The sequence below is a fragment of the Cuculus canorus genome, chromosome W, assembly GCF_017976375.1.
Source record: "Cuculus canorus isolate bCucCan1 chromosome W, bCucCan1.pri, whole genome shotgun sequence".
Taxonomy (NCBI): Eukaryota; Metazoa; Chordata; class Aves; order Cuculiformes; family Cuculidae; genus Cuculus; species Cuculus canorus.
This window is the reverse complement of record NC_071440.1, coordinates 5,657,558-5,729,646: the sequence shown is the minus strand read 5'-3', so window position 1 is coordinate 5,729,646 and position 72,089 is coordinate 5,657,558. Positions and strand designations below refer to the sequence as shown.

At 42.0% G+C, this 72,089-nt stretch overlaps 1 pseudogene; it reads right to left on the bottom strand.

Annotated features, from left to right (window-relative positions):
* Window positions 1–36,146: 36,146 nt before the first annotated feature.
* Window positions 36,147–47,033, bottom strand: LOC128850200 (protein fem-1 homolog C-like; annotated as a pseudogene).
* Window positions 47,034–72,089: the final 25,056 nt, after the last annotated feature.

Sequence of the window (72,089 nt, the reverse complement as noted above, 5' to 3'; positions counted from 1 at the left end):
CTCCTCCATGACAACACCCAAATGCATCTTACAAATGACTCTGCAGAACCTGCACAAAATGGGCTACGAAACTCTACCTCACCCAACTTACTCACCAGACCTCTCTCCCACCAATTACCACATTTCAAACACTTCAACAACTTCCTGCAAGAGAAGGTTTTCCACAAACAAGCAGCAGCTCAAAACGCCTTTGAAGAATTCAGTAGTTCCAGGACACCAGCATGCTATGCTATTAGAATAGACTCGTTTCTTCTTTGCAAAAATGCATAGATTCTAATGGTTCTTATTTTGATTAATACATTTCATTCTAAGCTGAGAGATACTGCTTTAAAGTTGATGGTTAAAAATGGCAAATATTTTTGCACCGACCTAAGAGTATTCTATCATATTCCATATTATTGACTTGTTTCATTTCAGTGATGGGAAGATGCTTCAGAAACTCAAGTTGATTTAGGCTTTTGTTGGTGACAGAGATATTTAAAAGTCAAACTAAGTACATAAAGGAAAAAAAATATATAGGAGGGTTTGGGTTTTTTTTTTTTAATTTGATGTAGGAGTATTTTTCTTTTGCGAATTAATTTGATGGAGAATATCTTGGGAGTATAAAACAGTATATATAAAAAAAGGTAGTTCGCCCTTCTTTCTTGGCTATTTCAGTTTACATAGTACATCCAACAACTTAGCTATTCTTAGGGAAAAAATTGGAACATATCCTGGAACATGACTGGAACAGTGTCTCCTTGCCAACCCTCTGGACTGGGGTCTGAGTGCCAGATGCAGCGGTAAAGAGGGGCATACAAGGGAGGATAGGAATTCAGAGGCTAGCTGGAAAAAGAGATGTCTCTGTCATTCACCTAGTCCTCTCCTCTGGTTGGCCACGGGGACAAGCCAGCACCACTCAACTCTCACTCACCCCTCTCATGAGACCTGTCACCTGCTGGCCAGTCTCTTTCCCACAGACAGCCCAAGAGCGTTGGGGGCCCCAAAACCCCCTCAGACACCCTGCCTCCTGCCCCCAGGTACCTCACAAGCCCCTCACTCCTTCCAGTATGCAGCAGCTGTTGCTGATACCATCTGCTTCCCCCCATTTGTCTTCCCAAGTAACCATTATGTGTGATGAAGTCCTGCTTTCCTTGAAATGGCTAAATACCTGCCTGCTGATGGGAAGTAGTGAATTTATTTCTTATTATGCTTTGCTAGCATGATCAGATTTGGTTTACCTATTAAACTGTCTTTATCTCAACTCACAAGTTCTCTCACTTTTGCCCTTCTGATTCTGCCTCACATCCCACTGAGGGGGGAGTAAGCAAGCAGATATAAATGACCCACTCATATCACATTGAATACTTTGGGAAGAAGCAAAATCCCTTATGCAGCATTTCCTGAGGAGGTAGGAGAAATGCTTTTTCCACATGTGGAATTAATAAGCACAGTGTCACTATCACTTGGCATAGTGGTTCAATCTCAACTACCTCCTCTTTCCAAGTCACGATATTAAAACAGCACCATTAGCTATCTGTAAGAAAAATGACTGATGTTGCAGAGGTTAATGATTCCCCAAGTTCTCTGTGAAGTTTTCTCTGCAGAAAGCTGAGTTTGATATTATCTAAGTCCCAGCTTTTTATGTTGGACAGGGATACCTTAGCATTGCCCAACACACTTTCTATTACGAATAGAAAACTGAGTTTTAGGACATACCATATAGAGAAGAAGAGAAGGGCAAGGAAGCTTCTGAAGGGGCTGGAAAACAAGTTTTATGAGGAGCGGCTGAGAGAAATGGGGTTGTTTAGCCTAGAGAAAAGGAGGCTGAGGGGACACCTTATCACTGTCTACAACTACGTGAAAGAAGGTTGTAGAGAGGTGGGTGTTGGTCTCTTCTGCCAAGTGATAGGTGATAGGACAAGAGGGAATGGCCTCAAGTTGCGCCAGGGGAGGTTCAGATTGGACATCAGGAAAAATTTCTTCACCAAAAGGGTTATCTGGCACTGGAACAGGCTGCCCAGGAAGGTGGTTGAGTCACCATCCCTGGAGGTATTTAAAAGACAGGTAGAAGAAGTGCTTAGGGATATGATTTAGTAGTGACAGGTACAGTTGGGCTTGATGATCTCAAAGGTCTTTTCCAACCTAGTGATTCTATGATATGGTGGGCTCAAACAATTGCTCATGGTTACCTTTCTAACTAGACCTTGCTCAGGGTTACTCCCTGGCCCACCAGTTACAACTCCTCAGAATTAAACCCTAGAAATTTTAGCCCACAATTAATAAACTCTTCCTCAAAGCCAGCATTAGCTGCTTTAGTATGTTGTTGAAGCTGCTCTATACCTTGATGGCACTGGGAAGCCCCATGCATTTCCTGGAACATGACTAAACCAACAGTGTCTCCTTGCCCAACCCTCTGGACTGGGGTCTGAGTGCCAGATGCAGCAGTAAAGAGGGGCATACAAGGGAGGATAGGAATTCAGAGGCTAGCTGGAAAAAGAGATGTCTCTGTCATTCACCCAGTCCTCTCCTCTGTTTGGTTTCTGTCTCTCTGGAGGAGGGCACTGGGTCTCCCTGGCCTCACAGGGCACTCTGCAGGAGATGGTGCTGGTGGTACCTTTCCTTTCTTGTGTCTTCACCCCATGAGCACCTGTGACTTGCTTGCAGATGTGACAGCAGTATGGACCAAGTTCTCCCCAGCAGCCACAGGAAGCATCTGCACTGTGAAAAGGACAGAGGAAATGAAAGAAGCAGCAGACAGAGCTGGTATGTAGATCTAGTTTTCTGGCTCTTGTGGTTCCTTCTCAAGTATTTTTCTTCCTAATGAGGGACTCAGTTCTGCCCCTTCTCCCCACCTCTTCCCTCCATGAGAATAAATATCCACAGGAGAGTTTCCACTTGCTAAGCTTCAGGAAGAAAAGGAGCCAGTCTAATATAGCTTGGGCTTCTGAAGACCAGTTTTCTATTTATATCTCCTCAGTTGTTCCATGGCTTATGGCTCCTCGTATTTCTCAGTAAATTATATTTGTATGGTACTTATATGATGCAGCAAGTTTGTAAAAAGCCACAGCTGCATAAACAGAGTCTGTTAGGATAAAGTGACTGAATTCAACCAAGCTCTTCAGTCTATTAAATCAGACCAGACTTGTTTATACAGACTATTGTTCGTGTGGCATAAAGCTAAACTTAACTTAGCGTGTTTTACATTTGATATACAAATATAATATATATAGGCATTCCTGGGTAAAACTACATGCATAGCCTGATCTATACCTACATAGATACTGAACAGCCCGAATGGAGCACTCAAAAAACATCAGCTGAAAGCCACACCGCACATAGTAATCGGGTATGCGCGCAGGCCAGGGTATGAAGGCATTTGCACATGGAAACATCTGACTTATGCACACAAATGTTTGTCACTGTGTGTGCATGTAGGTGATCAGCCTTCCACAAGCTTTCTACACCTCGTAGGGCTTCCCTTTAAAATTAACTGGGTGTAACCTATAAATATCAGGATCTAATTTTTACATTATAGAATCAGAATTATTTAGGGTGGAAAAGACCCTTAAGATCATCAAGTCCAACTGTAAACCTAACACTGCCAACTCCACCACTAAACCATCTCCCTAAGCACCACATCTACTTGTCTTTTAAATACCTCCAGGGATGGTGACTCAACCACTTCCTTGAGCAGCCTGTCCCAGTGCTTCATAACCCTTTTGCTGAGGAAATTTTTCTTAATATCCAATCTAAACATCCCCTGGCACAACTTGAGGCCAATTCTTCTTGTCCTATCACTTGATCCTTGGGAGAAGAGACAAACGCCCACCTCGCTACAACTTTCTTTCAGACAGTTGTAGAGAGCGATAAGGTCTTCCCTCAGCCTTCTTTTCTCCAGACTAAACAGGTCCAGTTCCCTCAGGTGCTTCTCGTAGGACTTGGGCTCCAGCCCCTTCACCAGCTTCGTTGCCCCTCTTTGCACAAGCTCCAGCACCTCAACGTCTTTCTTGGAGTGAGGGGGCCAAAACTGAACACGGTATCTGAGGTGTGGCCTTACCAGTGTGGAGTACAGGGGCACGATCACTTCCCTACTCCTGCTGACCACACTGTTTCTGATTCACACCAGGATGCTATTGGCCTTCTTGGCCACCTGGGCACGCTGCTGGCTCATATTCAGCAGGCTGTCAACCAACATCCCCAGGTACTTTTCTGCCAGGCAGCTTTCCAGCCACACTTCCCAAGCCTGTAGTGTTGCATGGGGTTGTTGTGGCCCAAGTGCAGGACCCAACACAGCCTTGTTGAATCCCATAGAGTTGGCCTCAGCCCATCAATCCAGCCTGTCCAGATCCCTCTGGAGATCCTTCCTTCCCTCCAGCAGATCAACACTTGTGCACAACTTGGTGTCATCAGCAAACTTACTGAGGGTGCACTCAATCCCTTGTCCAGATCATTGATAAAGATATTGAACAGAACTGGCCCCAACACTGAACTCTGGGGAACACCACTTGTGACCAAACACCAACTGGATTTAACTCCATTCACCGCAACACTTTCGCCTGGCCATTCAGCCATTTTTTTACCCAGTGAAGAGTACACCCATCTAAGCCATGAGCAGCCAGTTTCTCCAGGAGAATGCTGTGGGAAACAGTATCAAAGGCTTTACTAAAGACCAGGTATACCACATCCACAGCCTTTCCCTTATCTACTAAGTGGGTCACCTTGTCATACAAGGAGATCAGGTTGGTTAAGCATGACCTGCCTTTCCTAAACCCATGCTGACTAGGCCTGATCCCCCGGTTGTCCTGTACATACCACATAATGGCACTCAAGATGATGTGCTCCAGAACCTTCCCCGGCACTGAGGTCAGGCTGACAGGCCTGTAGTTCCCCAGATCCTCCTTCTGGCCCTTCTTGTAGCTGGGTGTCACACTGGCAAGCCTCCAGTCATCTGGGACCTCCCCGGTTAGCCAGGACTGCTGATAAATGATGGAAAGTGGCTTAGTGAGCTCTTCTGTCAGTTCCCTCAGTACTCTTGGCTGGATCCCATCCAGCCTCATAGACTTGTGTTTGCCTAAGTGCTGTATCAGGTTGCTAACTATTTTCCCTTGGATTATGGAAGCTTTATTCTGCTCCCTCTCTCTGTCTTCCAACTTAGTGGGCTGGGAACCCCAGAAACAACTGGTCTTACTATTAAAGACCAAGAGAAAGAACGCATTAAGTACCTCAGCCTTTGTCGCTATCTTCCGCCCCCCCCCCCCCCCCCCCCCCCCCCCCCCCCCCCCGCATGAAATAAAGGATGGAGATTCTCCTTGGCCCTCCTTTTGCTGCTAATATATTAATAGAAACAATTTTTATTGTCCTTTACCACAGTAGTCAGATTTAATTCTAGTTGGGCTTTGGCCCTTCTAATTTTCTCCCTGCATAACCTTACGACATCCTTGCAGTCCCTGAGTTGCCTTCCCCTTCTTCCAGAGGTCATAGAGTCTTCTTTCTTTCCTGAGTTCCAGCCAGAGCTCTCTGTTCAGCCAGGCCAGTCTTTTCCTCTGCCAGCTCATCCCTGCTCCTGTGCCTTTAAGATTTCCTCCTTGAAGAATGTCTAACCTTCCTTGACTCCTTTGCCCTTCAGGACTGCCTCCCAAGGGACTCTCTCAACCAGTCTCCTAGACAGGCCAAAGTCCTCTCTCTAGAAGTTTATTGTAGCAGTTCTGCTGACCCCCCTTCCTTACTTCTCTGAGAACTGAAAAACTATATAATTTCGTGATCGCTGTGCCCAAGACAGCCTCCAATCACCACACTGATATCAAAGAAAAAAATGTAAAAATGCAATTGAAAATACGAACCTGAAAAATCACAGAATTGTTTAGTTTGGAAAAAGACCTTTTAGGTCATAAAGTCCAACCTTAATGCTATTACAAGTTCTCTAAGTTAGGTTAGAATCTGTTAATGATTTGTAGAAATTAATTAAGCTTCCTTTTAATCATCAAAATATTACATTGCTACAATACATAGATAACATTCTTATTGGGACTGATTGGAGTGTCTGTAAGTTACTATTGATATACTGAACTTTTGGGGTTTGGCTGGGTATTGAGTGTCTAAGAAAAGGACACAAATAGCCCAAGAACAAGTTCAGTATTTGGGATATGATATCTCAAAAGGCCAACAAGCACTGAGAGTAGAACAAAAAAGTGATTTGTAGAATTGCAGTCCCAAAGTCAAAACAAGAACTGAAAGGGTTCCTCAGAATGGTCGGCTGGTGCCAAATGTGGATCCCTAATTATGGACTGTTGGCCAAATCTTTATATACTGCTATTAAGGGTCCAGGTGACTTTCTAGAATGGACCCCAAACTGTAGAAAAGGATTTGATATTATCAAAAAGGAACTGACGTGAGCTCCAGTGCCAAATTTAAGTAAAACTTTATGTACATGAAAGACAACATGTGGCTCTAGGAGTGCTCACTCTGATCCTTGGGGACCAAAAGAGGCTTGTAGCTTGCTTCTCAAAGCAATTAGATGAAGTAAGCAGAGGATGGCTGTCATGTTTATGAGCAGTGGCAGCTACAGCTTTATTGACTGAAGAATCTTGTAAACTCACTTTGGGGCAACCAATTACAGCTTTGGTTCTGCATGCAGTGGCATCAATCCTCAAACATAAGGGCCATCACTGGACTTTCCCTAGCTGATTGAGAGTAGTGTATGCTTGTGGAGCTATATGGAAAGGAAGAGGACTGTTGAGTTCTCAAGGAACACCTGTTAAATATAGGCCAGAGATTTTAGACCTATTGCATGCAGTATTGGAACCAAAGGAAGTAGCCATAATTCACTGTAAGGTCCATCAAAAAGGACAAGGAACTGTAATTCAAGGTAACTGGAAAGGAGACCTAAGAGGAAAAAGAGTTGCTCTACAAGAGAAAGTTCAAGGAGCATTAATCCCTGTGATGTGCAAAAGCAGACAAGGTGGGGCTGGGAACGTTCTTTACAGCTTGGCATTGTTCGCCTTGAAGACCTTGGAAGTTGATAACGAAGGAGCCAGATAGCAGCAGTTTACTGATAAGTAGGTAGATTGTTGGGTGTGACTTTTCTTATTTAGCACCAGTTTTATCCCATCAGCTGATAAAATCCAATTATACAATGTTTCACAAATTGTCACCTGTACCTATTGGAATGAATCTTACATTAGTAAAATAATTAATGAAACAGTTAATAAAACATCAGGACTTGATTATAATTCAGGAGGAGATCCAGAAAAGTGGAAAAAGTCACGGATAACAGTCCACCACGACACAGAGGAAAGAAAACGGGATCCTAAAAAGGGTAAAAGAAAATGTGAACCGTCATTGGAGGGACATGTTGTTCGGATGATCTCCTACAGCGACTGGCATTCTAAATAAGTTGTGTCACCCCATTATTGCCCTTCTGATGCTAGTTCTAGTTAGCTTTGTTTTCTCTGCTGTGTTATTTATTTGGAATTGGAGAATGCTACAAGGACTAACAATTTTGACTTCTATGTCTAGTGCCCATGAGAATGCATTAAAAGGGTAATTTTCCAACAAAATATCACACAATTCGCCTTCGAGAGATAAATTACACAGGTGACAAATGAATTTGCCCATGTTAAAAAGACAGGGGGGAATTGATGAGCGAAAGCAGACAAGGGGTGTTGGGAGTGTTCGTTAGAGCTTGGCATTGTTCGCCTTGAAGACCTTGGAAGTTGATAATGAAGGAGCCAGCTAGCAGCAGTTTACTGATAAGTAGGCATTGGAATGCAGAAAGCTGGCTGCATTTGGTTCAGGAGTTTGAAAACAGCCAGAGGAGACTGAGTCTGAGCAAAAGTTCAAAAAGAAATATATTCATCCTGAGGAAGACTTCCTACTTCATCCCTAAGACCCCAGCCCACAACCATCAGGAGGCACTATGCAGGCGCAAGATTGGAGCGAACTTTCCAGAACTAATTATAATACAAAGTGGGGATAGGGTATGAATATGTAGTAGGCGCTTATACCTATGCATGTCTTTACACTATAAGTAGCTGCTTGTTAAGTTATACGGTGTGCAAGCTAGGAGGAGAACCCCCTTGCACCCCAGCGCTGGAAATAAACATACCTGCTTTATAACTCATTTTGGGTTATAGAGTTTGATTCCGCAAAACAACTTGGCAACCCAGATGGGACACCCTCTCTGCCCGGCTGCAGGATCGGTGGGGAGTGGGACATTCTAAGGCGTGCCCCGGTAAGCTATTTCTCTGGAGAATCTCCCATTTCTACCCGATCGCTGCGGGGGGAGAGACGGCCCATCAGCAGGCAGACCAGGTATGTGATTTATGTATGATAATTTGGATGTACCTGCAGGAAAAAGAGGGGACGAGTCTGTAAGTCGTGGATGGGATGCCTCACACGATGACAAAGGGCTAGGGTCATTTTTTTGAGACCCCCATAAGTCCGTGAGGGGGGATATGAATCCCCTACTTGCGCCGGGTGAGGAGGTGGCACTGCCCACCCCTGGGTAAAATAGTGAATTCGCTGCTGTGGTCTGGTATGGGTGCTCCCTGCTGTGATAGCAAAGTACTAGGTAAAATATAATACCAAGACTCCTGTTAGACGGAGACGCATGGTGAGGGATTATGGTATTCTAGATAAGATAATATTATAGTATAATATTATCATGAATTGGGTACTCCTTGCTGAGGAAGCAGGAGTGCTGCATATGAGATAGCTATCACCTTCTACACCTGTTGCAAATCTTCAGTATCGGTACCGTCTATATTTTAACATCGTTAAGAGCTCATTTTAAGATTCTCATATGTTGTGGAGTGTTTGTATGTGAGTGCGTGGGTGCATGAGACGCGCAATTGAGCACAAAGCAAGTGCAGAGTTCCGATCCACGGTTCTGCTCTCCTGCGAAGGAAGCAGCCGGAGATGAACGAAGCAAGCAATCACTGCTACACGTTGTGTGTTTTATGTCAAAGTATACTCAGTGAATTGTTTGACGTATAACAGAGTACCAGTAGAATTGAAAGGGATAGCTTACCAGGGGCCGTTCTTCCTCCATAGACAGGAGCCAGAGGTGGACTGAGCTCAAAATGTTGGAAGACCTGCAAATTGTTTAGAAGCCCTGTTTGTCTTGATCCTAGGAATGCACCTATGAAGCCTTTTAATTCCAAATGTCCATTGAGCCGGCAAATGGGTATATTTACCTCGGACCTTTGGAATGGAAGGCTGCAAAGGATGAAATTTTAAAATAACTAGCATAAAAGAAGGAAAAAAAAAAAAAAGGAGAAAAAAGGGAGAAGCAGAGAAGTGGCTGAGAGTGCCCCTACCTTTCCCTCCCCTTCCTGGTATGGGAGTTATGTGCCAAATATAATGCAAATATATGCCCAAATAATGCAATCTAGTTGGGCTATGAAATCAGCGCTGGACAAAGGACTTTGGGACAGGCCTGAGAAGAGGCAATATACCAAACCCCAAGACTGTAAACAGTGAAGGAGTTACGAACTTTCTTGGGGATGACTGGGTTGTGTCAGCTATGGATCTATACCTATGGATGGCTTGTTAAACCCCTGCATGCACTAACCACCGCCAAACAGAATTACCTCCAACGGAACAAAGAGGCTGTGCAAGCGTTTGAACAGCTGAAGAAAGCCCTGATGTTGGCCCCGGCCTTAGGACTTCAAGATGTGAGTAAGCCATTTTTCCTTTTCTCTCATGAGAAGCAAGGGATTGCCCTAGGGCCTGGCTGTTTATGAGCGGTTGCGGCCGTCATGCTAAACATCCAGGAGGCACGAAGATTTACCCTGGGCCAGAAAATGACTGTTAGTGTCTGGAAGCGAAATGTGGGCACTGACTTTCTCCACAAAGGTTCCTAAAATACCAAGCTATAATGTTGGAACATAATATGGGAATTGTGGTTACTAACATCATCAACCCAGCTTCTTTTCTCAGTGAAAATACAGGAGAACCAGTGCACCAGGATGGCTTAGAGACCATTGAGGCCACCTACTTGAGCCGTTCGGACCTGAAAGACAGTCCCATGGAAGACACTGAGGGCTGGTTCATGGATGGAAACAGCTATGTCTTAAGCAATAAAAGACATGCCAGGGCAAAAACATCAAGCACGCAGAGGGATCCTGAGAGTGCTGGAAGCAGTCCAGCTACCTGAGAAAGCGTCAATCATGCACATCAAGGTGCACCAGAAAGTGAATTCGGAAATGGGGAGAGGAAATGAGCTGGCAGACAGAGAGGCAAAACTGGCAGCCAAAGGTGAGGTAAAAACAAAAGGGGCTTTGATCCCTGACAGGCGAATCTCCGTAGAAGGTAAGCAAGAATATACCAAGGAAGATCAGATAACCAGAAATTTATTATAGACCTGGAAGTGTCATATAGTAAAGAGGGGTGGGTCCTCACTCCACAAGGGAGACTAATCATTCCTTCTTATTTAACATGGCTTTCAATGAGAGAAGAACACAGGAAGAGACATGGCGGGGGATGGGGGCAGAAGCCAGGAGGCCTGCATGGATGAACAAGGAACTCCTGGACATACTCAAATACAAAAAGGAAGCCTACAGAGGGTGGAAGCAAGGACAGGTAACCTGGGAGGAATACAGAGAAATTGTCCGAGCAGCCAGGGATCAGGTTTCGAAAGCTAAAGCCCCAACAGCATTAAATCTGGACAAGGATATCAAGGGCAACAAGAAAAGCTTCTATAGGTCTGTCAGTAATAAAAGACAAACCAGGGATAATGTGAACCCTCTCTGAAAGCAAACAAGAGACCTGTTTGCCCAGGATATAAAGAAGGCTGAGGTATTCAATGACTCTTTTGCCTTGGTCTTCACCAACTCAAGCTACACCACTCAAGTCACAGAAGGCAAAGGCAGGGACTGGGAGAACAAAGAACCACCCACTGTAGGAGAGGATCAGGTGCAAGACCATCTAAGGAACCTGAAGGTGCACAAGTCCATGGGACCTGATGAGACACATCTGTGGGTCCTGAGGGAACTGGCAGATGAAGTTGGTAAACTACTATCCATCATATTTGAAAAGTTGTGGCCGTCTGGTGAAGTTCCTACTGACTAGAAGGAGGGAACCATAACCCCCATTTTTAAAAAAGGAAAAAAGGAAGGCCTGGGAAACTACAGGCCAGTCAGTCTCACCTCTGTGCCTGGCTAGATCCTCCTGGAAACTCTGCTAAGGCACATGGAAAATAAAGAGGTGATTGGCAACAGCCAGCGTGGCTTCATTAAGTGCAAAAGCCTTCTACAATGAGGCTACAGCAATGGTAGATAAGGGAAGAGTAACAAACATCCTCTATCTGGACTTTTTCAAATCATTTGACACTGTTCTGCGTGACATTCTGGTCTCTAAATCGGAGACACATGGATTTGACAGATAGACCACTCAGTGGACAAGGGAGTACTGGAGGGTCATGCTCAAAGAGCTGTGGTCAATGTCTCAATGTCCAAGTGGAGACTGGTGATGAGTGGTGTTCCTCAGGGGTTGGTATTGGGACTGATGTTTAACGTCTTTGTGGCAGACACACAGTGGGATTGAGGGCACCCTCAGCAAGTTTGCTGACAACACCAAGCAGTGCCATGGTGCAGCTGACACGCTGAATGGAAAGGATGCTATCCAGAGGGACCTGGACAGGCTTGAGAGGTGGGCCTGTGCAAACCTCACAAAGTTCAACTAGGCCAAGTTGACACATCCCTCCCCCTCTTGAAGCTGCTGAAGAGGGCTGCTGCCCTTTCTGAGTCACGGGGTGGAGAGGGGCCAGACAGAGGTCTGGTGGCTAGTCCACATCAGCGTCTATATCAAAGCCCACCTGTGCATCAAGGATGAGTCAGGGAGAATGAGCTATTATGTCTCTGCCACTCGCTTGCCTATCAGGATGACTAAACTGGCACCTGGTCATCCCCTCCCTTATCAGATTTACATCATAGATTTCAGAACAAAGACTCAGAGGTGATCCTCAAAACAGAAGTATTAATAAGATTTGTTAAAAGAAATCTACATATGTTGCACTTGGGTGATTTAGACTGTGAGTTTTTGTGATGGAAACATCCTTATCTATGACCCTGGATTTTAAGGGAGATGGGCAGACTGGCACCTGAGATGTTATCACTCCAGAATGGACTATAAGAGAATGAGAGGAACAAGCCTTAATCGGAGCTCCCTCTCAGCTGGTCTGAGATCCCCCACTGACGTCAACAATCTACAAACACCGAACACCAGAGCGTTTGCAGAACATCTAAAGACTTTATCACCGAACTCTGTACAGGTCGTATGGTCCCTCACAAATCCTCATAGGATGCTAATATTGGTTAGATTTAAGCTTAATATTCTTGACTTAGAATTGTAACATTATAGGTAATAAACTGAATGTTTAAATACAGTTCTGGGTCCTACTCTGTCTCCCTCGGGGTGTGACACAAGTTCAAGGCCCTGCACCTGAATCAGGGCAATCCCAAATACTAATACAGGCTGGGAGGAGAATGGATTGAGAGTAGCCCTGAATCAATCATAGAATCCCTAGGCTGGAAAAGACTTTTGAGCTCAAGTCCAACCATACCTGACCACTACTAAATGATATCCCCAAGCACTTCATCTACCCGTCTTTTAAATACCTCCAGGGATGGTGACTCAACCACCTCCCTGGGCAGCCTGTGCCAGTGCCTGAAAATCCTTTTGGTGAAGAAATTTTTCCTAATGTCCAGCCTGAATTTCCTCTGGTGGAGCTTGAGGCCATTCCCCCTTGTCCTGTCCCCTGTCACTTGGGAGAAGAGACCAACACCCACCTCTATACAACCTCCTTTCAGGTAGTTGTAGAAAGTGATAAGGTCTCTCCTCAGCCTCCTTTACTCTAGGCTAAACAATCCCAGTTCCCTCAGCAGCTCCTCATAAGACTTGTTCTCTAGCCCCTTCACCAGCTTTGTTGCCCTTCTCTGGACACACTCCAGGACCTCAATATCTTTCTTGTCGTGAGGGGCCCAAAACTGAACACAGGATCCGAGACGTGGCCTCACCAGTGCAGAGTACAGGGGCACAATCACTTTGCCAGTCCTGCTGGCCACACAGTTTCTGACACAAGCCAGGATGCTACTTGCCTTCTTGGCCACTTGGGCACACTGGTGGCTCACGTTCAATTGGCTGTCCACCAAAACCCCCAGGCCCTTCTCTGCCAGATAGCTTTCCAGGCACTCTTCTAGTCTGTAGCACTGCACAGGGTTGTTGGAAAAGTGACACATTAAGAGTTGATTTTTCAGAAGCCACAAACTGCAAAAAACAGTACACCTGAAAGAACCAAAACATGTGAAAAGGTACTTAAAGAGTGTAAAGGTTTTAAGTATCTTCTGCATAGAAAATAATCTAGTATTACTGATGATGAGATTTGCTTAGACTTAGATTATACCACTACCAATCACGTAGTACTTATCCACAACCTCACCTAAGACAAAATACGTTACACAAAGTGAACAAGAGAGCCTAAATTTCACGTTAACAAGAACGCTAAACAACATAAGCACCCCTACCTCAATTGAGAAGCCAGACACATTAACAAAAAAGCAACCTAAACCCTACATTTATTTCAATTCTCTCACTTCTTAACAGTACAAGCTGCTTAAGATATAATCAGGACTAAATCTTCCCAAGTGCTTCCCATTTCCACATGAGCTTGGAGACAGCCACAGCTGTGGCAGAGAAAGACAGGGAAACAGAAAACACCTGGGAGCAATTTGGAACAGTAAAGATAGAGAGAACACAATGTGAAAAAACAATGGGATGGCTAGAAAAGGGTCATCAGAGGTAGAGGGAAATTTGAACTCAGGTTTTTATGTTTAAATAGCCATCATTCCTCATCTTCTGCACCAGACTTTCACAAAGAACTGCACATTACTGGCAGAAAGGGGCTGACTTTTCATACTTGGAGTATTTTCTTACTCTTTTTAAATTATAGAAGCAAGAGGGAAGAGACTTCAAAAGCTATAAGGGAAGTAATTTGTGCAACTTTCTTGGAAAAGCATCTGTTGCTTATTTATTGCAAGATCTAGCTAGTAACTTTTGTTTACACTATAAACAAACACTACTATGTTTTAACAGAGTTAATAGCATGACCAACTGCATTTTCTAGAAAAAACATCAAAGTGTCTCCTGTATCCTCCAGTTTAAGTCTTTTCCTTACTATTGTCCATCACCAGAATTCAAATGTTTGGCTGGACCACTATTTCACAGTCAGAGAATAAAACGTGATATTCTATTTAGGGTATAATAATTAAAATCAAGAAGATCAAAGTCTAAAGCTGCAGCATTCATGTTTAACTATTCATATTCAACTGAAAAAGAGATTTAGCAACTGGTATTAGAGTAACCCTAAAGAAAACAGCTCTATAGACTCAGACAGGTGTTAACCAAAACATATTTTTAATGTAATCTGCATTTGAAGCCTAAAGAGAGTAAAAGCAGAGAAATATATTTGTTATTTCTATTTTTAAAATTACTGTTGAAGTTAAATTAAAAAAGAAAATGCAGTATTTCAATACATAGAATTAATATATTTGATGCTTCTTTTAATGCTTCAAAGTAACTTTGAGGAATATGATGGAGACGCACCAGACTCAAATATAGTTTATTTTACATTGTTCAAATCTCTTTGTTTTGGGTGTGAAAGTAACTGTTGAACCCTCAGTGAGAAGAATTAAAAGTTACTGTTTATTTGGTGTTAACGAACTCTATATTTGTGTACCATTCTATTGCAAAGACTTCCTGTGCAGGGAAATTCCATGTAATTGAAATATTTCAGTTATAAATTCAAATATATTAATTTATAATTATTAATATATATAAATTTATATTAATACAAATTTATTTATTTATATTAATATAAATTTATTAATTTTATAGTGTAAACAAAAGTTACTAGCTAGATCTTGCAATAAATAAGCAACAGATGCTTTTCCAAGAAAGTTGCACAAATTACTTCCCTTATAGCTTTTGAAGTCTCTTCCCTCTTGCTTCTATAATTTAAAAAGAGTAAGAAAATACTCCAAGTATGAAAATTACGGCAAGAACCTTATTAAAGAGGTCCTCAAAATTTTACTGTTCTGTAGAACTACCATCAGAATTGTGAGATCTTTATAGTTATGCACAGTAGTCATAATATACTTTAAAGACAGTGTACACTTTATTTCAGAGTTTATTTAGAGTTATTCTTAATTGGTAACAAACAGCATCAAGAAGATGAGGCACTGGATGAGGAAAATTGGTCGGAGCTTTCACAGTAAGATAATTGTGACGTAGATGACTTACTGAATCAAGTATAGATTCTCTGTCTTAGGAAACAGCGAACTGTAAAGAATCACATCATTATTCATCTCTCTGCAGTTGCACATGGTGATAGATGTTCAGCCCAGAAATGTCTGCTGGTTATCTAAACTATGCCTATGCAAAATCTGTCATCCCTTGTCCATACCTGGGGTTAATTTTCCAATTCACTCTGATCCTCTTTGTGCAGAAGTGTTTCTCCAGCTGTGATGGCTTACCTTCACCCCCACTGAACTCAGCTGTTCACTCTGCCCTCTGCTTCCACCCTCTGTAGGCTTCCTTTTTGTATTTGAGTATGTCCAGGAGTTCCTTGTTCATCCATGCAGGCCTCCTGGCTTCTGCCCCCATCCCCCGCCATGTCTCTTCCTGTGTTCTTCTCTCATTGAAAGCCATGTTAAATAAGAAGGAATGATTAGTCTCCCTTGTGGAGTGAGGACCCACCCCTCTTTACTATATGACACTTCCAGGTCTATAATAAATTTCTGGTTATCTGATCTTCCTTGGTATATTCTTGCTTACCTTCTACGGAGATTCGCCTGTCAGGGATCAAAGCCCCTTTTGTTTTTACCTCACCTTTGGCTGCCAGTTTTGCCTCTCTGTCTGCCAGCTCATTTCCTCTCCCCATTTCCGAATTCACTTTCTGGTGCACCTTGATGTGCATGATTGACGCTTTCTCAGGTAGCTGGACTGCTTCCAGCACTCTCAGGATCCCTCTGCGTGCTTGATGTTTTTGCCCTGGCATGTCTTTTATTGCTTAAGACATAGCTGTTTCCATCCATGAACCAGCCCTCAGTGTCTTCCATGGGACTGTCTTTCAGGTCCGAACGGCTCAAGTAGGTGGCCTCAATGGTCTCTAAGCCATCCTGGTGCACTGGTTCTCCTGTATTTTCACTGAGAAAAGAAGCTGGGTTGATGATGTTAGTAACCACAATTCCCATATTATGTTCCAACATTATAGCTTGGTATTTTAGGAACCTTTGTGGAGAAAGTCAGTGCCCACATTTCGCTTCCAGACACTAACAGTCATTTTCTGGCCCAGGGTAAATCTTCATGCCTCCTGGATGTTGAGCATGATGGCCGCAACCGCTCATAAACAGCCAGGCCCTAGGGCAATCACTTGCTTCTCATGAGAGAAAAAGAAAAATGGCTTACTCACATCTTGCAGTCCTAAGGCCAGGGCCAACATCAGGGCTTTCTTCAGCTGTTCAAACGCTTGCACAGCCTCTTTGTTCCGTTGGAGGTAATTCTGTTTGGCGGTGGTTAGTGCATGCAGGGGTTTAACAAGCCATCCATAGGTATAGATCCATAGCTGACACAACCCAGTCATCCCCAAGAAAGTTCGTAACTCCTTCACTGTTTACAGTCTTGGGGTTTGGTATATTGCCTCTTCTCAGGCCTGTCCCAAAGTCCTTTGTCCAGCGCTGATTTCATAGCCCAACTAGATTGCATTATTTGGGCATATATTTGCATTATATTTGGCACATAACTCCCATACCAGGAAGGGGAGGGAAAGGTAGGGGCACTCTCAGCCACTTCTCTGCTTCTCCCTTTTTTCTCCTTTTTTTTTTTTTTTCCTTCTTTTATGCTAGTTATTTTAAAATTTCATCCTTTGCAGCCTTCCATTCCAAAGGTCCGAGGTAAATATACCCATTTGCCGGCTCAATGGACATTTGGAATTAAAAGGCTTCATAGGTGCATTCCTAGGATCAAGACAAACAGGGCTTCTAAACAATTTGCAGGTCTTCCAACATTTTGAGCTCAGTCCACCTCTGGCTCCTGTCTATGGAGGAAGAACGGCCCCTGGTAAGCTATCCCTTTCAATTCTACTGGTACTCTGTTATACGTCAAACAATTCACAGAGTATACTTATGACATAAAACACACAACTTAGAGCAGTGATCACTCGCTTCATTCGTCTCCGGCTGCTTCCTTCGCAGGAGAGCAGAACCGTGGATCAGAACTCTGCACTTGCTTCGCACACAATTGCGCGTCTCATGCAACCACACACTCACATACAAACCCTCCACAACATATGAGTAGTTTAAAATGAGCTCTTAACGATGTTAAAATATACATGCTACCAATACTGAAGATTTACAACAGGTGTAGAAGGTGATAGCTATCTCATATGCAGCACTCCTGCTTCCTCAGCAAGGAGTACCCAATTCATGATAATATTATACTATAATATTATCTTATCTAGAATACCATAATCCCTCACCATGCGTCTCCGTCTAACAGGAGTCTTGGTATTATATTTTACCTAGTACTTTGCTATCACAGCAGGGAGCACCCATACCAGACCACAGCAGCGAATTCACTATTTTACCCAGGGGTGGGCAGTGCCACCTCCTCACCCGGCGCAAGTAGGGGATTCATATCCCCCCTCACGGACTTATGGGGGTCTCAAAAAAATGACCCTAGCCCTTTGTCATCGTGTGAGGCATCCCATCCACGACTTACAGACTCGTCCCCTCTTTTTCCTGCAGGTACATCCAAATTATCATACATAAATCACATACCTGGTCTGCCTGCTGATGGGCCGTCTCTCCCCCCGCAGCGATCGGGTAGAAATGGGAGATTCTCCAGAGAAATAGCTTACCGGGGCACGCCTTAGAATGTCCCACTCCCCACCGATCCTGCAGCCGGGCAGAGAGGGTGTCCCATCTGGGTTGCCAAGTTGTTTTGCGGAATCAAACTCTATAACCCAAAATGAGTTATAAAACAGGTATGTTTATTTCCAGCGCTGAGGTGTAAGGGGGTTCACCTCCTAGCTTGCACAACGTATAACTTAACAAGCAGCTACTTATAGTGTAAAGACACGCATAGGTATAAGAGCCTACTACATATTCATACCCTATCCCCACTTTGTATTATAATTAGTTCTGGAAAGTTCGCTCCAATCTTGCGCCTGCATAGTGCCTCCTGATGGTTGTGGGCTGGGGTCTTAGGGATGAAGTAGGAAGTCTTCCTCAGGATGAATATATTTCTTTTTGAACTTTTGCTCAGACTCAGTCTCCTCTGGCTGTTTTCAAACTCCTGAACCAAATGCAGCCAGCTTTCTGCATTCCAATGCCTACTTATCAGTAAACTGCTGCTAGCTGGCTCCTTCATTATCAACTTCCAAGGTCTTCAAGGCGAACAATGCCAAGCTCTAACGAACACTCCCAACACCCCTTGTCTGCTTTCGCTCATCAATTCCCCCCTGTCTTTTTAACATGGGCAAATTCATTTGTCACCTGTGTAATTTATCTCTCGAAGGCGAATTGTGTGATATTTTGTTGGAAAATTACCCTTTTAATGCATTCTCATGGGCACTAGACATAGAAGTCAAAATTGTTAGTCCTTGTAGCATTCTCCAATTCCAAATAAATAACACAGCAGAGAAAACAAAGCTAACTAGAACTAGCATCAGAAGGGCAATAATGGGGTGACACAACTTATTTAGAATGCCAGTCGCTGTAGGAGATCATCCGAACAACATGTCCCTCCAATGACGGTTCACATTTTCTTTTACCCTTTTTAGGATCCCGTTTTCTTTCCTCTGTGTCGTGGTGGACTGTTATCCGTGACTTTTTCCACTTTTCTGGATCTCCTCCTGAATTATAATCAAGTCCTGATGTTTTATTAACTGTTTCATTAATTATTTTACTAATGTAAGATTCATTCCAATAGGTACAGGTGACAATTTGTGAAACATTGTATAATTGGATTTTATCAGCTGATGGGATAAAACTGGTGCTAAATAAGAAAAGTCACACCCAACAATCTACCTACTTATCAGTAAACTGCTGCTATCTGGCTCCTTCGTTATCAACTTCCAAGGTCTTCAAGGCGAACAATGCCAAGCTGTAAAGAACGTTCCCAGCCCCACCTTGTCTGCTTTTGCACATCACAGGGATTAATGCTCCTTGAACTTTCTCTTGTAGAGCAACTCTTTTTCCTCTTAGGTCTCCTTTCCAGTTACCTTGAATTACAGTTCCTTGTCCTTTTTGATGGACCTTACAGTGAATTATGGCTACTTCCTTTGGTTCCAATACTGCATGCAATAGGTCTAAAATCTCTGGCCTATATTTAACAGGTGTTCCTTGAGAACTCAACAGTCCTCTTCCTTTCCATATAGCTCCACAAGCATACACTACTCTCAATCAGCTAGGGAAAGTCCAGTGATGGCCCTTATGTTTGAGGATTGATGCCACTGCATGCAGAACCAAAGCTGTAATTGGTTGCCCCAAAGTGAGTTTACAAGATTCTTCAGTCAATAAAGCTGTAGCTGCCACTGCTCATAAACATGACAGCCATCCTCTGCTTACTTCATCTAATTGCTTTGAGAAGCAAGCTACAAGCCTCTTTTGGTCCCCAAGGATCAGAGTGAGCACTCCTAGAGCCACATGTTGTCTTTCATGTACATAAAGTTTTACTTAAATTTGGCACTGGAGCTCACGTCAGTTCCTTTTTGATAATATCAAATCCTTTTCTACAGTTTGGGGTCCATTCTAGAAAGTCACCTGGACCCTTAATAGCAGTATATAAAGATTTGGCCAACAGTCCATAATTAGGGATCCACATTTGGCACCAGCCGACCATTCTGAGGAACCCTTTCAGTTCTTGTTTTGACTTTGGGACTGCAATTCTACAAATCACTTTTTTGTTCTACTCTCAGTGCTTGTTGGCCTTTTGAGATATCATATCCCAAATACTGAACTTGTTCTTGGGCTATTTGTGTCCTTTTCTTAGACACTCAATACCCAGCCAAACCCCAAAAGTTCAGTATATCAATAGTAACTTACAGACACTCCAATCAGTCCCAATAAGAATGTTATCTATGTATTGTAGCAATGTAATATTTTGATGATTAAAAGGAAGCTTAATTAATTTCTACAAATCATTAACAGATTCTAACCTAACTTAGAGAACTTGTAATAGCATTAAGGTTGGACTTTATGACCTAAAAGGTCTTTTTCCAAACTAAACAATTCTGTGATTTTTCAGGTTCGTATTTTCAATTGCATTTTTACATTTTTTTCTTTGATATCAGTGTGGTGATTGGAGGCTGTCTTGGGCACAGCGATCACGAAATTATATAGTTTTTCAGTTCTCAGAGAAGTAAGGAAGGGGGGTCAGCAGAACTGCTACAATAAACTTCTAGAGAGAGGACTTTGGCCTGTCTAGGAGACTGGTTGAGAGAGTCCCTTGGGAGGCAGTCCTGAAGGGCAAAGGAGTCAAGGAAGGTTAGACATTCTTCAAGGAGGAAATCTTAAAGGCACAGGAGCAGGGATGAGCTGGCAGAGGAAAAGACTGGCCTGGCTGAACAGAGAGCTCTGGCTGGAACTCAGGAAAGAAAGAAGACTCTATGACCTCTGGAAGAAGGGGAAGGCAACTCAGGGACTGCAAGGATGTCGTAAGGTTATGCAGGGAGAAAATTAGAAGGGCCAAAGCCCAACTAGAATTAAATCTGACTACTGTGGTAAAGGACAATAAAAATTGTTTCTATTAATATATTAGCAGCAAAAGGAGGGCCAAGGAGAATCTCCATCCTTTATTTCATGCGGGGGGGGGGGGGGGGGGGGGGCGGAAGATAGCGACAAAGGCTGAGGTACTTAATGCGTTCTTTCTCTTGGTCTTTAATAGTAAGACCAGTTGTTTCTGGGGTTCCCAGCCCACTAAGTTGGAAGACAGAGAGAGGGAGCAGAATAAAGCTTCCATAATCCAAGGGAAAATAGTTAGCAACCTGATACAGCACTTAGGCAAACACAAGTCTATGAGGCTGGATGGGATCCAGCCAAGAGTACTGAGGGAACTGACAGAAGAGCTCACTAAGCCACTTTCCATCATTTATCAGCAGTCCTGGCTAACCGGGGAGGTCCCAGATGACTGGAGGCTTGCCAGTGTGACACCCAGCTACAAGAAGGGCCAGAAGGAGGATCTGGGGAACTACAGGCCTGTCAGCCTGACCTCAGTGCCGGGGAAGGTTCTGGAGCACATCATCTTGAGTGCCATTATGTGGTATGTACAGGACAACCGGGGGATCAGGCCTAGTCAGCATGGGTTTAGGAAAGGCAGGTCATGCTTAACCAACCTGATCTCCTTGTATGACAAGGTGACCCACTTAGTAGATAAGGGAAAGGCTGTGGATGTGGTATACCTGGTCTTTAGTAAAGCCTTTGATACTGTTTCCCACAGCATTCTCCTGGAGAAACTGGCTGCTCATGGCTTAGATGGGTGTACTCTTCACTGGGTAAAAAAATGGCTGAATGGCCAGGCGAAAGTGTTGCGGTGAATGGAGTTAAATCCAGTTGGTGTTTGGTCACAAGTGGTGTTCCCCAGAGTTCAGTGTTGGGGCCAGTTCTGTTCAATATCTTTATCAATGATCTGGACAAGGGATTGAGTGCACCCTCAGTAAGTTTGCTGATGACACCAAGTTGTGCACAAGTGTTGATCTGCTGGAGGGAAGGAAGGATCTCCAGAGGGATCTGGACAGGCTGGATTGATGGGCTGAGGCCAACTCTATGGGATTCAACAAGGCTGTGTTGGGTCCTGCACTTGGGCCACAACAACCCCATGCAACACTACAGGCTTGGGAAGTGTGGCTGGAAAGCTGCCTGGCAGAAAAGTACCTGGGGATGTTGGTTGACAGCCTGCTGAATATGAGCCAGCAGCGTGCCCAGGTGGCCAAGAAGGCCAATAGCATCCTGGTGTGAATCAGAAACAGTGTGGTCAGCAGGAGTAGGGAAGTGATCGTGCCCCTGTACTCCACACTGGTAAGGCCACACCTCAGATACCGTGTTCAGTTTTGGCCCCCTCACTCCAAGAAAGACGTTGAGGTGCTGGAGCTTGTGCAAAGAGGGGCAACGAAGCTGGTGAAGGGGCTGGAGCCCAAGTCCTACGAGAAGCACCTGAGGGAACTGGACCTGTTTAGTCTGGAGAAAAGAAGGCTGAGGGAAGACCTTATCGCTCTCTACAACTGTCTGAAAGAAAGTTGTAGCGAGGTGGGCGTTTGTCTCTTCTCCCAAGGATCAAGTGATAGGACAAGAAGAATTGGCCTCAAGTTGTGCCAGGGGATGTTTAGATTGGATATTAAGAAAAATTTCCTCAGCAAAAGGGTTATGAAGCACTGGGACAGGCTGCTCAAGGAAGTGGTTGAGTCACCATCCCTGGAGGTATTTAAAAGACAAGTAGATGTGGTGCTTAGGGAGATGGTTTAGTGGTGGAGTTGGCAGTGTTAGGTTTACAGTTGGACTTGATGATCTTAAGGGTCTTTTCCACCCTAAATAATTCTGATTCTATAATGTAAAAATTAGATCCTGATATTTATAGGTTACACCCAGTTAATTTTAAAGGGAAGCCCTACGAGGTGTAGAAAGCTTGTGGAAGGCTGATCACCTACATGCACACACAGTGACAAACATTTGTGTGCATAAGTCAGATGTTTCCATGTGCAAATGCCTTCATACCCTGGCCTGCGCGCATACCCGATTACTATGTGCGGTGTGGCTTTCAGCTGATGTTTTTTGAGTGCTCCATTCGGGCTGTTCAGTATCTATGTAGGTATAGATCAGGCTATGCATGTAGTTTTACCCAGGAATGCCTATATATATTATATTTGTATATCAAATGTAAAACACGCTAAGTTAAGTTTAGCTTTATGCCACACGAACAATAGTCTGTATAAACAAGTCTGGTCTGATTTAATAGACTGAAGAGCTTGGTTGAATTCAGTCACTTTATCCTAACAGACTCTGTTTATGCAGCTGTGGCTTTTTACAAACTTGCTGCATCATATAAGTACCATACAAATATAATTTACTGAGAAATACGAGGAGCCATAAGCCATGGAACAACTGAGGAGATATAAATAGAAAACTGGTCTTCAGAAGCCCAAGCTATATTAGACTGGCTCCTTTTCTTCCTGAAGCTTAGCAAGTGGAAACTCTCCTGTGGATATTTATTCTCATGGAGGGAAGAGGTGGGGAGAAGGGGCAGAACTGAGTCCCTCATTAGGAAGAAAAATACTTGAGAAGGAACCACAAGAGCCAGAAAACTAGATCTACATACCAGCTCTGTCTGCTGCTTCTTTCATTTCCTCTGTCCTTTTCACAGTGCAGATGCTTCCTGTGGCTGCTGGGGAGAACTTGGTCCATACTGCTGTCACATCTGCAAGCAAGTCACAGGTGCTCATGGGGTGAAGACACAAGAAAGGAAAGGTACCACCAGCACCATCTCCTGCAGAGTGCCCTGTGAGGCCAGGGAGACCCAGTGCCCTCCTCCAGAGAGACAGAAACCAAACAGAGGAGAGGACTGGGTGAATGACAGAGACATCTCTTTTTCCAGCTAGCCTCTGAATTCCTATCCTCCCTTGTATGCCCCTCTTTACTGCTGCATCTGGCACTCAGACCCCAGTCCAGAGGGTTGGGCAAGGAGACACTGTTGGTTTAGTCATGTTCCAGGAAATGCATGGGGCTTCCCAGTGCCATCAAGGTATAGAGCAGCTTCAACAACATACTAAAGCAGCTAATGCTGGCTTTGAGGAAGAGTTTATTAATTGTGGGCTAAAATTTCTAGGGTTTAATTCTGAGGAGTTGTAACTGGTGGGCCAGGGAGTAACCCTGAGCAAGGTCTAGTTAGAAAGGTAACCATGAGCAATTGTTTGAGCCCACCATATCATAGAATCACTAGGTTGGAAAAGACCTTTGAGATCATCAAGCCCAACTGTACCTGTCACTACTAAATCATATCCCTAAGCACTTCTTCTACCTGTCTTTTAAATACCTCCAGGGATGGTGACTCAACCACCTTCCTGGGCAGCCTGTTCCAGTGCCAGATAACCCTTTTGGTGAAGAAATTTTTCCTGATGTCCAATCTGAACCTCCCCTGGCGCAACTTGAGGCCATTCCCTCTTGTCCTATCACCTATCACTTGGCAGAAGAGACCAACACCCACCTCTCTACAACCTTCTTTCACGTAGTTGTAGACAGTGATAAGGTGTCCCCTCAGCCTCCTTTTCTCTAGGCTAAACAACCCCATTTCTCTCAGCCGCTCCTCATAAAACTTGTTTTCCAGCCCCTTCAGAAGCTTCCTTGCCCTTCTCTTCTTCTCTATATGGTATGTCCTAAAACTCAGTTTTCTATTCGTAATAGAAAGTGTGTTGGGCAATGCTAAGGTATCCCTGTCCAACATAAAAAGCTGGGACTTAGATAATATCAAACTCAGCTTTCTGCAGAGAAAACTTCACAGAGAACTTGGGGAATCATTAACCTCTGCAACATCAGTCATTTTTCTTACAGATAGCTAATGGTGCTGTTTTAATATCGTGACTTGGAAAGAGGAGGTAGTTGAGATTGAACCACTATGCCAAGTGATAGTGACACTGTGCTTATTAATTCCACATGTGGAAAAAGCATTTCTCCTACCTCCTCAGGAAATGCTGCATAAGGGATTTTGCTTCTTCCCAAAGTATTCAATGTGATATGAGTGGGTCATTTATATCTGCTTGCTTACTCCCCCCTCAGTGGGATGTGAGGCAGAATCAGAAGGGCAAAAGTGAGAGAACTTGTGAGTTGAGATAAAGACAGTTTAATAGGTAAACCAAATCTGATCATGCTAGCAAAGCATAATAAGAAATAAATTCACTACTTCCCATCAGCAGGCAGGTATTTAGCCATTTCAAGGAAAGCAGGACTTCATCACACATAATGGTTACTTGGGAAGACAAATGGGGGGAAGCAGATGGTATCAGCAACAGCTGCTGCATACTGGAAGGAGTGAGGGGCTTGTGAGGTACCTGGGGGCAGGAGGCAGGGTGTCTGAGGGGGTTTTGGGGCCCCCAACGCTCTTGGGCTGTCTGTGGGAAAGAGACTGGCCAGCAGGTGACAGGTCTCATGAGAGGGGTGAGTGAGAGTTGAGTGGTGCTGGCTTGTCCCCGTGGCCAACCAGAGGAGAGGACTAGGTGAATGACAGAGACATCTCTTTTTCCAGCTAGCCTCTGAATTCCTATCCTCCCTTGTATGCCCCTCTTTACCGCTGCATCTGGCACTCAGACCCCAGTCCAGAGGGTTGGCAAGGAGACACTGTTCCAGTCATGTTCCAGGATATGTTCCAATTTTTTCCCTAAGAATAGCTAAGTTGTTGGATGTACTATGTAAACTGAAATAGCCAAGAAAGAAGGGCGAACTACCTTTTTTTATATATACTGTTTTATACTCCCAAGATATTCTCCATCAAATTAATTCGCAAAAGAAAAATACTCCTACATCAAATTAAAAAAAAAAAACCCAAACCCTCCTATATATTTTTTTTCCTTTATGTACTTAGTTTGACTTTTAAATATCTCTGTCACCAACAAAAGCCTAAATCAACTTGAGTTTCTGAAGCATCTTCCCATCACTGAAATGAAACAAGTCAATAATATGGAATATGATAGAATACTCTTAGGTCGGTGCAAAAATATTTGCCATTTTTAACCATCAACTTTAAAGCAGTATCTCTCAGCTTAGAATGAAATGTATTAATCAAAATAAGAACCATTAGAATCTATGCATTTTTGCAAAGAAGAAACGAGTCTATTCTAATAGCATAGCATGCTGGTGTCCTGGAACTACTGAATTCTTCAAAGGCGTTTTGAGCTGCTGCTTGTTTGTGGAAAACCTTCTCTTGCAGGAAGTTGTTGAAGTGTTTGAAATGTGGTAATTGGTGGGAGAGAGGTCTGGTGAGTAAGTTGGGTGAGGTAGAGTTTCGTAGCCCATTTTGTGCAGGTTCTGCAGAGTCATTTGTAAGATGCATTTGGGTGTTGTCATGGAGGAGAATTGGTCCTTTTCAATTGACCAATGTTGGACATAAACATTGCAGTTCTTGCTGCATTTTGTCGATTTTCTGGCAATACTTCGCTGCTGTGATGATTTCACCAGGTTTCAAGAAGCTGAGCTGTAGTGGATGATTCTTCTTGCTGATCACCAAACAGTGATCATGACCTTCTTTTGATGCAGCTTCAATTTGGGGAAGTGTTTCGGTGCTTCATCTTGGTCCAGCCACTGTGTGGAACACTGTCAGTTATCATATAGAGTCCATTTTTCATCTCATGTCACAGTGCGATGAAGAAATGGATCATTTTTGTTGCGCAAAAGAAGTGCAGAGCAGACTTCATGACAGTGATTTTTTTTTTGTTTTTCATTGAGCTTGTGTGTCACCCATTTGTCGGGCTTTTTTGATTTTCCAGTTTGGTGCAAATGTTGAACAACTGTTGAATGGTCAATGTTTAGTTCTTCTGCAACCTCTGTCTATACAACTTGCACGGTTTAACAAGTCCATAGAAAAAGAATAGAGTAAGAGTAGAAATGCTCAAGCAAAACCAAAAAAGATGACCCTCCTGTTTCTCTTGCACTTAAATATTCCCTCTTCTCCAAATCTAAAGACACCTGGCTGGTTGATTTTTTTTTTTTTTTTTTTTTTTAAGATGGATAATAAAAATGTCATTGCTTCTATACTTTTCACTTCCAAATACTGTGTTAATTTAGGTGGAGAAGAAATTTGCAACCTTGATAGATTCTATTTAAGCTGGAGTTAAGGGCAGTCTGTGTTGGAAGGAGCGTTGTTGGATTAGAGGGCAGGATATTCATTAGTAAAGCACAACAAGTATCAATCTCAGAATTGTTCTTTGTGCTTATTAGTGATTATCTCTGTCTTGGTATGAATGTATCTTTTGGATTAAAACTTAAGAAGCCATACTGGGTATCATGTCACTCCTGACTCTTGACAGGCCTACAGAGACCTAGCACTACCCTCCACTTGTATCAGCAAGTATCTGTAGCATTATGAAGATTTGGGACCAAAATTTCCCAAAGCCACTAAAGCCATACCTCTGCTGGACATGCTACAGCCTTTGTTCTGCTCTGTGCACCTATTCAGTACAGCAGATACTTGTAATCATAAAGTCTGTGCTTTTGTTCTCCTTATCCTAGAGTTCTGTGGTTTTTTCTCTTTCAATTTAGATGCAGACTCTGAAAGGTGGTACAGAAGACATAGCCCATTTGGACCAGTTAGAAGCTGATTATTATCATCTACAGCTTCAATTATATGAAGTGCAGTTTGAGATCTTGAAATGTGAAGAGCTGCTGCTGACAGCACAACTTGAAAGCATCAGGAGAGTGTTGTCAGGTGCTTTTTATGCATTTTAATTAAGACGTAATCTGTAAAAGATAATTCTCTTCCTAATAGTCTAGTAAAGCTTGTGGGTATGAAATGAGAACAGTTTCTTTATCATATGAAGAACTGGATCTTCTAACATAAGTACTGCTAAATTAAAATTTACACCTTTTCATAAGGCATATTACGTACACATAGAGAAGTTTTGGTCTGTTTCCCATTGTCTGTGTTTGGAAGTAAGCATATAAGATACAATGTAAGATTTGGGAAACTAAATTTAGGGAGGAGGAAATGGTTTAATTACTGGACTTCTCCCATTAAAAAAAATTACATTGGCATTATCCATTTATTTTGATTTGTTTTCAAAAGGTATTCCTGCAAATCAGAATCCCTCAGCTAAACTTTGAAGCTTGTTGTATTGCCATGTAAATAATTTAGAGCAGTGATGCAAACCTTGTGGTTTGAGAACCTACTATATCCTGTGTATTTACAAACTATGGAAATGGTATAGGTAAATCATACAGCATTTTGAATCCAATTCTGTCCTTTGGACCTTTTCATATTTAATGTTTTTATTCACACAAATTCTGTTTCAATGTTTAGTGCATAGGGCTTGCATAGCAAATTTTGTTATGGATAGAAAAGTCACTTAAGAGAGATTTGAAGCTGGGTTGTATTGTGAGTTGCCTCTGGAAAAGGAGAAAACATAGGTATCACAGATTCTTTTCACTGTTGTGTGAATCTCCTCCTCTCAGGCCTGTGATGGCAACAACATTAACTCTCTAAATGACTTCAAATAAATGTGGCAGCTGTGCCATCTGTGGAGCATGCAAGTTAGTGCTTTAGAGATATATACTTGTTTGTACTTGGGAAATCAGATATTTCATCTTGGTACTGAAGATACTGTATGGTTTTCTTACCTGGAGATCAAAGGAAATCCCTTGAACAGGAGGGTGAGAAGAAATGTGTATCAAAATCCTTTCTCTGATGTAGTGATAGTAACACCTAAGGGCCCTTGGATATTAAGCTTGCTGTAAAAAAGCCATATGTCATTATGATTTATCACTAATGTGTTCTCCAGAAATCTCAAAAGAAACCCCCAATCTGACCGAAAATAAAACTCTCAGTCAGCTAAACAAACAACCCCCTTCTTCCTCCATGACAACAAAATAGTTCAGTATTCTGGCTTCCTTTGCTGTTTTAAATTTGTTAATTTAAATGAAAGTATTCTTTAATATAAAATCTAAAAGGAGTTTTTTTTAAATGAAAGACAGATGTCTATGTTAAAAGGTATTACTGTTTTTTTAACAACTCTCAGTTATATCCCATAGGACAGAAAGTGAAAAATACAATTCCTAAATTGTATTTTGTTCAAGGGATGAAATTACCTCTTCGGACTCTACTCAGGCAGGGGGAATAGAACAATTAATCTTGTGAAGAGTGTGACACTGAATTGGCTGCATCTCTTCAAGACTGTTCTGTACCTAATCTGAATGAGAGTGTCAAAAATATAGTGGTCTTTTAATATGCGTTGTTTCCTCTGGAGTCAATTAGCAAAGAATGGTCTGTTGCATCTTCTGTTATGCTTCCTTTCTAAAGTGTGATTATAGTCAGTAAAGTAATAGCCTTTTAATTGAGCACTTCTGTATGATTTGAAATACATGCGTCTTATTGACTTCTAGAGGCTGTTGCTATTCTTACTCTTTGACTGTATCGGCTCTGCAGAGATGTTTCAGAAAGTTTTAGATTCTGTTCTGATTTGAGGGACATCCTCAGAACTACTGTCCTGGTTTCAACTGGAATAGAGTTAATTTTCTTCCTAGTAGCTGCTCATTTTTAGAGTTAGTATGAGAAGAATGTCGATAACACACTGATGGTTTTAGTTGTAAGAAATCAAGGACTTTTTCAGTTTCCCATGCTCTGTTAGTGTGCAGGTACACAAGAAGCTGGGAGAAGCATATCCAGGCAGCTGACCCAAACTGGCCAAAGAGATATTCAATACCATATAATGTCATGCTCAATATATAAATGGGAAGTTGTCTGGGGGCCAGGGTTCACCACATGGGGATCATTGCTCAAGGACCAGGGTGAGGGGGGTGGAGCAAGAGAGCGGCTGTGTGATCCTAGTTGCTGGTTAAGGCTTAAACCACAACAACTACTAATGATGTCCCAACTGAAAATTTTTTTTAGATCATAATTTTATTTGAATGCCAGTTTGGATTTGCAAGGTCATAAGATAGAAGAGAAACAATTTATTTTGCAGATTCAGCACATTGGATCTGAAAAGTATCAAATGATAATAGATTGCCTTATTATAAACAATAATAGTGGCTTTTTACTGTCATTAACCAAATACCTGCAGTGTAATTCACAAAATGTGAATTTATTAGGTTAGAATTTTAAAGGGTCTTATCCTATCCATGCAAACTATCCATACATCCTTGTAAGATGTTTCTTTTATGGTGGATGCATTGCTATCAACAGAAAATGTGATAGTTGGTTCCTGTTTTGGTTAGGGAGTAGGTTGAACAAGTGCAAATACTGTGGATCATATGTAAAGAGGAATAATTCTAATTGTTTTATTGTAAGTGGTGGAGTCATTGGAAGCTTAAGCACTTACCAAACTTATAGGTATTTGAAAAGCTCAAAAGCTGTTTGTAGAAAACTCTTGGAATGTTTGATGGAAGTTACAATGGAGTTGCCAAGGTATTTTTTCAAACAGTAAAACATAATTTAGCTAGTTTTTAGAACTGGTAGATTTGACTCGGTTGCAGCTGAGCTATTTGGTTTTCACTTGTAAATTCCTATCTTTAACTCTGAATGAAAGTGTTCTAAAACAAAAGTTGCATGTAAATTCTTCCATTTTAAAAGTGTGTAGCAAAATATCGTTGTTAGCCGTGAGTGTTGTTTTTATGGATGTCTCAAAGTGGGTTCTAATGAATCACCTGTTTTACAAAGGGATGAAATGTTCTGTATTTATTTTCTTTAACTGAGCACTAAAGTAAAGACTCGAGTAGGTCTGTTTCTATTAGTTTTTATTTTAGGGTTAATACAGTGGATTTTTTTCCTTTATGGTCCTGCCATATCCTGTGCTGAGCTGAAATTAGCATGACACAATCAGATCTTTGGTTTCACCAGAGACCTTACACACAAATAACATAAAGTGACAACAGCTTTTAAAATGGACAGTGTTCTGAAGAAAACCCTGCCCCTCTCCCCAAGTAATCTAGTAGCAGAAGTAGGAAGAAGTTACAGTCTTCCTGAAAGGTATTTGATGAAGGTGAAATGAGAAGGTTTGGTGGTGCTGCAGAGTAGATGCTTGACAGTCATGTCAACTGTATCTACCCGTTTCAGCCAGCAGTAATGCATAATCCTCTTGGTGTTGTACAAAAATAGCCTACCTGGTATGCCAGTGAAATAAGGGACAAGAGGTCTTTGCTGCTTCTTCATCCCAATATTCTGCAAGGATTTATAATCATCACTCTTTCCTTCTTGGCAAGAGATGAGAAGGCAGCATTCAGAAATTAACTCAATGTTATACTGCGTGCTTCACTCAGGAGGCTAAAAATGACAAGTGTTGCAACTATTAGTGATTACCTCCTTTTCATGCCTGTAATGCTTTGAAGGATTGCCTTGAAGTTACCCTCCCACTGCAGCCTCTGAGCAGCAGTAGTGACTGGGAGGTCAAAAAGTGCTCGGGCCTTCTCTGACCTTGTAAGGGTCGGTATTAGCATTTAGCCTTCGAAAATCAACTGTAAGCCGCCACTTTCTGTTAGGCTTTTTCACTGGCCATACAGGGGAGTTGAAAGGAGAATGAGAATTTATCACAACTCCCTGTTCTTTCATCTTCTGCATAACGGGTTTGATATTCTCCTTAGCTCCCAAAGGAAGGGGGTACTGCTTGACATTAGTGATCTTGCTAAACGGTAGTGGTGGAGCTTCTTGCAACAATCTGATGTGCAGTTGGGATATCCCGAAAGACCAGAGCAGTCCTTCTGTAGCCTCCCACTGTTTTCCCTTAAGGACATCTATCCCTAACAAGTTAAAAGGAATATTACCAATCGCCATTGCAATAGTAATCGAACTCTCTTCCCCTCTTAGCAGGGTTAATTTTACCGGAGCGACATTCACGATCTCTGTTGATCTCAAAGCATTTAGCACGGATAGATTTCGCCTTAAGGGAGAAACTCCATACCTCTTAGCATCCTCTTCAGTCAGGGCAGAAATCTGTGCACCTGCATCAGTTAAAAAGGTCACTGGTGCACACTTAGGTCCCACAATAGCTGTGATTAATACATCTCCTTTTTCTGTTTTAGTGAGCTGCCAAATATAAATCCATTCTCCATTTCCCCGCCCACCACTAGGAAATGGATATTCTAGTTTCCCTGTTCTGGGGAAAAACTTTGCTTTGATGTCTTGTCTGCACTGTCAACGAAAGGCGGGGCTGAAGCTGTGACGGGTGCACTTACTTTCACAGAAGAAAAGGAATGTGATTTTAGCACGCGCCACTGGGTTACCAGTTTGCTCAATTTATCTAAAAGTAAATCATCCATTAAATCCTTAGGAATTCCCTTTTTAACCCCCAAACGCCACCAATCAAGTCGGACCGAAACGGATTTAGATTGTGACTGTTCTTCAGCAACATCTGCAGTTTTGCTGGGATGGGGGAGTGCATTTTTAACTCCTACATGTCGGATGTCCCTTGATCTTTCTTCCAAAGGATTCACAAGACAATATTTCCTACTGTAATCAATTAATTCTTGTGCTACCTCCCCCCACGTCCAGACTTTAGGTCTAGGGTAAGGTCTGTTACCTAGCGGGGCTGGTGTTGAAAAGTTGGAGGAATTTGCATGTCTATAGTGGTACTGCCTACATTTCTGCTATTATCACCTCTGCTCATAAAACCCTCCAACCTCTCCACAGGACCCATTGACGCTATGGTTCTCTGGAGACTTATCCCCATGGCTTTAAGTGACTCGGGGAGTCCCCTTATCAAGGGAGTCATAATTTCAGGGTTAACGGGCAACGTCATTGGTGATTCACATCCGGGAATTTTCTCTCATGTATCATTTGTAGCCAAGCAATTTTGTGTAAGCTTTCCAGTAATTGGTCAGCTGTGCCTGTTATTGCTGAGAGGTCTCCCCTATCCAGAGGGTTTAACCCTCCAGCCCAGTAAGCAGCACGCTGAGTTAATGACCATGGGGCCCAGCAATCGCCTGTTGTTAAGAAAACTCCGTGGCCCCAATAACTCTCAGCCTCCTTTTCACTCAATTGAATTTGGTCACCCCCAGTTAAAGACACACGCCACACATATTCTGATTCAGATTCTTTGATAAGACGCTGCATATTCCTTTTTCAACTTTGCCAGTTCGGTGGCAGAATAGGGCACTTCCTTGGTGGTTATATAGGGGTCTGTATCTTCATCATTAAGATAAGAATATTCAGTTTTGATTAAGGGTCTTAAATGAGGGGGATTTTTATCAAGTTTTCTCATCTCTTCCAGTTCCTTTTGTGTATATATCAGGTTAATTTGACGGATAACCTTTTCCTCAGATCCCAATGATACTATATCCTGTGAACTAGTGTTCTGTGAATTAGTGGTACTGATAATACGATTTACTTCAAGAGCAACCCTTAATGAATGGATTTCTTCTTCCTTGCACTCTAATTCCTTTTCCAGATTGGAAATTGTTGTTTGGTGACAGTGCACCAGGCTTTCTAAGGATTCTACGATTTTTTCTTCATCACTACGCTGCCTAAGACGGTCATTAATGGCTGTGACCAAGCTGGCACACAAAACAGAGCAGACTATTGCCCTGTTTTTTCCTGGTAGTAAAAACTTAACCTTAGCTTTATTCTGCAGTAAAGAAACTCGGTCCATTATACTCTGAAAATTTTTCCAATTCTCTCGAGCCCAATCTTCCCCAATAGGAGAGGGTGGAGCACCATATTTAGTCAAAAATGCAAAAAATGAATCTCTATCATTAACCAACTGAGAAACTCTATTCTCCTGTTTTTCAATCTCAGAAACAACAGCAAAGAACAACTCAAATCCACTTGAGAAGTTAAGCACCTGCCAACTCTTTCTCAAGTGCCACTAAAATAAAAATTCAACTCCTCCTTTTTTTTTGCACTCTAAGTTCAGATAGCCAGAATCCCATTAGAGTCCTCAAAAAATGAGTTTGGAGAGCTTTTACCCCTCTGCCTCTATCAGGATCCTGTCCATGATGCCAATTTATGTCATGGTCCACTCATAAGTGGACGCGTGATGGTTCATTTCAGCTATGATCTCAGAGTGCAAAAAAGCAATAATTCAACAAGTCAAAGGAGTTAAATTTCAATCCAAACAGGAACTTTATTAATTATGCCCATAAAGCGGCTTGCAATAGAAAGAGAGAGAATAAAGAAAAAGATGGGGAGAAAAGGGAAGAAAGAAGGGGTTTATAGCTACCACCACAGATCCGCAGACGTCCAGCGTCTCTGGGGGTCCTGGTCCAGAAGGCGTTCCACTGCTACTGTCTTCGATCGATATGATCTCACGGTGGGGAAAAATCTTCGAAATTCAGCTGCTCCAGAGCTGTCTTTTATGCTAGTCAATACACCTGGCTCCTCCTTGTGACCCGCCTTTGCTCCACCTCAGTCCTGTGGAGATATGCCAGTCTCCACCTAGCAGGCCACACATGCCAAGAGAGTAGTGTCTGAGGCGTGATTGGCTTTGGAGGCAGGTCTCTTCCCCTTGCACATGTGCTCCTCCTGGCAGCGGTGGTCGACTTGGGGTCCCTGATGAAGGCTAGTAGTCATCATCACCTTGAACTTTGGATGAACTGGTCTTTGCACATGCTCTGTTGGGGTATGTATCTGTGGTAAGTCCCATAAAAAATTTCCTGTCTTGCTTCATGGATCTTTCACAATAGTAGGTAGGTACGGGTAGCAGGGAGACTTGGAGACAGGTACAAAGCAATCATTCTGTACCAACTTTGGCAGGTACAAAGCATTCTTTGCGTACCAGCTTTGGCCGTTTTCATAAGGCCTGCATCTGTGATTTATACAGTCAGGTTCTGAGGCTTAGCACCTGATGAGAAATGTTGAGACAGAAATCGATCCTTTGACCAACCCTTACAGACCTGCACAGTTGAAGAATGAGAGTCATTTAATATCTGCACAGTGATTCAGAGGCCGACAAGTCTCTCAGGGTAAAATCGCAGCCAAAATAACAAACCAGAAACTCGGGTGCACTCCGTGTGGCAACTTCCCAAAATTGTGAAACCAGATTTCAATCTGGTCACATTATAATCTGATACCTTGAACACAGCCAAGGTCACAAAAAGACAACTCGGATTTGATCTGAAAAACACCACAATGCCAGGAAAGAAAAGAAAAAACATGTTAAAATAAGTAAGGAGGGAGGAAGAAGGAGGAAAAATAAAAAGGGTCATCACTCCGATAGGGCACATGGGGGTTGGGAATGTTCACTAGAACTTTGTGTTGTTCGCCTTGGAGACCTTGGAAGTTGATAACCAAGGAGCCAGCTGGCAAAAGTTTACTGATAAGTGGACATTGGAAGGCAGAAAGCTGGAAAACAGCCGGAAGAGACTGCGTCTGTACACAGTTCAAGGGGAAAAAATTTTTATTTTCATCCTGAGGAAGACTTCTTACTTCATCCCTAAGACCTGGCCCACGACCACCAGGAGGCACTATGCAGGCGCAAGACTGGAGCGGACTTTCCAGAACTAATTATAATATGAAGTGGGGAAAGATTATAAATATGTAGTAGGCGCTTATACCTATGCATGTCTTTACACTATAAGTAGCTGTTTGTTAAGTTATGCAGTGTGCAAGCTAGGAGGAGAACCCCCTTGCACCCCAGCACTGGAAATAAACACACCTGCTTTATAACTCATTTTGGGTTATAGGGTTTGATTCCCCAAAACAATTTGTTACCCCAGATAGGACTCCTCTCTGCCCGGCTGCAGGATCGGTGGGGAGTGGGACATTCTAAGGTGCGTCCCAGACTGTTTCTCTGGAGAATCTCCCATCTCTACCTTATCACTGTGGGGGGAGAGACGGCCCATCAGCAGGCGGACCAGGTATGTGATTTATGTATGATACGGTATGATAATTTGGATGTACCTGCAGGGGAAGCAGGGGAAGAGTGTAAGTCGTGCATGAGATGCCTCACGCGATGATGAAGGGTGAGGATCAATTTGCCAAGACCCTGTAAGTCCATAAGGGGGGATATAAATCCCCTTCTTGCACTTGGTGAGGAGATGATACTGCCCACCCCTGGGAAAAATAGTGAATTCGATGGGATGGGATGGGATGGGATGGGATGGGATGGGATGGGATGGGATGGGATGGGATGGGTGCTCCCTGCTATGATAGCAAAGCACCGGGAAAACTATAATTCCAAGATTCTCCTAAGACGCTTGATGCAGGGCGAAGAATTATAGATATTATTATAGTATTATTATATTACTGTGGGTTGGGTGCTCCTGAGGAAGCAGGAGTGTAGTATATGGGAGAGCTACCATCTTCTACATCTGTTGCAAATCTTCAGTATTGGTACTGTGTATATTTTAACATCTCTAAGAGGTCATTTTAAATTTCTCACATGTTGTGAAGTGTTTGTATGTGAGTGAGTGCGGAGTTCCGATCCGCGGTTCTGCTCTCCTGCGAAGGAAGCAGCTGGAGATGAACGAAATGAGTGATCACTATTATATTAAGTGATATAAGTAAGTAATATATATATATTGAATTAAGTTTTTTGCAATTTTCTTCTCATCCAGCAAATCACTAGCAGTTTGTTTATGTGAGTTTGTGGCATCAAAGTGTGAACCTGACTTAATAAGAAAATTCATGATGCTTGGATGGTTGTTCAGTGCAGCAATATGTAAAGGACTGTTGTTATCAGAGTCTCTGCATTTATTTTAGCACCACATTCCACCAGGATAACAGTAACTTGTAGAGAGGGGAATTTACAAACTGGGTAGCAACCCACGCATGTAGTATCCTTGTCAACAGCAAGGTGAAGTGGACTGAAGTTATTCTTCCCTCTAGGCTGAAGCTTAAGAAAGTTGTAAATAGTCTGCTTCTTAAAATGCTCCTTTTCTGAGCTGCAAGGTACTTTTTCCAACAACCAAATTACATGCAAAATGATAGAGAGGGCTTTGTTCAGCTGTATTGGATCAGGAGGGCACTGGATATGTTTCATGGCCTGCTCTATTTCGAGAACGCTTGCACAGTATACCCATGAGATCATCAAATTTAACAGTAGTGTCTAGCAGGCCTTTAGCCCTGTCCTGCAGCATGAAGGAAAAGAGTTCAGCAAATCATAGTAAGCTGCTGGCTGTCATAGGGCTCGGTGGATCTAGATTGCTTTGCTGCATGTCCAAAGAATATTTCCATAAGTTGATGTATTACTTAAAGTTTCCAGAGTCTGCATAGACAGCACCTCTGTATCTAATATAGTAGGATGTATCTGGGTGAGAAGGACCAAGAATACGTTCTCTAATTAATAGTGCTTGCATTCTCATCTCATCAGGGTCTGCAATAAAATTTTCTAGCTCTTCTGAGCTGTTTACCTCTTTAGCATAATCATAGGCCATAATTAGTGTTTGTGGCACAGTTTTTTTCAGGATACTAGTCCTATCACTGTATCTCATTTCCACTGCATGCTTCCAGTATTTCAAAGCACCAAGCAGAGCTCTCTTTTTGTCCACAAATGTTGCTCCTAGAAGTTTGAGAGCATCTATACATTCTATCTTACTGGTCTGTTCATGTTGGGTCAAATAGTCCACAATATTTGTGTGGCCTGTCACACTGGCTGACAGAAGAGGAGTCATTCCATAGCCATCCTTTTCCATCTTAGCACAATACTTGAGAAGCATTTTCATGATCTCTAGACTTCCAGATTCTGCACAGTCATGTAATGCAGTGTTCCCTAGGAAAGGAAGAAAAACAATTAGTAAATCATAATCAAATTATAGTCCAAATATCACCACACTAATAGTTAAAATAATAAAAATAGAAACTGTTTTGACATCTAAAGTCTATGAAAGGCTTAAATATCAAGTTAAAACATTCAAGACCTGATTAAAACATCAAGGCTACCAGGCAGTTATACAAATCAAAGTGCTTGACATTATTAACCAAAAGAATTAAACGGGTTTTAAAGACACTTATGTCTCACTATTCAAAACTTAAACCAGAATTCTCTACTACACTAGCAATTTTGTATCTGCTTTCAAGTATAAAACAGAAACCTAAGCTTGCTGCCTTATGTGGTTTATTTTATCTTCCTCTGTATCCACGATAAAAAAAAAAAGATCTGTATATAAAATTAGAGTTGTGATAACTCAACATTGGCCTTGCTCCTCTACACTGTACCTCTTCCTCTCTCTTTCATCCAAAGCCTTTGATTAAAGTGTTCCAATGTAATAATTGTACATAAAGGCAAATACAACTCATCACAATAGGCCCTTCATTTCAGCTGGGGCCTCAGAGACTGCCAGAATATTCTGAGGGACCTGCTTATTTTGTCAAGCCTATGTATACACACAGACAAACTATTCTTAGTACTTTATTAGGTCTTTATCCTTAAGTCCCACATTAACCCCTCTGCTCAGGGGGAAATTAGTTTTGTTTAGAGCATTGGTTATCTGTATATATTTGCAGGTTTTTCCCTTCCCACAAAGTTATTGAGCATACTGAATTTTGTGTGTGAGAACAGCTGGTAGATTTGCATGATAGGACTTGATTTTAGGACCAGTCTTTAATGTTTTTATAAATTATCTGGATGCAGGAATCAAATGTACATTGTTTGCTGATGATACTAAACTAGGAGGAACTGTGGACTCCCTCAAGGGTAGAGAGGCCTTACAAAGATCTGGATAGACTGAAGAGCTGGGCAATCACCAACCATGTGAAATTTAACAAGAGCAAGTGCAAGATTCTGCACCTGGGATGGGACAATTCTGCATATACCTACAAATTGGGGGACGAGAGAGCAGTCCTGCAAAAAGAGATCTGGGAGTTTGGGTTGATGGCAAGTTGAATATGAGTCAACAGTGTGCCCTGGCAGCCAAAAGAGCCAACAGTGTCCTGGGGTGCATCAAGCCCAGCATAGCTAGCCAGTCGAGGGAGGTGATTTGTCTCACTCTGCACTGCACTGGCGTGGCCCCACCTCAAATACTGTGTGCAGTTTTGGGCGCCTCAATATAAGGAGAACATCAAACTATTAGTGTGTGTCCAGAGGAGGGCAACCAAGATGGTGAAAGACCTCAAGGGTAAGACTTATGAGGAGTGGCTGAGGTCACTTGGCTTTTCAGCCTGGAGAAGTGAAGGATGAGGGGCAGCAGAGGGATGGGGCTGATCTCCTCTCTCTGGTGACCAGCAATATGACACGAGGAAATGGAGTGAAGCTGCATCAGGGGAAATTCAGACTGGACATTAGGAAGAGGTTCTTCACTGAGAGAGTGGCCAGTCGCTGGAACAGGGTCCCCAGGGAAGTTGTCACAACACCAAGCCTGGACTATGCTCTTAGTCACATGGTTTAGTTTTAGGTAGCCCTGCGAGAAGCAGGGAGTTGGACTTGATCCTTATGAGTCCCTTCCAACTTGAGAGATTCTAAGATATACATCTCACTAGCTTTTACAATAGGATCAAAGGTAGCTATTCATATCACACTGTAGATCTATCACCACATAACATTGCCCTTTACAATCTTTTAGCAGTTGCCAGACATGTATGCTATGACACACTGATAGTGCAAAAAATCACACAAATTAAGCTTAGCCTTGTCTGCATAAATTCAGGTACAAACCAAAAGTTTCTATTTCCTAAACCACCAAGGATTTTCAGTACTCTCTCCACTTGGATCTCCTTCATTAAGAGATTTGCTTTTTTATTAGTATTATAATTATTTACTCAAACAGTGGTTACTAACAGCATATCAAAAGTAGGGTAATTTTTTATCTACTTATATTGTAGTAGGCCTTGGAGACTATAATTATTTCAAGCAATGCACAAACTAATAAAGGAAAGCAATTACCACTAATTTTTAGTGGCTGCACCTCACTTCAGTTGGACTGGATGGAACAGCAGCAAGAAGGAGATATTATAAGAATGCTTCCATAAACTAAAAGCGGACATGGGCAGATAGATGGATATAGAGCAGCCAACTTAAATCAAGCAAAACCCCCTACCACATCACATGTAGAAACTAGCTAATGTTACAAAGCATGAGAAACTTCTTATTCTTGCACAAGAACAAAATTGGACCAGAAATATTATGCTATTCATAGCACTTCTCTGCTAGAGAAGTAGGTACGGTTATAATGCAGTATACTGCATTGTTAATAGTGTTCTATCTATATAAATCTCTGTGTTCACACTACCTAATAATGTTCTCGAATTAAAAACAAGAACAAAATAGAATAAACCAAATCCACAAAGACACATTAGGGAAAAAAAAAAAGTTAAACCGATGCCATAGTTTTGTGTTTCATTCTTTCATTACAGCCCTACTTTAACAGAGGTAGAGAATTAGTTCTGCGTATCAAGTGGTGAAATTAAATTATTCACAACAAGAACTATTATTTGCATCTGAAATTCAATAATTTATTCCTTTAAATTGTACCTTCTTTCTTTATTTTATTTATAGACATTCATACTAAAGTTCAGTTTCATATACATACAGAATATCTACAAATTGCAGTGCAGAGCATTACAGAATATAACTCCAAAACCAAAAAAAACCCAACCCCTAAGCAAACCAAACAGAAACAGAGCACTTTCAGAACAAGGCCTTTATTCACAAGGGAATGTGGGTTTTATTATTTTTATGCTTTTCAGTCTCCCACATAAAATGATAACACTGAAATAGTACTAGTTCTTGATGTAGTACTACTATATATAGAACCTTGATAAGGTACTCATAGAGGCCAAAGTCTATATACTTCTAAACTTGCTCCAAAATGAGCAAGTAAACTGAACAAGCCTAATCCTCCACATTATCTTACAAAGCCTTTATAATCAAATACTGCACCATAGTTTATAGTATTTAAGAAAAACAAGATTTCAAATCACAGTATTATTTTGCATTTTAAAAATACATGATTCCCTCTAACTTTCAATGGTAGAATGGAGCATGAAAGACAAGAAAAAACAGGGTTTCCAACCAAACGTTCCTGTGTATATCTCAAGAGATAATGAAATAAATGCCTAATCCAGCAGTTCTTAAATTTTCTAATACTTAGAAAGGGGAAAAATGAGTCTTTTGGCTAGCAGATGTGTCTGTTAACAACTGAAGTGAGACAGAGGTAGTAAAGACCATCAGTGAAACCCAGGAATATCATCTTGATGAGAAAGAGACCACATTCCAAGCAACTTGGCAATGGAAAGAATTACAAACCACATTCAGAAAAAAAAAAACCCCACACCTGCCTTTCAAGTAATTATTTTTGGAAAAAGAATCTTTATTCCCTGGGCCATTATGTACACACCATCCTGGCTATCAGAGCTTGTGTGCTTTAACTATAGTTTAACTTCTTAATTGTGGAAAGAAAGGGAATGAACCTCTATTATTAAAGCAGGTCTGACAGAGAAGGGATAAAGCATAACACAAAGTATCAAAACATACATTGCAGTTTCTCAAAGTGCAAGATCCAAGTATTCTGTCTGGAATTAGAATAGGGGTGTAACATCCCTTCAAAATGGTTTGTATGTGAAATATCTCTGCCCTGACAGGGCAGGCTTTTTGGAGACTAAGCCCATCAAAACACCATTGGAAATTGGGCTTTTAACCAAACTGGACCAGACTAAACCAAACCTCCCGGGAGCCCCTGGGGGTAAGTCATGCAGACTTTTCTTTAACCATACGTGAGATGTTTCTCCACGATTTATAGGTCCCCCCCTTTACCTCACATACCTTATCCGCAAATAAATGCACCTCATCTACCGCTGCTGTGATCCGGTGAGCGAGGGAGGTCTTACTGAGAAATCCTGGGGCGTGCCAAAGACGTCCCTGTCTCAGTCGGTCTGGCAGCCAGTGAGAGTGTCCCATCTGGGTCACCAAAATTGAGTGACGACACCAAACGCAGAGTTAGGTGCAGGTGTGCGGCTGTGCACAGAGCGCAAGGGGGATCTTTCCTCCAAGCTTGCACGCCATATGTCAAAACCAGTACATCTTTATTGTGAAAGTATGCATGGCGCTAAAAATACATAGTCATGACTTTTCCAAGAAGTGGGTAGGGTTAGTAAAGTTAGTCACTGGAACTCATTATCATAGTAAGATTAATTCTGGGAACTCGTTATCATAGGTCTCCTCTCCTCCTCTTAGCACTTGTGCATTTTCTCGTGGTAGTGGTTGATGGGGTCTTTGGAGCTGAAGGCAGGCAGTCTTCCTTGCGTTGAACTTTTCACCTTCCCTCCTTGCGCATGCTCTTAGAGAGCCTAGGCCATCTTCGGGCCTTATCTGGCCCAGGTGGTGGTCTTTCCTCTGACCGTTGTACCAGTCCTTGTTATCTGGCTTCAACCAGATACAGTCACTACCCCACTAAAAAAACCCTTTATGTCAGAATTCTATATTTTAGTTAATTCAAACTTATAACTTCTAACAAATGATTTCTTCTTTCAAGATTTGGCTTATGTAGGATTTGGATGCTTTTATTCATGTGCGAGTAGTAAAGCAAAATTAAGCATAATTTTAGCCCTGCAGTTTTTCCATTTCCTGGTCAAAGGACTCATAATATTTTTTTTTTTTTTTAATTTAATGCAGACCACCTGAATTTTGAGAGTTCCTAGTGACACGCGGAATCAAACTCAGGAGAGTTATAAAAGAGGTGTTTTATTGCCAGCTGGGGTGCAAGGGGGAATTTCTCCTCCTAGCTTGCACACCGTATTTTCTAACAAGCAGTTACTTATAGTGTAAAGGCATACATATTCATTTACGCAGGCTAGGCTATTACAATTAGTTCGCTAAAAGGGCATTACTATTACAATTACAATTATTTCCATTACCATAAGTCCACTCTTCACCTTATCTGAGTTGGCTGTGTTTCAAACCACAAAATCGGGTAGCCTTGGACAGTCTCCTTTCTCACTGAAGCACAGCTGCACAGCTTCTGCCTGCCCACCTGGCACTGATAAGGTGTTCTTGTTTTGAAGAATGCCTTGTTTGAAGAATGCCTTCAGTTCTTGTTACTGAATACCTCTGTTGGTTAACCCTTTCATTCCCTGTTTCACTAGGCAGTCTAAAATGGAGTGATAGGCTGTCATGAGTCTGACTGAGTGAAACTGCAAATAAATTACTTTCATTAACAGTACTTTCTCATCATCCATGTTAAGGATAACCCTGACAGGGCAGGCTTTTTGGAGACTAAGTAGCCAAGACCCAAAACCATCTGTGGGCTTGATACAGGCAGCCTCAGACTCACTGTTTATTTAAGCAACGTCATTATGTGACAAAATCTTACAAATGGCATTTTCTGTATCTCTCTGTGATGGTGAGGTGGAAGATGTCAACATGCAGCAATTCAAAGAGAAATCCAAATTTCCTGATTTGTGAAACCTTCACTTTTCTTTCCTCTCTCTTTTCTGATAAAAGCAGCCACTTTGGTTCCTTCCTACTAACAAAATGGCTCATGATCTCCTTCCTCTGTTGGTGTAAGGAAGCAGAAAAACAGGACACATCTTTCTTCTCTGTGTCCTGTTCTGATCATCAGTCCTCAAAGCCTTCCCTTTTTCTTATGCCTTATCTGTTGTGGAAATTAAATGATTTTTAAATAAAAAATACAACTCCAACACACATAGCCCCAGGCAGATCACCAACAAAGCAAAAATCCATAATTTTGAGACCCAGCAAAGACTGGTATCACATGAATTACAAGGGCAAGCATCTCCCTTACTCCCACACAAATATTGACTAGCCTAAAGAATATCACACAGAAACACATCAGGAAAACTCTGATCATGACTCCAGAAGTCGATTAATACTGGAAAGGAGCACTATCCTTTAACTACAGATCACTGGCAGGCTTCACAATGCAGCAGAATAGAAAACTGCATGCAGCCAAAATGCAGAATGTTCTTCCTGATCCAAGCACGTGGATAGGTGGTCTGTACCTCATTTGGAGTTTAGTTCTAGGATACTTCCTCTTCATAAAAACAAACAGGTTTCTTCTACTACAGTATTATCCATATTATTTCTTAATTTAAGAGCAAAATTTTAAAAACACTTTTTTAAAAAAAAATCCAAAAGTAAACTAATTTGCTGTTCAAGACCTCTGTTTCATACCAGTGAAATTTATCAAGCCCTATTAGTTTTAATCTGCAGCTTCTCAAGCCAGGAGTAATGTACTGAAGAAGCCTCTGAATTAGGAAGACAATGATGAATTAACTCACATTGGAAGCATTGCTTTAGCTACTTTCTGCTTTTCAAAGAAAAGTCTTTAATTCTACAGGTATCTTTGCTATTTTCCACAATTCTAAAAGAAAAAAAGAAAACAACCAAACAGAAGAATTTTCTTATCCTGTTTATAACTTTTTTTTTCTTCAGTTGCACTGTTCATGTGACAAAGTATTAAGAAAATCCTGTTTCCATTTCTATGGCTTGTATGTTCTTCATAAAAGTTTGGAGAAACTGTAAGTGTCAGATCTGTAAAACAGTGGCAAGAACAAAGACAACTAAATGCTCAGATTTTAAATTCAGAATTGTTTACCATCTTTTTTCAGTATAGCACTTGTCTAACCCCAAACATCGTTACCTCCTTCTTCACCATCATCTCCTGTTAGATGGTGCTAGACCTATATTTCACCTCAGTGTAGTATCCTACCTGAATGAGACTCAGAAATCATATCCCAGATGTACTTTTGCACTTCCACAACTCTCCTTCCAAAACATCTTCATTCTGAATTTTAGTAGTCCAAACCACAGCTGCTAGATTATGTCTGTATTTTAGAAGCAGGGCTTAATCGCATGTTTTTAAACTACTTTTATACCCCTGTCTGAATTGTCATCCTGGCTTTTAGATCTCTGTGAACTTGCCTATTTTGTCATCTCCAAGTATTTGGATTTTTCCCTGGAATTGTCAACCCTTAAAAACATTTTCACATTTTTCCCAGCTCTAGAATGTTCACATTTTAAAAAATGGGGAGAAAAGTCCTATCTTACAACAAGAAAATCTATTGGAAAAGCCTAAGGAATAGTTTGAGTAATTTTACACTCTTTCCCTTGTTTCAAGAATACCTGGAAGAGAACCTCTAGTAATCTCCCATAACAGCATTTTTCTAAACACAGTAAAATTACATTAGTTTTGTTCTTATAAGAAGTTGTATATTTTAAAATGCAGAAAACCTGACAGTAGCTAAAGCTTTTGCATCTTTCACAGAGAAGTAGGCTTTTCCATGAATGGCCCAGAAAGGGGTCTAGTTTAGATACAGGGATAGCAACAACTTTAACTGCTCGAGCAGAGCACTCTTAAGTTGTCTCCCTACCACAAGCACCTCTGCTCTCTGTCAGGAGAGTGTTAGACAAGAGGGAGGGGTAGAAAGTGAAAGTAATAGAGGGAGACTTTGAGGTGGAATATGACAATGTGGAATGAATCCTATTGGAAACATTCATTTTGTAATTAATAGACAGTGAGCATTCTTGCAAAACAAATTTACGAAGGTTAGTTGTTGAGCCTCAGCCATTGCAACATCCATACTGTTGCAATATTTAAGGCTATCAGTTTTGCTCAGTTCTTCTGCCTTTCCACAGCTGACTTTCAGGGTTTATAGCACTTTCTTTCTCTCTGCCTTTAGTTTGTCACTGCTTATTTGATAACTTCAGAGACCAGACTGCTTCATGACGCCAAAAAAGTATGCTCATATCATATCAGAGAGGAGCATTTGTTTCCAAAATCAAACAGGCAGTCCATACTTGATCAACAGATATATGTACACACATGTATTTGTACACACTGTAGTCCAAAAGATAAAATGAATTTTTATGAGCTAAAACATATCCAATCCAGCATTTTTTTTATTATTAAAAAATAAGGATCGGTTAATACCTCAGGAAGTTTTGCTCATGTGCCCAAGTGGTAAATCACACAAACTGAAGGAAGCAGAAAAGAGGAAGGAATCAAAAATAATAAGAAAACTGAGAGCAATGAGAAATTCCTCAGGAATGCACAGCTGCCATTCAGTCATTTAAACAATAAATAAAAATAAAAGTAATGCACTAGTAAAGTGAATAATAAGGATGAGTAAATTAAAGCCTATTACATTGATACAAAAATGAGGAATAAGAGATCTACAATTTTTTTTCCTGTTACATCAGATGTTTAGCAGCTCTGCTCTGTTCACATCTACCATAAAAAGGGATGACTTTTAAACTAAAACTAATGCATATTTTATATTTAGTTTGTTATTCCAAGAATCCAGTCTAGAAACCTAACATTTTTATCCTATCACAAGACCATGATTCATAAGCAACCTTTAATCCTTACAAAGATTTATTTTGCTCTGCCCACCTCTCTGACAAATGTTTAGTTTAGCTTTCTTTATATTAAACTCACTTAACTCCAAGACTTGCAGGAAAAAAGGCATCTTTAACTGAACAGCTTTTGGCATTTAACAATATTGTGCAGTAAGCCAGGCACTACAGGTTCTTCTGTCAAAATACACTGGAAATATATTATACTGTTAACATTTTAATTAGCCAGAAAAGGGCAACTGAAGTATTATGCTACAGAAAGCAGATTTATTATTAATAAACATATATAAAAAAATAAACTGCTGAGGCGCAATCCTGGCTCAATGAGCTAAAAAGTTAACCATAACCTGCAATAATTTTTAGGCCAATATCATATTCATATACAAGTTTGAGATGTAACAAAAGCTAGCAATAAGACGTCCACATAATTATGATCGCAGTAAAAAGGACATAAGTCTTCTCTTTGAACAATGTGCTAGAACAATTGTAAACAGAGGCAAACAGATGTTCTTCACGATCTGTTCACACACGAGTAACTATGCACCTATTTACTACAAGGAAAAATGAAGCAATGAACTTACCTTTAACACTTTTTCTGTTAACATCAGCTCCTTTTTCAAGTAAATACCAAGCAATTTCTTTGTGGTCTTTGTAACATGAGATCATCAAGCACGTATGCCCATGATGGTTTGATACTTCCAAGTCTGCTTTGTGCTCCACAAGATATTTTACTATTTCCAGGTGACCATCAAAGCAGGCAGCCCTAAGCAGAGTTGAATTTGTTAGAGTTGTGTTTACAGATGCACCATGATCTAACAAAAAACTGAACCACCTTCAAGTGTTCAGCAGCTGATGCTGCCCATAATGGAGGAGCTCCCTCAATGGTCTCACCATCAAAATTAACTGAACCACCAATTTCTATAGAAGCAGAGCAATAGTCCAACAAGTATTCCACCATGTCAATGTGCCCATAACAGGCTGCCATCAAAAGTGGTGTGGCACCATTGTTTTTTTCTGACATTAGTAAGGCCACCTCTTCTCTGTTTTTTCTTGCCAGTAACTTGGAAAGGAGCTGCAGCTTGCCATCACAAGCTGTGTTGAACACTGCTGTCTTTAGATCCGTTTAGTCTATACCTCTATTTCTTGAGGGATACATGCCTGCCTTTTTCAGAGTCACAAACAAAAGCTTATTAGAAACACACAACTCAAACAGAGTGCCCCCAACTTTTTCCTCAGATCAGGCAGATGGGACAACATGGAGACTCTGAACGAGATCCTGACAAAGCACAGGCTGCACTTGATAACTCTGCAAAATAAAGAATCCCAAATGTTTTTACCTTCTACTTCTCAAATAAGTATATACAATTACATCTTTCTACAGCTATACTCAAACAAACCACTGATTGTGGTGCACCAACATCCAGCTGCCTTCCACGGGACTTCCCCAGACTGCACAGTGCCCCTTAAGGAAAGATGTTGAGCAGGAAGCCTGATCCTAGCAGTGCTTTATCCATACCATTTGCAGGAAAACACTTTCCCCTCACAACATAACAAACTGTACACTTGTATCAACTTCTGCTTTTAAGCACAACCTAAGCAAAGAACAATTAGCACACATCCCTCCCCTTCCCCCATCCCCTCAGGTCCTCTGTGGAGCCCCATGCTCACACAGACGCACCTCCGCCCTACTGGCAAGGGAGCAAATTCAGAGCCTGACCGGAAAGAAAAAACACAGCCTTGCCACAGTCCTTTGATTTAGTATCAGACACCACCAAAACCCTGAACTTGCCCTTTCACCACAACCACCCTCAGCCTGCCCGAAGGCCTCCCTGACCTACAAACCTCCTCCTTCAAGACCCCACTATATTTGCCTCCCATCTCAAAGCCACTTACCCCCCCTCCCCGCCCCTGACGCCTCCCTTCAGATCCCCCACTCTTTTCCATCCCTAGTCAACAACCACCCCACCCTCCACCTCTGAGCAACCCCCCCATATTGCCCCAAGGTCCCCCAAACCCCCTTCCCAGCTACCTCAGAGCCGCTCTCCACACGACCGCTGCGACAAGGCTGCCTCCACCACCAGCCCTACACCCAGACACAGCAGAACCTACGAAACATATTTCGGCCGCCGCCAGACTCAGTGAGAAACACACCTGAGCGCCACCAGCCACTCGGAGCAGGGCGGGAGGAGGGGTGTGTGTGTGTGTAGGACTACGCAGCAGCTCAAGCTATGCTAAGAACGGGATAGTGCTGGTGGGCGGTGGCAACGCGGTAGCTGTCCGCTAGGGGGTCGGGCAGGACCCCCGCACCGCCCTCCCCTATAGCGCGGGTTGGGCTGGCAGAACACAGCGGGTAAGTAGGTTTTGGTTAGCTGTGGCGTGTGGGGACCAGGTAGGGGGTTTCCCTTTCCCCAGCCAGTACCTTATTTTCCTTTCTCTAGAATAAAACAAAGGGCGGAGCAGCGCTACAGCGGAGCATGCACCGGCGGGAGGAGGAGGGTCGCAGGGGTGAGGGGACAGCGGGAGCCACGGTACTGGGGGAGGGGTGCTTCCATGCAGAGCAGAAAACCCTGCAGGGTTGCAGGTAGAAAACCCTCACGGCCTGCCGTGTGTGGATCTGCTCAGCAGCTCCAGACAATAAACCCATCCCTTGCAGAGGGATGCAAAAGCTGCCCAGTCTGGAGAAAGAAAATTGGATGTTTTCTCCTCATAAATAAATTGGTTTACTGCTGAATTGAAGGGAGTAATTAGATGCTCCTTCATTTACTGGGAGAGACAGCCATGAAGGCCTACAGCTCATAGGCAGATCTTCTCTGCCCACCCATTATGTAGGCCAGAGCCAGGGGCTGGTATGGGGGCTCCAGTGCCATTCTGTGACTGTGGGGAGGGATGGGAGCCCCAATGTCCTTGTCACAAAAATTCACAACTGTCCGGTGCTGACTGAGGAGAGAGGCCAGGATGCAGAGTATAGAATTACAAGGGTAAATACTAAGTAAATAAGGCACATGAGGTGTCCCAGCCAAATCGGGGCACCCCAAATGTGGTTTTACACAGGGTTCTTATACCCTTCAAATGTTCAGGTACAACACGATTTGACTAATCAATAAAATTTTGCAAAGCAGCTATATTTTTTTTCAGCATTCTTGCTGCTTGTCTATTGATCCAGATGTCCCTGGAGTTAGTCTTGCTATAGTTGCTTAGTTATGACACCAGATGACGCTGGAAGGGTTTCAAAGACATGTTAGAGGGGCTAGGATGCTGGCATTACCTTGATTTTACAGCAGTATCCTTTATCATTCATAGACAGCTCTAAGCTTCCAAGAAGCAAAGCCCTTATCTCCAGGGCTGGGCCGTCCCGTCCTTTAGTGTGTTTTACTCAAGCATGAACAATACTGAAGTCTCCAGTAAAATTTCACTACCTTGTTACATTACAGTGTATAATGTGAATCAATATATATCTTAGCAAAGTTAATACACTTTCATGCTATAAAGACTGGTTGATAGAATACTCAGGGAAAGGAATTTTCATGAGAGTACCTCCTTTTCTTTTGACCGTCAGGGTCACGTTATATTATCTATAATTTTAGTAGTAAGTCAAGTCCATAAGTTAATATAACACTGCAAATACACATATATAATTACTAAGCAAAATAAGATACTGAATGCAACATCCAAAATCCTTTTAGTTCACATTCCTGTACTTAAGTTTGGGAGCCAAGAGGTTAACCACTTGTGGGAAAATATGGGAAGACTGGTGAGGAAGATTTTAAACACTCTCAAGTGACTTGCAACTGGGATGTCAAAAACCACATATATTATACTAATTGTTGTTTTGTCTTGTGCATTGGACAAGTAGAACATCTGTGTTTAGATAACATAGGCCTGTGATAGACTCAGAAGCACCCTATTGTTATAAATACACTCTGGAAACTAAAATTCCGAGAGTATAAAATATCTCTTTATTGTGGAATAAAGTCAGCAAAGCAAGGTATACAGTGCTGGGTGCATGGCTGAGGCAGGGCTGCGTCTGGCCAGAGACACACCTGGTCCAGACTCCCCTCCCCTTTTTATACATTTTGTGAAAACAGTTACATTTGGCGCGAAAGCATTTAACAATACCCCCCCCCATCAGCACCTGTTAGGGTGGTCTTGCCACGTGTCTTTCGAGAAGGGTCGGCCCAGGTGATCCAGAGGGAAGAGGAAGGAGGGGGGAGGGGGAGTGAGCAGCTCTCCACTGGTGCAGCACTGCCCCTCCACTGAACCTCGCACCACAAACAAGCTGGCACCACCAAAGAAAGAAGACATTCCACCTCATGACTTAAATATTTGTCCAAAACTCAGGTACCAATACATTTCGGTCTCCACCACCGCCTCCCCCCAAGCCAAAAATGCTGAATAGCCTTTTATTACACTATCGACCATCCTTGAGATTCCTGCCCTGCTGTGGGAAAGATCAAAGCAGAGTGATAAATTACGCCTGCACGACTCTCTGATATACAGGTGAAAACAGCAGGCTTGGAGATTCTCCAGCATGGACTGAGCTCCACAGTGACTGCATCCCCCTTGTGTGCCTCTGCCTCGCTGCTGCTTTGAGGACCCCTAGTTGGCGAGGTAACAAAAATAAATTTACTCTTTGCATTTCATCCATGACTTTGTGGTTGTTCCTGCGTCCTGCCTGTGCCAGCTCACACACCACCCAAATAGATTTAGAGAGATTCCTGTCTTACTGCATGTGAGACTTTTAAATGAGTTTTATCTTGTTTATATTAGTTTCAATTTTCTTGTCTTGATTTACATAAAACCAACAGCTGTTGTTCAATAATGCACATATCCCATCCTGTGCTGCTAATAGGTAGCCTAAGGCTAATAGATTCTGTATTAGCATTTCTGATAATATTTTTATTTTATTTTCTGTAGGGCTACAATATTATCTGCAGTTTTATTAATGCACCTAGAATACACTTCTCATCCCAGGTTGAGGGTAAATACTTAAATGCCCTTTTTCCACATATCCAATATTGCCCTGGTAGTTGTATAAATAGAGTAGTATGATTCTCAAATAAATCTTAATCATGTAAACTACTTCATGCGAAAGGGTTAGCATGTGCCAGGTCTGGTTGTTTAGGTAAACCAGTAGGGCTCAGACCCAGATTAGATGACTCAAAGCAATCAGAGTCTCTTAGGCCCATAGTGGAAACAAAAATTTTACAATTATCTTTAGTTTGATTATGGATTCCTACAGAATACCAAGTTAATCTATCTGTGGATACGCACATTGTTTTGGACTTTGCAGAGCCTGATAAACTCCATCCCAGAACAAATCTACAATGTGATGTCTCATTATAATAGGTTGAATGTAAGGGGGTTTTAAACTATTAGTAAGAAAAAAACCAAACAGCATATTGTAACAAAGACAATTATCTCTTGATTACACTCTAATTTTAAGTAAAGATAATAGTTCAGTCCATGTGTAATTCAAAAGTATCAAATTGCTTTCCACTTTCTTGTTGTCAAATTTTAAGAATGGTTAGCAAGTCCTCAGCAGATCCACTATCTCTGTGTAAATTCCTGGCCACAGGTAATTTTGTCTCTGCAGTGGTGGATGTTCTCTTGCTGGCAGGAGGGTTTCCTGGTTCCAATTTGAGACTGGTCGCAGCTTTCAGGTGCAAGTGATGGATCCAAGTCGATTTTTCTTCCACCTTTACTGCTGAGAAAGTTTAGCAATACCAGAAATGGTCTCTCCCATCAAGGAGATAACTTATCCTTTCTTTTGTGTACTTTTACTCAAATGTAATTTTCTAGAGGTACTGATTGTACTAGCTATACCTGATTGTATTTTAATAATTTCTGAACCTGTGAAATATACTGAGTCACATTTTAATTTCCCACAAATAATCTTACATGGGTGGGTACATAAGTTCTGGGGAGTTGCATCAGTCTTTTGAATCTAAATATTCATTAAGGCTAAAGGTAGCGTGTGCAAGATGTTGTTACTTATTTGGCTGTAGCATAAATTCCTGGTGCAAATCAATTCTTCAGCACTGTCTGGACTAGTGCAGCAGTCCCAAAATGCCCTAGATGGTGATGCATATTTGCTATAGGAATAAGGTGTTGCTTTGGTAAAATAGGAAGGTTTTCCATACCTGCTCTCCATATCCCCTGGGAGTCTTTGGTCACCTCGTATCTCTTCCAAGAGTCAATTTCTTCAGCAGAAATAGTCAAACATATCTTCTCAGGAGTGGGCAACACCAGGTCAGACTGTCAGACTGCTTGTAAGCCCAGTGGTTTATATGGCTGTCGTGCTGCAGCTTTAGTGGCAATATCTGTTAGACTATTTCTTGTCTCTTCTTTTGTCCTTCTGCCAATATGGACTGGCTGATAAATGATCACTAGTTTCTCTGGCAATTGTATAGCTTTTAACAGTTCAGTAATTTGTGGAGCATCTGATATTTTATTTCCACTAGAAGTTATAAACCCATGCAGCTTCCATAAATGCCCAGTAGCGTGGCATACTCTAAAAGCTTATCGAGAATTAGTATAAATACAGTCTTAGCTTCGGCCAGCTGACAGGCCTTTGTTAATGCAATTAATTCTGCTGTTTGTGCACTCAGCTTCACACTGAGTGGTGAAGCCTCCACTACTTCATTGACAGTAGTTATTGAATAACCCATAACCAAGTTGCCCTTCAGGTAATATGAGGACCTGTCAAAAAATAGTTCCAGATTGGGATCTAAAAATGGCACATCTGTTAAATCTTTTCGAGTCTTTTCAGCTTCATGGGTTGTTACTACACAGTTGTGGTGTGGAGTTCCTTCCCCAGGTAAAGGGAACAGAGTAGCAGGGTTCAGCATATTAGTTAACATCCCTGAGGCTATTCCATTCCTTTTCTTTCATGTATGGCAAGGTAAGTGGCTTACCATAGTCTGGCAATCCCAGAGCAGGTGCAACTTGCTTTAAAGGCTTGAATGTCTTTACCTTGTCTGTTGTCCAGTGAATGGTTTCTCCAGCATCTTGAGCACTAATCTGTATCAGTGGTTTTGTCATTTCCTCAAAAGCAGCTATTCAGAGTTGGCAGAATCCTGCAGCTCCGAAAAAAGGCTTGTGTTTGTTTTTAGTAACTGGTCAGGGAAGATTTTGAATGGTTTTAATATGTTTTTTCAGATAAACATCACTCTTCTTGTTGGAGAAAGTAACCCTGATATTTTACACTTCTCATAAAAATTTTAACTTAGGTGGAGAAGCCAAATTGCCCTTCTCAGCTAAGGCAAACAGTAAGGTATAGGTGTCAGCTGTACAAAATTCCTTGGCCATAAATAAATCTTCAACATATTTACTAAAATTTTAGAAAAATAGTGGAGGACCCAGGGAAGCCCTTGTCTATGTTAGCTGTACCTTTCCCCAAAGTAAATGCAAAAAGGTACTGAGAGTCAGGATGACTAATGTATGTATTGGACAGGGGTAATTATGTTCATTAATTAAAAGGTTTCAGACCAGATTCTCATAAGAAGAAGGAGAAAATATTTTGTATTCAGAGACTCCTGTAGTGACTGCACAATAGATCCTTGCTAACTGTCAGTCCTGGGTGAAATCTGGTTGCCCCTGTTGCATAGAGCAGGGCAAGATTGCGCCATATGATTGAGATGTCCTTTTGGAAGGCTTTGTCTTTTTTCTCTTTTTTTGTCATACTGCGTATTCCCATTTCCAACAGTGTCCTTGTTGTCCACAAAAATTACAACAGTATCCTGTTCTTTGAGATCCATTGCTTCTAAAATTTTCTTCTCTGCCCCTACCTCAGAAATCTCATGTCTTCATCACATTAATCTAGGATTACTATTTAATGCCGCTGCAAATAGGCTGGCTTTCTGTTCCTGTTTTTTTCTTTTTTGTTTTTTTTTTTTTTCTTCAGCTGTCTTTCATCTCTTCCATTAAACACAAATGTAGCAATGCTGACTATGTCATCCAATCCTTTGACCTTTCATCCAAGCATATGTTTAGAAAAACATTTCTTAATATCTGGGGCTGACTGATCTATAAAGAAAGATGCCATTAGAGTCTGAATTTCCTCATTTTTAGGGTTGATCCCTTCGAACATTCTCACTTGTTTAACCAGTTGGGTGTAATATTCAGAAGAATGCTCAGCATTTCCTTGCTGGCAATTTACGGTCTTCCTTCCTGCCAGTTCTAAGGATTCTAACAATCCCCCTCAGTCTTTGCAGCATATCTCTATTGACTGGTAACTTTAGGGGACTGACATGGGTCATTGGCTGGCCATGGGATTCTGCCCTGTGCTTCCCCAGCTGATGTGATTAGTTTACCAGATTTTAATTCTTTCATCAGGAGTAAAGCCAGTCTCAAATGGTTGCTGCATGTCAGCTTACATGGGGTTATAAACATGGAAGATGCCACATATAGTTTGTATCACCTTCTCCAGATCATCTCACAGTCTGGGCATTTGTTGTTGCCCCAAAACCAAATCAGCAAGCGCAAACAGCACATAGACCCACAGAAAGCTGTCCATGTTCCAGTCCTGAGAGGTGTCAGAGAGGTGCTTGTGAACCAGAAGCCGTAGCAATGGCTGGAGCAGAAACCAGAGTAAAAGCACAAAAGAAGAGTAGTAGGATAGACAGGTAGAGATAGATGTGGAATGTCCCCGATTTTCCTGTTTGGCCAGAGATTTTATTTAATTTCCGACCTAAAGGGGAAACCTCTCTCTGACATTTATTAATTCTGGAATGTAAAGAGCTTTTTCCCTCCTCATTAGTTCAGAGATTTTTACTTATTCTCCACTCCAGAGGGGGAAATTTGTTTTGATACCTGATATACCAATGGTCCAGTAATTATCCCAGATATACCGATAGTCTATTTGTGATGAGAACCCATCCTCCAAATGCTGGCACAAATAGCTTAGTTCAATATCATCAAAAGAACTACACTGTAGCCACGTTTGGTACGCATCACCAGTAAAATTCCACTACCTCATTACATTACAGTGTATAACGCGAACTAATATATATATTAACAAAGTTAATACACTTTCATACTATAAAGTCTGGTTGATATGACAGTTAGGGAAGGGAATTTTCAGAACACCTTCCATCACAGGGCAAAAACCAGGAAAATTGAGTGTTTTGGAGTAACATAGTTGGCAAGGGGACACATGGAGGTCCCAGTGGGAAGCCATCTCCCGCTGATGAGTCCTAGTATGATCTGAGAGATAAGAATTTGGAAATGAATAGAGTGGAAACACACAACTCTTTCATCTGATGGGAATGTAACAGAGTTCCCAAATAATAACCCATCACTGAGTCTAAAACGGATAATGATAAAAGAACATCGATGAAATGCTGGAGTGAAGTAAATTAAAAGTGATCAAGGAAATTTGTATATTTACATAAAATAAAAACACCTGCAGCACTGCTGACAGCAAGATACCTTAAGATTAGATGGGTCAAGTTTTAGTGGATAAAATTACTGTGCTACACAGTTTTGTTTTACAGAAATGCTTCTCCTTTCTCATGAAGGAGCATATTTAGGGCAGTGCAATAAGCAGGGCACTCCTCTGAGACACAAGATTCAAACCTTTCTGCTGTGGACCCCTTCAGGACTGATACCCATACCAGGGCTCACAAGTCATCGCCATGAACATTAAAGTACTTCTTTAGCTTTCCCAGTGAGGCCCTTAGCGTGCCACCAGGCTCTTTGGCAGAGCAGATGGAGGCCTGGTGATGAATGCACCTGGAAGAGACAAATCCCTGGTCCCTCTCCAAGGAACAGACAGCAGGACAAAATCAATGGCTTTGTCAGGAGACTCACAGCCCAAGCTATCCTTGTCACTTTGCTTTAGTAGGGTGTCACTGTGTTTTGCGTAATCAAACTCTATAACCCAAAATGAGTTATAAAGCAGGTATGTTTATTTCCAGCGCTGGGGTGCAAGGGGGTTCTCCTCCTAGCTTGCACACCGTATAGCTTAACAAGCAGCTACTTATAGTGTAAAGACATGCATAGGTATAAGCGCCTACTACATATTCATACCCTATCCCCGCGTCATATTATAATTAGATCTGGAAAGTTTGCTCCAGTCTTGCACCTGCATAGTGCCTCCTGATGATCATTGGCCGGGGTCTTAGGGATGAAGCAGAAAATCTTCCTCGGGATGAATATATTTCTTTTTGAACTTTGCGCAGACTCAGTCTCCTCTGGCTGTTTTCAAACTCCTGAACCAAATGCAGCCAGCTTTCTGCATTCCAGTGCCCACTTATCAGTAAACTTCTGCTAGCTGGCTCCTTCATTATCAGCTTCCAAGGTCTTCAAGGCGAAGAACGTCAAGCTCTAACAAACACTCCCAACCCCCTTGTCTGCTTTCGCATATGAATTCCCCCCTGTCTTTTTTTAACATGGGCAAATTCTTTTGCCAGCTCTGTAATTTATCTCTCAAAGGGGAATAGTATGATATTTTGTTGGAAAATTAACTTTTAATGCATTCTCATGGGCACTAGACATAGAAGTCAAAATTATTAGTTGTTGTAGCATTCTCCAAATCCAAATAAATAACATAGCAGAGAAAACAAAGCTAACTAAAACTAGCATCAGAAGGGCAATACTAGGGTGACACAACTTATTTAGAATGCCAGTCGCAGTAGAGGACCATCTGAACAACATGTCTCTCCAATGATGGTTTAAATTTTCTTTTACCCTTTTAGGACCCCCTTTCTTTCCAGTTGTGGTAGACTGTTATCAGGGTCTTGTCTCACTTTCCCAAACCTTGTCCAGAATTATAATCAAGTCCTGATGTTTCATTAACTGTTTCATTAATCATTTTACCAATGTAAGATTCATTCCAATAGGTACAGGTGATAATTTGTGAAATATTCTATAATCGGATTTATCAGCTGATGGGGTACAACTGGTGCTAAATAAGAAAAGTCACACCCAACAATCTTAACAAGCTAACAAATACAGAAATTAGAAATTAGAGTGATTTTCACTATCCATAATTATCTCATCTATTACTACAGAGCTACAAGCAGTTCTCAAACACACACAACCCTGGCCCATATATACAAGTACAGTCCTTGGATTAGCATCTAGATGAATCTCAAAGTGATAGATGCTTTGCTCAGTGTAGAGGCAGATGTCTTGAGTATCGATTGTATTATTTAGCAAATGAATCCTCGTTGTTCTCATGTAATGCAAGATTATAAATTTACACTTTGCCATTTCCCATTCACTATTTGTGTCCATGTTCTATGTTCAGAAGGATAGAGCACAGTTTTATCATGGTTTATTCCTAATGCAATGATGGAGTGGATTACACATATTACAGAGTTACGTATTGTAAACACAAAGGCTGTGGCTGTATTAGTGATGGGGTCATAGGTTAAATTTACCAGAGTCTACCAGGATTGAAGCTTCCTCTCTAAGCCAGTGGCACTGTCCCAAACCACTTTCCGGATTTTGGTGGGAAAGTACCCTCACCACCTTCTCTTACAATTATGGCGGCCACTGATTGCATCCATAATTGTGCCTGTATACAACTGAGGGCCAAATAAATGTTTTCGTGGATCACACCGAGTACATTTCCTATTAATTCATGGTCTTGTTCCTCCACCTTTTCCCACTTTGGTAACATTTCTGATAGTCAGTTCCATTTAGGACCTCCAGTCCTGTCTGTAACACTCTGGTTAGGCCCCTTTGTGTTCTGCCCCTGAAGGGCACTTGCTTCCACAGCCAGATTGTCCAGCCCTCGAAGGATGTTTTTAGGAAATGAGAGCATGCTGGTTGAATTTCAGAAATATCAGTTTGCATTAGCAATTCAACACATTTAAGAGACCATTCTGGGTTGAACAGCATTTGCTGTTGGCCTGTATTCCTGATTATATGGTTCTCCTGTATTTCCACTGAGAAAAGAAGCTGGGTTGATGATGTTAGTAACCACAATTCCCATATCATGTTCCAACATTATAGCTTGGTATTTTAGGAACCTTCATGGAGAAAGTTAGTGCCCACCTTTTGCTTCCAGACACTAACACAGTCGTTTTCTGGCCCAGGGTAAATCTTCATGCCTCCTGGATGTTTAGCACGACAGCTGAAACCGCTCGTAAACAGCCAGGCCCTAGGGTAATCCCTTGCTTCTGATGAGAGAAAAGGAAAAATGGCTTACTCATATATTGAAGTCCTAAGGCCAGGGCCAACATCAGGGCTTTCTTCAGCTGTTCAAAGGCTTGCACAGCCTCTTTGCTCCGTTGGAGGTAATTCTGTTCGGTGGTGGTTAGTGCATACAGGGGTTTAACAAACAGTCCATAGTTATAGATCCATAGCTGACACAACCCAGTCATCCCCAAGAAAGTTCGTAACTCCTTCACTGTTTACAGTCTTGGGGTTTGGTATATTGCCTCTCCTCAGGCCTGTCCCAAAGTTCTTTGTCCAGCGCTGATTTCATAGCCCAACTAGATTGCATTATTTGGGCCTTCTTCTAGATACCCGGTATCCCTGGAGCCCCAAAAAGTTTAACAGACTCACCATCCAGGTCATGCAAGAGTTGTCTTGGTGGCAATCAGGGTATCATCTACATACTTCAACAATCTCCTTTCCTCAGGTGGGGCTTCCAGGCCTCAAGATCCTTTGCAAGTTGATTACCAAATATCCAGGTGAGTTGAGCTCTGCACCTGCTTTCAGGGTTTTCCATTCAAATGCAAATATTTTCTGGCTGGCTGGCTTCATGGAGAGGGAGGCACAAGTAGGAATCACAGAATCACAGAATCACAGAATCACCAGGTTGGAAAGGACCCATTGGATCATCGAGTCCAACCGTTCCTAACACTCCCTAAACCATGTCCCTAAGTACTTCATCCACCCGTTCCTTAAACACCTCCAGGGAAGGTGACTCGACCACCTCCCTGGGCAGCCTGTTCCAGTACCCAATGACTCTTACTGTGAAGAATTTTTTTCTGATATCCAACCTGAATCTCCCCTGACGGAGCTTCAGGCCATTCCCTCTAGTCCTGTCCCCTGTCACTTGGGAGAAGAGGCCAGCTCCCTCCTCTCCACAACCTCCTTTCAGGTAGTTGTAGAGAGTAATAAGGTCTCCCCTCAGCCTCCTCTTCTCAAGGCTAAACAACCCCAGCTCTCTCAGCCGCTCCTCATAAGACTTGTTCTCCAGCCCCCTCACCAGCTTTGTTGCTCTTCTCTGGACACGCTCCAGAGCCTCAACATCCTTCTTGTGGTGAGGGGCCCAGAACTGAACACAGTATTCGAGGTGCGGTCTCACCAGTGCCGAGTACAGAGGGAGAATAACCTCCCTGGACCTGCTGGTGACCCCATTTCTGATACAAGCCAAGATGCCATTGGCCTTCTTGGCCACCTGGGCACACTGCTGGCTCATGTTCAGTCGGCTGTCAACCAGCACCCCCAGGTCCTTCTCTTCCGTGCAGCTCTCCAGCCATTCTTCCCCCAGTCTGTAGCGCTGCATAGGGTTGTTGTGCCCCAAGTGCAGGACCCGGCATTTGGTCTTGTTAAACCTCATCCCATTGGTCTCGGCCCAGCAGTCCAGCCTGTTCAGATCCCTTTGCAGAGCCTCCCTACCCTCCAGCAGGTCGACACTTCCTCCCAGCTTAGTGTCATCTGCAAACTTGCTGAGGGTGCATTCAATGTCTTCATCCAGGTCATTGATAAAGACATTGAACAGAGCTGGACCCAGTACTGAGCCCTGAGGAACTCCACTTGTGACTGGCCTCCAGCTGGAGTTAACTCCATTGACCACCACTCTCTGGGCCCGGCCATCCAACCAGTTTTCAACCCAGGAGAGTGTGCGCCTGTCCAGGCCAGAGGCTGACAGTTTCTGAAGCAGAATGCTGTGAGAAACTGTGTCAAAGGCTTTACTGAAGTCCAAGAAGACTACATCCACAGCCTTTCCCCCATCCAGTAGTTGAGTGATTTTGTCATAGAAGGTGATCAGGTTAGTTTGGCAAGATCTGCCTTTTGTAAACCCATGTTGACTGGGCCTGATCACCCGATTCTCTTGCGTGTGCTTCATGATAGCACTCAAGATTACCTGTTCCATGACTTTCCCTGGCACTGAGGTGAGACTGACAGGCAAAGACCTGAATCCTTCAGGTCTAAAACAGTAAGCCAGGTTAGTTCAGGTATTAATACAGTTAACAGGGTATATGGAGTTGCCACCACCGGGAAAAGGTTTTTTTGTTATTTTATTTACAGCCCGTAAGTCCTGGCACATCAGTGGCCCATACCTCGGGGTATACCTGGTTTGTGATTTCTTCTCTGGTGCTGATTTCTTCTCGTCTTCCCTTCTGTGGGAACACTGACTAAGGATAAACCCATTCTTCGCATATACTGCTGGTCATTTACCTCCAGAGTAATCTCTCCCTTTTCAAATTTGATTATTGCACCCAATTTTTCTATTAAATCCCCAAAAGTGCCTTCAGGGAGGTGGGCATATACAAGAATCTGTGGATGCCCCATTGTATTCCCAGTTTATATCTTAGAAGTTCACAAAAATACACCTTTTCACTTTGGCCAGTTGCCCCATTTACCACAATGTAGTCATTTCCTAGGGACATCAAAGCTTAGTTCAAAACTGAATACGTTGCATCTGTGTCAACTATAATTCTATTTTCTTCTCCTCTTTCTCTGGCTTCATTATAACTAGTGGATCTGCTAGGGTGGATTCCCCAGGTCCCCATCAATCTTCCTTCATATGAGCCATTATTCCTTTTTTAGACTGGCCCAAAACAAAAACCAAGTTATTGTATTCCTACCCTTGACACAGGATCCAGCAGTATGTTGCGGCACATTATTTCCCACAATTTTCTACATGTTTAGATCTGTCTGGATCCCACATTGGGTCTTGGATGGGAAATACTCTTTCCAAATCCCCTACAGTTATACAATCAGTTTTGCTTTGGTTTGGCGGTTTTTTTTTGTTTTGTTTTTTTGTTGTTTTATTTTTCCCTCTTCTTCTTTATCTTCTCATTCTTCCCAGAGAGGTGCCCGTAAAACTGTCAAAGCAGACCTTTCCCTGATGCAGGAAGATACCGGGCTATTCGGGGGTGACCCGTCCGAGCCCGCATCCCATTCCTGTGATTGAGGGGGAGACTTAAGCAAATCAGATAAATCTTGTTCTGTTCTGCTGTCCAGTGAATTTTATTTATTCTCGTGTACCCTTGCTCAATACTGCACATCACTCAACATTGCCTCAGTTTACCTTTAAATTATTATTTTCCTGCCTAAGGGCGAGTACCATAGGGTCCTGCAGTGACAAAATCCCCCTGTCCCTTTGCCACTCTGGATGGTTTCGGAGCTTCTGTGTTTTAAAAACCTTTGGGACAAAGGGGAAATAGAGTTCCTCAGGGCTGGAAAGTGTCAGTCTTGGGTGCTGCAAGGTTGCCTGCCCTCTTGCCAAGGGACAGAAGGTACTTCTGGGCTTAAGGATCTTGGTTTTGAGGATTGGGAGGTTTTGAGGATCCTCATGGTGTCACTGTGTAGGTTGCTAGGTAAGAGATAATTTGTGGCCAGCTGAGTTAGGCTTCATTGCTGCAGCTGTGAGACCCTTAGAAGTGGCAAATCACTGGAGTAGCTGCTAACGAGGTGATAAGGATATATAAAGCCTTGCTTGGGCAAAATAGGGGAGTTTATTACAGCACCCAAACTGAGGCTGGGTCTTGAGTCACTACAAATGGTGCCTGATCAGGGAGCATGCTTGCAATCCTGACAAATTGCACCCAACGTGGGGCTTGAACTCTGGAGACGTGAACCCTGGAGGCAAATGCCTGGTATTAGTCAGGGAAATAACCACTGAGAAACAGCGGTGGCAACAATGCTCTGTAGTATGTGATTGAGCCAGTGGGAAGCACTGAAGCAGTATGTGATAAAGGCAGTGAGAAAGGTGAGCAGCCAAGAACAGGGTGCCAAGTATTATGAGCTTGAGGGAAAAAAAAAAAAGCAAAAATAAAAAAAAGCGCAGCGAGTGTTTAAAAGCCCTTCAAGAACAAAAGGAGCAAGGATCTCTAGCCTTGGAAGAATTAGTGCCACAGAAGAAAGCGATACAGTCGGAGTGTAACAAGGAAGTTCAAAAGATGCACCAAAAAGTAGAGACTTTGAGAACTAGGATACTTTGAGACCTTGGAAGTTGATAACAAAAGAGAGCCAGCTAGCTAAAGTTTACTGATAAGCGGGCATTGGAATGCAGAAAGCTGAAAACAACCAGAAGGGACTGTGCCTGCACACAGTTCAAAGAGAAAAAAATTCATCCTGAGGAAGACTTCATTCCTAGGACCCCAGCTGATGACCAGCAGGAGGCACTATGCAGGTGCAAGACTGGAGCGAACCTTCCAGAACTAATTATAATACAAAGCAGGGAAAGCTTATGAATATGTAGTAGGTGCTTATACCTCTGCATGTCTTTATGCTGTAAGTAGCTGTTTAAGTTATACGGTGTGCAAGCTAGGAGGAGAACCCCCTTGCACCCCAGCACTGGTAATAAACATACCTGCTTTAGAACTCATTTTGGGTTATAAGGTTTGATTCTGCAAAACAAGAGAGTTTATGTCTGCAAAATTCACCTAATTTGCAGCCTAAAGTTTTATTCTTTGAATTTCCATCTCTTAAACATTCCACCCAAGATCCAATATTCAAGACACTTATGTAACAGTGATTTCACCAGTGCTCTTGTGAGGAGCAGTCTATTTTCAGCACAACTGAAAATTCTTTCTAGATTCAGCCTTCTAAGGATCACTATCATTTCGGCATCTACTGAGGTCCCAAACTCTCACTGTTTGAGATTATTATGGCCCTGGATTCACTGTTCAATACCAGTATACCCTTTTTTCCTTTTGATTTGATCCCTTATTTATTTGAACTGTTAGCTTATGGTTTCAATACTAGTTTTGCAAACTTTCCCTCTTCTCTTTTTTTTTTTCTGGTTCTTTTCTTACAATGGCTTTAGGGGGGAAAAAAGCAGCACCGAAAGCACAGAAATGCCTCATGTAGCTCATTTTCTTATCAGGCTCCCTTGTCCCATTTGGTAATGAAAACAGTCTGTGGGTCAGACTGGATACGGGAAGGATTTTTACAAATGTCCAGGCAATATCCAGCTGTTGCTTTTGACACAGGGATATTTACTGACAGATTTCTTCACCCCACTCTTCACTTTAACTCCCCAAGCCATCTGATATTGAAAATACAAGATTTTTTTTCTAAAATGGGAAAGAAAGAAAGAAAGAAAGAAAGAAAGAAAGAAAGAAAGAAAGAAAGAAATCAATCTTGAACAGTACATCTGTGGTGCAACCCTTCCCCTGAACACCCAACTCACAGACAGTATGGGGCATACCTTACAGCTTAGCAGGAGAAAGTAAAATCAATCTCAGTTTTGCTGTACAATAAACTAGGGTTTAGCTCTGGAGTATCACTGAGTGATTCCAGGAAGAAAAAGAAGATGACAATTTGGATTTCCAACTATACTTTTTTGGTGGAGTAGTGATAGCAGTGATTTTTTACAATGTCAGAAAAGATACAGGAGCCTCAAAAGGCTGAGGTTTTAGAACTGTGATAAAATCCACCACTTCACAGGCAGTATTTTTCTGTCACTTCACACTTGCTTCTGCAGAAAAAACCTGACCTCCTAATTCAGGTTTATTTAAAGTGTAACAGATCATCAAGACCAAAAAGGAATTTTCATTTATGAGGGTAAAAGAAAAATCTTTCCCATCCGTTTGTGGAATTTATGTCAGATCTATAATGCAATACACTCAAAACTCCATCAAACATTTTCTATTGTACCTGAAAGGGGACTAAGTCAAATCACTTATATGCCTATGTGTATGATTTGCAAAGAGGAGCAAGTGCAGCCATAGTGGGGACTGGAAATACTACAAAGTGGCTCTCATGCCTTCAGAATAAGTATTAGGAACCTCAAGTGCTTGATCACAAAGCAGTGATGAAAAGGTGAGATATCCTATAAAATATCAAGAGGAAGGGATTAACGTCAAGAGTTGACATTTACTGGGCTCAAGCAAAAAAAAAAGGGGGAAAAAAAAAAAAGAAGGAGAATGACAGATTTTAGCTCTGGATCAGATTGATGTCATGACCCAAACCCAGGAGCATAGCCTTTTAAATATTTATTCATATCCTCATGGCAAAATCCCCCACAACTGAATAATGGTCTCTGTATGTCTTTTTTATGAAACATATGATAGAGTTTAACAGCTAATTATAATGCCACTACAGAGATATACTGAATAGATAAAATATTAGAGGAGATACATCCTTTTAGCATCAGGTCAAGCAAAGCCAAGAAAAAGCCCTGTACTCATCTATTCTCTGGGCAATTAAAAAAATTGCTTTTGATACTAATATTGCATGAGAGCAAGTGTTAGACATCAGCTCCAGAACCATAATCTAAATATACAAATACATCTGGAGCAGTTGTCTGAGGGGCAGGCAGTGGGGCTGGTTGAGAACTGGAGGACACTACTACCTGGTATTTCCATACAAGCTACTCTATAAAACAAGATATAAAACTCATAGAGCTAGATGGAGGACAGTCTGGAAATCAGCAATGAAGGGATTTCAAGGGAAAGGTCCACTTAACTTCAGGTCCCTGCCCTTTAAAGTCTTTGCTACAAATCTCCGGATCAGTCTCTGCAGTTCTCTGTCGCTTTTGCCCCTTCTGAATTCTGCAGAATTGTTCCATTAGTTCACACACACAGAATCACACACACAGAATCACAAGGTTGGAAAGGACCCATTGGATCATTGAGTCCAACCGTTCCTAACACTCCCTAAACCATGTCCCTAAGTACTTCATCCACCCGTTCCTTAAACACCTCCAGGGAAGGCGACTCGACCACCTCCCTGGGCAGCCTGTTCCAGTACCCAATGACTCTTACTGTGAAGAATTTTTTTCTGATATCCAACCTGAATCTCCCCTGACGGAGCTTCAGGCCATTCCCTCTAGTCCTGTCCCCTGTCACTTGGGAGAAGAGGCCAGCTCCCTCCTCTCCACAACCTCCTTTCAGGTAGTTGTAGAGAGTAATAAGGTCTCCCCTCAGCCTCCTCTTCTCAAGGCTAAACAACCCCAGCTCTCTCAGCCGCTCCTCATAAGACTTGTTCTCCAGCCCCCTCACCAGCTTTGTTGCTCTTCTCTGGACACGCTCCAGAGCCTCAACATCCTTCTTGTGGTGAGGGGCCCAGAACTGAACACAGTATTCGAGGTGCGGTCTCACCAGTGCCGAGTACAGAGGGAGAATAACCTCCCTGGACCTGCTGGTGACCCCATTTCTGATACAAGCCAAGATGCCATTGGCCTTCTTGGCCACCTGGGCACACTGCTGGCTCATGTTCAGTCGGCTGTCAACCAGCACCCCCAGGTCCTTCTCTTCTGTGCAGCTCTCCAGCCATTCTTCCCCCAGTCTGTAGCGCTGCATAGGGTTGTTGTGCCCCAAGTGCAGGACTCGGCATTTGGTCTTGTTAAACCTCATCCCATTGGTCTCGGCCCAGCAGTCCAGCCTGTTCAGATCCCTTTGCAGAGCCTCCCTACCCTCCAGCAGGTCGACACTTCCTCCCAGCTTAGTGTCATCTGCAAACTTGCTGAGGGTGCACTCAATGCCTTCATCCAGGTCATTGATAAAGACATTGAACAGAGCTGGACCCAGTACTGAGCCCTGAGGAACTCCACTTGTGACTGGCCTCCAGCTGGAGTTAACTCCATTGACCACCACTCTCTGGGCCCGGCCATCCAACCAGTTTTCAACCCAGGAGAGTGTGCGCCTGTCCAGGCCAGAGGCTGACAGTTTCTGAAGCAGAATGCTGTGAGAAACTGTGTCAAAGGCTTTACTGAAGTCCAAGAAGACTACATCCACAGCCTTTCCCCCATCCAGTAGTCGAGTGATTTTGTCATAGAAGGTGATCAGGTTAGTTTGGCAAGATCTGCCTTTTGTAAACCCATGTTGACTGGGCCTGATCACCCAGTTCTCTTGCGTGTGCTTCATGATAGCACTCAAGATTACCTGTTCCATGACTTTCCCTGGCACTGAGGTGAGACTGACAGGCCTGTAGTTCCCCGGATCCTCTCTGCAACCCTTCTTGTATATGGGCACAACATCAGCCAGCCTCCAGTCTAGTGGAACTTCCCCAGTCAGCCAGGACCTCTGGAAGATGATGGATAGGGGTTTGGAAAGGACATCCGCCAGTTCCTTCAATACTCTTGGGTGGATTATAATAGTTATATATTATCTGACAGGATAAGACATCTAAGTGACGTGCATTTATAAAATAGAATAGCAAAGTATAGCTTAATTCATTTAAGTGATGATGAGTCCATTACTTATTGCTCTATTACTTTATTGCAGAGGATATATATATAAATGTCTTGAGTTTAAGAAAAATGTAATGAAAGACTAATTTTATCTACAAGGTTGAGGAAAGTAACAGTTATTCCAACATGGAAATTTGCTAAGAGCCTTTTAAACCCAAGATATCCCTAAGTGGGGTATTATTAGCAGACATGCTCCGTAAGGGAATTATCTCAGTTGGCCTGCAGAGAGCTTGGCCACCTTTGCTCTGCCAGTGGGGACTAGGGAGGAGCAACCGTGCAGAAAACCCAGGGATGTGTCAGTCCTCTCTTCTGAGAGGTTTGTTCAAATAGAGAAAAATATCAGAAGCTTTGTAAAGTCACAGAAGTCTTCAAAATTTCCCTTTCACGGGTACCTAACTGTGGCTGAGATACTATGCTAATGGGTAGTATGAAATACTCAGAATTGCTGGTGAAATGAAGGGCTCTTTCTTGACATCTCTTTTTCAGTGCTTTCTCTCTCCACTCACATTTTAAGTAAAAAGAAGAGAGATCTGGATTCCAGAGGAGTGGGATTCAGGAGTGGGTACTAAAAGAACAACCTAATTTTGAGGGATCACGTGCAGGACCAGAATCAGTTCCCTCCACCACTGAGATGCACAAATAGAAGTTAACATTTAGAAAGGAAACTTTTCTACAAGAAATTGGTAAAGGGCACAACATCAATCTGGCTACTGACTCTGAGGACATGTATATTAAGAAAAGCAAGGAAAATCATACATAGGGAGAAGTGATTAGCCCCCAAAAACAAAACAAAAAAAAAGCAAGAAGGAGATCAGAAATTAAGTTATATACAATTATAAAAAGTAAAAATTGTGGTTTCAGTATAACAGTGAATACAATAATTTAAATGTCATATATAACCCAGCAACAAGTTTTTGTTTATGTGACAGAGTCCAGAAAAAACAGATTTTGTTATTGCTTTGGCATTTGCTTTATTTGTTTCCATTGCTTTATAGCAGGTTACTGCCATAAACTTTTAGTTCTTAATTTTGTCTGACAAAGTCCTGAATGTTGTTTTTAGGTAACATTGCATCTGCTTACGTGAGAGTACTTACCCAAAAAAGGGCAGGTTTTGTTTTTCGGGATGATGGGATTCTTTATGAAGTTTAGTAACACACCCCAAGTTCCTCTCTCTTTACCTCACCTCCCAATTATAATGGTTAAAATGTAAACTCTGATTGACTTACAGGACAAATAGTCCTTTTGAGGTAGTCAGGCTTACTCTCTAGAGTAAGACAAATAGAATTTAATCTCATAAAGTAAAAGGTATTACTAAATAAAGATGAATGGACTCTAATATGTATAAAAATAATTCAGCTGCACTATTTGGCAAAAACAGTTTTCCAACAAATAAGTATTTATCTACTTCTGTCTGCTGTCAGAAACTGGATTACTTGCTGATGGATAGCAGGTGCTTCCAGTAAATATACAGAGATGTTTTGGTAGCTTGCTTGTTGCAAACATCAACCTAAGATATGCTGTATGGCAAGAAAGCTCTGCTCGGAAAGTAGTATTAGAACAGAAAAGAGTAAAGCTGAAATCTCAAAGGTTGTCTGAACCAAACTGGAGATTATCCAAGCTAAAGGAGTAGGACAAACAGTTAAAATGAGATACCAGTCTGCAACCTTTTTTTTATCCTTAGAGCTCTAGTAGTTAGGATGATCAAGGCATATAGCGTTACTCAAATCATATCAGTTCATGTGAAGAACAATCCTAGCACTGGGCCTACTTTACAAACAAAGCAGATACCAGATATATCACACAAATGTTCTCATTTCATCCAAGGGTGATTTTTTTTTTTTTTTTTTTTAAGCAGCTCTCTAGAAATGGTGCTGCTCTGGGGAAAAAACACAGAAATGAGCTGGAGAGGCACCATTCCCTCTTGCTCTGCCATATCACCCACCCATGAATGAATGTTTCACTACAGCCATACACAGCCTTTAAATCTAACCCAGAAACCAACTCACACTTTCATTCAACAGTGACACTATTCTAAAGCCTTTTGTTTTATACATAATAATTTTTGTTCTGTTCCTTGCACTCTTGCTGTTTATTTTTTAAGTAGTTTGCACACTGGAGTGGACTGCAGTCAGTTCTTCTCCAGCATACATAAACAGTCCTTTCATTAGTGAAAAGGCAAGCCTTGAAACAAGAGTCAAGCATTTGGCACTGGTTCGAGTTACTGTAGCATAACAGGAGACTGAAAACAAGACCAAGTGTCTAATTTGGCATCTCATTTAATAATTTTTATCACTTGCTTGTTAATTTTGATTTTGATCTGTTGCCTTGTCCTGAATTTTTATTCTAGATTTTCAGAATGAAATACTGGATTATTATCATAAAGCCATATATATCCACTTTCCATTCTGCCAGCATTTACAGATATTTATTCAAGGTATGGAACAGTCCCGTGGTCTCTTGTTTCCTCACAAACTGAAAGTCAGTGGTTCAGATGAGTGTTACCAGAGACTATTCCCCATTACTCTTATCTGTTTGAGCCAAAAGTGGCGTATAAGGGATTTTTGCTTCTATTGCACTCATGGGAGAAGGTGGAATTGGAATAAACAACATTCTTCAAAGTGTTAAAAATTTCAAAATCTTTAAAATCTCTTCCTGACCACTGTGCTTAACATGACAAGCCAAACTAGTGAAGAATTAGTTCCAAGGAAGACTGATAAGCATAAGTCTGATGAGATGCTTTATGGATGGAAGCAAGAAATTAATTTCCCCGTGCCACAGAAGAGTGCCACTTCTATTTCTATTTTGTTCCTATTGCAGGACCAGAATAAGAGAATTGGATTGAAAACACCATCTTATATCTTCTTTTCCAAATCCTGCATCATGAGTCTCGTTGAGGCTTCCCCATATCTTGGGTCTGTGGCCTCTCCTGGCCCCTCTCCCAGTTCCTGCCCCATGGCCCCAAGGAGCAGCACTGGAGAAAGTTCTTCTCTTGGTGAGTGTCCACAAGGCCTGACATCATTTGCAAGCAGAACAGTGAAAGGAAGCAAACTGATTAGTTAAGAGCCTGATCACAATAGGAACTTATTTAATTTGAGCATGTTGGTGTTCGGTTTCTCCACAGTAACTATTACAGCCAGGAAGGCTCACAGCACAACAGTTATTCATGCAACTTGTGGCAGGAAACAGAAATCTAGGAAAAACTCAACATTTTACTGAAGAAAACCTTCCTGACACATAGCTATCAGAATTAGTTATACTGGGACCCAAAATGCTCCAGAGGATCTGGTTTCTTTCAAAGCCTGCTACGACAACCAGAACTCGCTGTGCAAATAACATGCAATTATACAGCCAAGTCAGATATTGAGGCATTTTATAATAATTAATGTCGAAGTCTGTAAGCAATTACAACCTACTAAGTGGCAAAACAATTTTGAAAACTGGAAATGAGGATTTGTCCTCATTTCCACAGCCTCATTGGTTATTCCTATGGCAATATCACAGACATCCCTGGCAATACTGAACATCACAGATAGAAACCCAACTACAGGATCAGACCAAGGTCAAAATCATCTACAGTTCATAAAAGTTTGCTCAGCTGTGGTTCACTTTCCTTGTTTTCACCTTCAAGGCTCTCTGCATTATCATGCCATTGCCCTAGCTCTGCTTTTCCATTTCCTTCCTTGCCCAGCAGACATCTCTTCTCTGAGAGCTAACATTCTCCTGAAGGAGACCAGAGGTACTGAGGTTACTGGTTACAGGGTAGAGCAGGAAACAGTTTAGCTCATTCCACCCTTAGTCACTGCTCACACATTCAAGAAGGTGTCACAGCGTGTTGCTCCTCTAGGCTACCATAGACATCAGGCTCTTCTTTGCCTTCACCCTGTCCTAGTCAAGGAAGATGCAAAATAGTATGCGAGTCTCACAGAGGTACACATCTGAGGTTATAATTCTTTCTGGAGCAAATCCTTGGCGAGGTGTTTGCTTAAAGTAAAAATAAAGTCTTTTGTCTGTGCTCTTAGACTCAAAATGTCCTTCAACATGTGTGCCAAAGCCTGAACTTCCTATGGAGCCTAACACTTTTCATTTTGTCCTTAAGGACAATTCTTTTGGGATGCTCTTGACTTGCTTGGAGAAAAAAATTAACCAGACACTGCTACATGCCATCAAACACCCTTCTTGGCATTTTCTGCAGAGGTGTTCTCAGATAAAACTTTATCAGTCAGCATCAGCAAAATGGTCACTGCATTAAAAGGTTACTAAATTACTGCTTTACCATATGGGTGTGTTTTATCTTATAGATTTAGTTGCAAAATCTGGAGATCTACATGACCATTACTGCATAAAAGCTTTCTGGTTATCCTCCAGATATTACTGAAGAGAAAGGTGTGATGACTCTATTAAAATTATACGCTAGGGTTGGGATTTCAATATTGAAGGTAAATGATCTAATGAAGGTGCTTCATGCTTGAGAAGACTTTTTTCTAAAATAAGATGTGCATGCTTGCAAACATAATGAGAACCATCAATTTGGAATTCACTCAAGTCCCTGCAGGAAGATAGGATGGATTGTTTATTTAAAGGATGGATGAAGATGAGCACATCGCTACTGCTACCTACATCGTCTGTACCAATCCCCTGCCTAGCTGCCAGGTATTTGCCTTCATAGACCTCAACAGAAGTGCCCAAGAATTCTGATTATTTGTACTGATCCAATTATTACCATATTTTTTTTACAAAAAGTATAGTCCAAATTGACCTTTAAGATGAAGCAGATAATACCATGCTGCATCCCATCTGTGATCTTTCGCTCTTGAATTTAGTAAAACATTTTGCCAGAGTAAAGAAAATATCCCATAGATGAAAATCTGTTCTAAAGCCTGGTAAAACCAATTAGAGTATCTCACTGCTTTGAAGAAGCCTTGGATAAAGCCTTACTTCCATTCAATTTATATGAGGAAAGCTGAGAATGAACTTGCTTTAAATGTCAATAGCCATGGACACTGCTCACCAAGTAGAAGAATAAATATCTGGTATAAACTCTTTTGATCTCCCCTTTGTTTCTGCTAATGATTTTCTGTGTATTTTTTAACTTATCCTGATTATAAATATCATGTGACCAAGACTATACCTGTATAATGTATCATAGAATGGTTTGGGTTGGAAGGGACCTTAAAAATCATTTAATTTCAACCCCCCTGCCATGGGCAGGGACACATCCCACTAGATCAGGCTGCCCAAGGCTCCATCTAACCTGGCCTTGAACACCTCCAGGGATGGGGCATCCACAACTTCCCTGGGCAACCTATGTTAGTGCCTCACCATCCTCATGGTGAAGAAATTCCTCCTAATGTCTAGTGTAAATCTGCCTCTCTCCAATTTATACCCATTCCTCCTCGTCCTTTCATTACATGCCCTTGTAAAAAGTCCCTCTCCAGCTTTCTTGTAGGCCCCCTTCAGGTACTGGAAGGCTGCTCTAAGATCTCCTTGGAGCCTTCTCTTCTCCAGGCTGAACAACCCCAATGCTGACAAACTAGGGCTTCACTTCTGTTGGGATCTCTGAATGTTATTGTAGCACTAGCAGTAATATTTTTTTAGTATATCTATTCTCAGGTTACTACTCCTGTGCAGTTTTAGGTACATCCCAAAGACTACTTTTGAGATATACTTTTTAAAAGTTGCTAATCTAAAACTGAATCATGGGAACGTGGCAGAATCATTTTTAAATCCAAATAATTATATACTGAAAAAAACCAAATTGCTTTGCAGATGATTCAGTTTCTAGAGGAAAACAAAGGAAGTGAGTGTCTAAGCAGGACCTTACTCACAACTCCAATACAGCACTCATCCCAGTTC